The sequence below is a fragment of the Henckelia pumila genome, chromosome 1 (genome assembly GCF_033568475.1).
Source record: "Henckelia pumila isolate YLH828 chromosome 1, ASM3356847v2, whole genome shotgun sequence".
Classification (NCBI taxonomy): domain Eukaryota; kingdom Viridiplantae; phylum Streptophyta; class Magnoliopsida; order Lamiales; family Gesneriaceae; genus Henckelia; species Henckelia pumila.
Genome location: NC_133120.1, coordinates 58228204 through 58300292, shown reverse-complemented (window position 1 = coordinate 58300292; position 72089 = coordinate 58228204). Strand labels below are relative to the sequence as shown.

Genomic DNA, 72089 nt, shown 5'->3' with positions numbered 1-72089 from the left:
GGTGAATTCACCTCTTTCACTATTTTGCGCATGAGCAAAGCCCGAGCTCTACGAATTTTTTATGATCGTAATCTCACAGAAAGGCCTCCATGGACTGAGAAGGGACCTCAAAATCGGGAGTCATATAAATATTGTCATTTTCACAAGGAATATGGGCATACTACGAACGACTGTCGTCAATTAGATCAAGAGATTGAAAGGATAATGCATCAAAATTCTAAAATAATATTGACTCGTCAAGAGGGATATCGCCCGAATAGAAGACAGCGAGGAAGATCTAGACAAAGAGCCAGGACCACTCCTCCCCAAGAAGATTTCAATCGCCCAAATCAGGACCAGGCCAGGAATGACCGAGCTCACCAAAGACCATCTCCGCTTGCTCGAGGAATTATTAACATGATTTCTGGAGGGCCCACTGATGGAGATTCCAACAGAGCCAGGAAAAATAGCAGCAAAAAATTAACAAATATAAAGATTGACAATAAAATTTTCCATACTGGCCCAACCCTCTCTTTTGGGCCGGAGGATTTGAAAGGGGTTTCTATCAACCATAATGATGCACTGGTAATAAGGTTCATGGTTGCAAATTATGATGTGGCCCGAATATTTGTGGATTCATGCATTTCTGTCAATGTTCTCTTCTAGGAAGCATTAAATCAAATGGATTTGGGGTAGTACAAGATGGAGCCCGTCGTAACATCACTTTTTGGTTTCACGGATCATGCAATCCGACCTGTTGGGTTAGTGCACCTACCACTAACTTTGGGAAAAAGCAATTCTCGTAAGACCAGGATTGTGAGTTTCATTATAGTAGATGCTCCATCTGCCTATAATGCCATACTAGGAAGACATTTCATGACCACTTTTATGGCTGTCGCATCAGCTCTGCATCAAAAAATAAAGTTCCCGGTGGGTAATGAGGTCGGAGAGGTACAAGGTGATCAAATTATTGCTCGCAAGTGTTATGTGGAGGAGGTCAGAATAGAACAAAAAGTGGCCAGAACTGATAGTGTTGACCGGCCTGGACTCTCTAGTATGGATCAAGTCAACTTGATAGAAAACACATTCGTCACTACTGAAGAAGAATTTGAGGAAATCATGATCTCCCCTCCTTCTGAGATGGTAAAGGTTGCTCGCACCCTTGAATCACAGCTGAAGAAACCCTTATTGTAATGCTTAGAAAAAAATAAAGATGTTTTTGCGTGGTCATTTGCAGATCTGGTAGGGGTACGTCGGGAGGTAGCAGAACATAAGCTCAATTTAATAAAGGATTGTCGGCCTATTATTCAAAAGAAGCGTCACTTTGGTCCCGAAAAAAATGCGGTAATAAAGGAACAAGTAGACGAATTACTCAGGGCTGGACACATTGAGGAAATACACTTCCCGACCTGGTTGTCTTACATAGTTCTAATGCCAAAGTCTACGGGAAAATGGCACATGTGTGTGGATTTTCGAGATTTAAATAAAGCATGACCCAAGGATTGTTACCCCTACCTAGAATCGATCAGTTTGTCGATTCAACTGCAGGACATAAATTACTAAGCTTCTTGGAGGCTTATCAAGGATATCATCAAATAATTTTAGCAAAAGAGGACAAGGACAAGGTGAGTTTTTTTACATCAACAGGAACCTACTGCTATGTGGTCATGCCGTTTGGACTCAAAAATACAGGGGCTACATATCAAAGATTGATGGATAAAGTATTCAAGCAACAAATTGGAAAGAATATTGAAGTCTACGTGGATGATATCCTGGTCAAAACCCAAACTGCTGACCAGTTTATTACCGACATAACTCAAACCTTTCAGACGCTGAAAAATTATCAACTAAAGTTAAACCCTAACAAGTGCACTTTTGGAGTCCGGGCTGGCAAGTTCTTGGGTTACATGGTTACAAGAAGGAGAATTGAGGCCAATCTTGAAAAAGTCCAAGCTATCATCTCCATGAGTTCGCCCTGGTATATATAGAAGGTACAAAGGTTAACAGGAAGAATTACTGCGTCAACCCGGTTCATAAGCAGGTCGACAGACAAAAGCCTCCCTTTCTTTAAAGCACTACAAAAGAAGAAAATTTTTGAATGGAATGATGAGAGTGAAGAGGCTTTTTCTGGATTTGAAAACCTACTTAAAGAAATTTCCTGTACTGAATAAGCCTACTCAAGGGGAAGAATTGTTCCTCTATTTGGCTGTTACTCCTCGAGCAGCTACTTTGGTCCTGGTCAAGAAGGAAGGAATAAATCATCAGCCCGTTTACTTTGTGAGTCATGCCTTGAAGGGGGCCGAGTTCAATTACTTAACTCAGGAAAAGCTTGCTTTAGCCTTGATCATCACAGCAAGGAAATTAAGGTCTTACTTCCTCTCACATCCCATCACCGTACTCACCAATAGCGCTTTGGGAAAAATTGCAGCTAACCCAGATGCATCAGGAAGACTGGTCAAGTGGATCACAAAACATAGCGATTATGATATTAAATTTGAACCCCGAGCAGCCATAAAAGCTCAGGCCCTAGCTGACTTCTTGGCCGAGATAGTTCAGTTAGATCAAGAAGAGCTATGGAGGATTTTTGTTGACGGCTCATCATGTCAAGCATGAAGTGGAGCTGGAATTGTTATCATATCGCCTTGAGGAGAAGAAACTAATATCTCCATTGTTTGGTCTTCCAAGCCTCGAATAATGAAGCAGAATAGAGGCATTATTACTTGGACTCAAGGCAGCACGGAACTTGGGTATTTCCCGAGCTACTCTATACTTCGATTCCCAATTAGCTATCCAGCAGAGCAATGGAAAGTTTGAGATTAAAGATGAGAAGATGATGAAATATGCCAAGGCATTAGACAAAGCCAAATAAGGATTCACCGAGCTGAACTTGGAGCTCATCCCCCGAGCTGAAAATATCAAGGCCGATCATTTGGCTCGCCTGGCCTGTGCCTTGAGAGACCGTCCTGACCCTATTGTTTCAGGTAGGGAGCTCGTATCTCAGCTGGAAACTCTGGACAATGTTATAGCTCAAGTACCAGAAGGGGATTGAAGATATGACATACACAAATATCTGACCACAAAAGAATTACCGAGTGATAATAATAAAGCTAAGGAGATAAAACGAAGGAAACTTCGTTTCGTCATGATCAACCAAATTCCGTTCAAAAGATATTTTTGTCAACATTTGTTAAAGTGTTTGGGTCCAGACGAGGCGAATTATGTAATATGGGAAATTCATGAAGGTTGTTGCGGAAGTCACCTAGGCAGTCTTGCCCTAGCTTGGAAAGCTCTTTTAGCGGTTTATTTTGGCCTACTATGTGCAAGGACTCATCAGATCTGCTTAATTCATGTTATAATTGTCAGAAACATGCTAATTTACAGTGGAGACCCGCAGAATACATGAAGGCAGTTGTGGCTGCCTGTCCTTTTGACCAGTGGGGGATGGATATTGTTGGGTCATTCCCTCTCAGCATGGGACAAAGGAAATTCTTATTGGTTGCCGTCGATTATTTATCTAAATGGGTAGAAGACGAGCCTCTAGCTAAAATTACAGAAAATAAGTGCTCAATTTTTTGTGGAAAAATATAGTGTGTCGTTTCGGGATACCGCGCAGGTTGGTGTCAGACAACGAGAGACAGTTATGTGGATCTAAAGTCTGAGCATGGTGTCAATAAATGAAGATCGAGCAAGTTTTCACATCTGTAGCGTACCCTCAAAGGAATGGAAAGGTGGAAGTTATCAATTGGACAATAGTTCAAGCTCTCAAAACACGACTGGACACATCCAGAGGTAAGTGGGTTGAAGAACTCTCATCAGTACTATGGTCATACAGAACCACAGCCCGATCTGGGACGGGCGAAACACCGTTCAGCGTGGTATACGACACTGAGGATGTCCTTCCCGCAGAGATAGGGTAGGAAAGTGCGTGGATAATGGCGTACGGAGAAAACAATCAAGAACTGCGGGGGATGGATTTGGACTTACTGGAATAGCATAGAACCCGGGCAGCAATAAGGCTTGTAGCTTATCGCAAGAGAATGACCCAGGCCTACAATAAAAGAGTGTACCCTAAGGTCTTCAAGGAAGGAGACCTGATCATGCGAAAAATCCAACATTAAGGAGAAAGAGAAAAACTGGATGCAAAGTATGAAGGCCATTCAAGGTGAAAGAAAAGGCCAGGGTAGCCGCTTATTACTTGGAGGATGCTCAAGGCAAGAAAGGGAAAAGGCCATGGAATGCTCAACACTTGAAAAGATACTACCCTTAACAGCTCAGTTCAGGTCTGATTTTGGGTTACTGAGCTGGTCTCCGTTTATTTGGTCATGTTTTTTATATTTATTGTCTTAAATTATGTTTCAAGAGTCAGTCCTGTCTTCAGAAGTTAGTATGTTATATTATAATTTTTGAGAAACATTATTTCTTAATAGAATATTATCACTTGAAACATACCACAAAAATCCACACCAGTGGTACTCAAAGCCCAGGCAGGTCTGGCACTCAAAGTCCACTTCAGTGGCCCACACCAGTGGTACTCAAAGCCCAGACAGGTCTGGCACTCAAAGTCCACACCAGTGGTACTCAAAGCCTAGGCAGGTCTAGTACTCAAAGTCCACTTCAATGTCCCACACCAGTGGTACTCAAATCTCAGGCAGGTCTGGCACACAAAGCCCACTTCAGTGGCCCACACCAATGGTACTCAAAGCTCAGGCAAATCTGGCACTCAAAGTCCAATTCAGTGGCCCACACCAGTGGTACTCAAAGCCCAGGCAGGTCTGGCACGCAAAGTCCACTTCAGTGGCCCACACCAGTGGTACTCAAAGCCCAGGCAGGTCTGACATTCAAAGTCCACTTCAGTGGCCCACACTAGTGGTACTCAAAGCCCAAACAGGTCTGATACTCAAAGTTCACTTCAGTGGCCCACACCAGTGGTACTCAAAGCCCAGGCAGGTCTGGCAATCAAAGTCCACTTTAGTGGCCCACACTAGTGGTACTCAAAGCCCAGGAAGGTCTGGAAAGCAAAGTCCACTTCAGTGGCCCACACCAGTTGTACTCATAAGCCCAGGAAGGTCTGGCACTCAAAGTCCACTTTAGTGGCCCACATCAATGGTATAAAAAATTCACTTGGGGTATTAAAAATCCAGGCCAGACTAAAAACAGCAGGACTGGAACCAAAAGTCCACATCATTGGCATTCACAATCACTGCTGGTATTAACATTTCAGACAGGGCTGAAACTAAAGGACCACACCGGTGACATTCAAATTCTAGGATCACAATTGAAGTCAGGATTAGGGTCACAAGACAGCCCTGGCACAGAGCAGCTCGAGCATGTTAAATGTTCATAGGATTAGAATGACATTGCACGTATAGGTATTATGGACAGAATATGACTTAGCATTATGTGGTTTGAGCACAGGACTCATACTTTAAAAAATTATGAATTTTGATAAGCAGGCTTGCAGTTCGGGACAGACAAAGCATGCTTGAAATAATCAGTTCAGACATTTGTTTAAATTTTGCCCGAATAGTGCCCTAGTCAGTTGTGTTTCATTTCTTGTTCGGATGTAACTTGACCAAATCCTGTTCCAAGATTAGCATATGGAAATTTATTTTCAGATTGGGTATTAGTTTTATAAATTCAGATTGGAGTTTAATCAATAAGACTCGATATAATTTTCGTGCTGGAAAATCATTACATTGGGAAGCATTCCAATAGTAAGCTCATCATTTTTTATATAGGACAGTGTGTGGATAAAGTAGCCATAATGCGGTCCGGGCTTTATCATACTTTAAATTTTTTTTGACAATTATTGCCTAAGCCCCTGGAGGTCATACATAGGAAGCAAAAATCTAATACATGGGGTAATAAACCCGAACTTGGAAAAAAATACAAATCATTCATGGAAAATATTGCAAGTAGTGTATCAGCCCGACTTAGGCAACAATCAAAATCATGGACCACACCGGGTCTAATATGAAACATGTTATTAATAATTTAAAAAAGGAAAATATCTAAGGGAGGGGATCTTTGGCTTGCTCGGTGGTCTGTCCCTGGTCGGGACCTTCCTGGTCTACCTCGTCCACATCAAGCATGTCGTCCAAAGCTTTCATACAGTCCAGGAAAGTCGCTGAATGCTCGGCCTCAGAATAGCCATTAGCTCGGAATTGAGCTAGGCATCCTTTAAAGCCTTCATCAAAAAAGGTTGCTGCCTTGATAGCCACCAGGTTGGCAAATTCAGAAGAGTTGAGAAACTATTTCTTTTTTTCAGCCCATACAACCTCCTGGGAAGTTTCAAATTTCTTGGTCAGACCCCGCACTACTGTCTCCAGCTCTACTTTATCCACCTCCAGCTCAGCAATTTTAGTGTTAGCAGTTTTCAGGGCAGTACGGCATGACTCAACCTCAGCCTTCATCCCGGCCTATTCTTCCTCGTGTTCCTTCTTAATCTCACGGGTCTTTCGCGTGAGTTCAGAAATCCTAGCTACAAAGGCCTCCTGGTTCATGGTATGTTCCTCCCGGGCTTCAAAAGATTGGCTGGTGATTTCTCCTCCCCCAACTAGAGCCTAGATAATATATAAGGATAAATACCAGCTCGGCATGCAATATAGGAAGTTTTACGTCAGATCGGATAAAATTCCTACATACCTGCATGAAGGCCAAAGCAAAGTTCTGTTCAGCTTCCAGATTGGGCACAGATTGTAGAATTTTTACGTCAGATCGGGAGATCAAGTTTTGCATTATGCCCAGGCTCCCTCGGGGATCGGGCTGCAAAAAAAAGGACATATCAGGCGTCCCGGGCTGGAGCGCCGTACCCCGAGGCTCGGCTTCTGGTAGAGATTCAAACTCCTCTAACGGGCCCTAATTTCCATGGGCTTGGGATGGTAAAGTTGGATGTTGTGGCGGGAGCTTGGTAGCCGCAGTACGCCCTTGCTCTTTGGATTTGGAGGATTTCTTTTTGGAGTGGGCAGTGGTATCATGCTCGGGGTGAGAGCTGGCCTCTGCATCTTCAGGCTTCTTCCTTTTTAGATTCTTTAAAGTAGCTCTGAAATTGGCAGGCATGGTGGCAAATCTGATCCTTTCGTCTAAACACATAAAAATGCAATAAATAAATAATCCTACAAAAGTTTCAATAAGGGTAGTACGGGAACAGGGGTACTGCCTATATTCCCTTGTATCTCTACTCCTTTCCCACTGAATCCATAATGACAGAGCAGATCATCCTCAATCAAGCTCTCGATATCAAAGGTTTGCGCGGGCATTGTGTTGATAAAGTTTGTAAAGTCATGAATGGACAGAGCTGGGGGCTCAGGAGTTGTGAAATTCATCGCCCAGTTGGATCGACATTCCCAGGGCTAGTTTGGTTTGACAAAGAAATATCTGTTTGTCCAGCCCTTTTGGGAGCTAGGCTTACCCCTCAAAAATGGGTATTCGGGTCGCATGAAAATGTAAAAGCGGCCCGGGGCAGTTTTCTTAATTTGCAGAAATTGGATAAAGTTTCCTATGTTTAAGGGAATTCTGAAGAAATAGAATAGGACACCTAGTAATAGAATCGAGCTAAAAGAGTTCGATGATAATTGACTTGGACACACGCAAAAATATTGACATAGGTATGACACGCAACTCGGGATAGGAAATCTTAAACCCATCTTTACCTGATCTAGGCTGAAACTTAAAAAGTCAGAGGGAGGTTTGTGAGCTCGGTCTTTTCGGCTCGGGATTATAAGGTCATAAGTATCGGGCATGCCTGATCTCTTCCTAATGAGGGGACCTAGGTGAGGACTTAGATGGGAGGCCAATACCTCAAACCATTGTTTACCCTTAGCAGTTAGTCGGGCTTCATCCGATCTAAGTCTGTGTAGTCTCCTCAATTTTTCCTCTCGAGTCTTCGATAAATCCAGATCTGAGTTTGGATTATCAGATTTGGAAGGCTCGGGGTTATCATGGGGAGATTTGGGTGCTTCAACAAAGTCTACTATCTCTCTAATGGAGGTCTCATATGGGGAGGGAATATTAACTTACCTAGTGAAAGGAAGGTAAGACTTACAGGTGCAAGGGCTGCAGTATTGTAGTCCGGGAATGACACAAGCAGAACAGAAGCCTTTAGTCCAGGTCGGGTGAGATCTCAAGATTTTGGCAGCACAACAGTACAAAAGTGAAAAGTAAAAATGAAAATTTTTACTGCCTATTTATAGAGGAGGTGAATTGATCTAGACCGTTGATTTTCACCTTGATCTATGGCTTGGGACGGGACAAGTCAAGGCAATCCAGCCTTGGGAAATGAACCGTCAGAAGGCATCAGGGCCGTTCGTTGCAAGCACATCACACGGATCCTGATCTGGGCCGTTCAAAGGAAACACATCACGTGGATCCTGATCTGGGACGAAGAAACACAAGGAGGTCGGTGTTTTGTTTATACTAGTTCTAAACTCATTATTCTTTTAGACCAGTTAGCGAGGTACTATTGATACCCCATGAAATTATTTTAACCCAAACCCGTTAATTATGGGTTTATGAGGGTTGGCCAAATTATGGATTATTATTATTAAGTAAGGTCCAGCACAGTTTTCTACCTATTAGGTCTTGTCATGACCTGGGCTGCTGTTAATGGGCTGACCCGAGCTGGGGCCTAATGGGCTGGGCATATTTTTTAGTTCAAGTGGAAATCAGATACATTGAAGATAAGCTTGACCATGTTATAGATATTAATGAGATAGGGATAAATTCAAGGGCGGTCCAATGAATAAAGAGTCCTATTCCAGGAAATGTTATAGTTCTACTAGGTAACTTACTCTATTTACTCCTATAAATACAGGTACTGTTATGGTTGTGTTCATTCATCAACACTTACTCTCACTTTTACATTCACGCACTCATATTCTCTTGTTTTCACATTCATCATACTCTCTGCCTTCAAGATACTGACTTAGGCATCGGATGGGTCATGCCGTAAACATCTTTGGCACCCCCTAACCTAGTTGTTGATCGTGCAGAATACACTGGTGCCCGACCCGACCTGCTTCAATAGAGGAATTGGAGGATCCATTCTATCAGACCAAACCCGAGATAAAAAATCAACTTCATCAACATATATGTTTACTATTATAGAAAGAAAAATTGTCTCGTACTAACTTATTTGGTTCGTTCTAATTATAGGACAAATGATTTTAAAATCCATACCAACCATCCAATATTTATCTTAACTCCCTAACCCCAATTTTCTTTGTTTCAACTCCCTAGTAGTCCCCATATTTGAATTAATTATTAATTAGTAACTAATGTTTTGTACGTGGCATTATTATACCTATCGAAACAATCCTGACCATGCTCGACTATCGGTTACACAAGGTTTCCACCCAATATACTCTGGATTATGGGTCCAACATGCTTCCGTGAGATAAATTAAATTTAAATACCTCTGTGACCATAATGTCGTCAGATCATACCTGCCAAGTTTTACGAAGTGCTCCTCACACTCCAACCATGCAGTCGTAATAGATGGTTTTTGCACAAGCTCCTTCAATGACACTCAGCACAAACTTAATTTGTTTTCTACCTTAAGGCGTATGACATATAAATTTAATTATAAAATATGAGCATAGAAGAACAATATTTTTAGAGAAATTTATTCAGACATAATATTATTACATAAATTAACTTCTTTGAAGAGGAGAAGACAACTTGTTTAGCTACTCATAGTAGTCTTCTTCTTCAAATACATAATAAAGAAAACTTATTACAAGACTTAAGAAAGAGAAATATTACAAAAATTTATTTGTAAGAAAACTGAAGGGAATGTTCGATGTCTTCAGATTCCTCAAATTCCTGTATTTATAGTTGCAGTTCCACTCGTTTCACCGAAAAAATTCAGGGAATCTTACAGTTGTCTTGTATTTTTTTATGTCGTTATTGATGAAATCTTTTGAATTGGATGAGTCACATGTCTGCCACTTTTTTTTGGCTTTATTCTCCTCACATTCCTTCTTTATTTTTGTCGGGGCATCTTTTTATTTTGAAGTGGGCCCCTATGAAAACGCATCTTTAGTGGTCCCTGTCCACCTTTGCTTGTCTCGAAAAAATCCTTTCGATCCGTTCGGGGTCTAAAGGTTTTTGTAAATTCTGGCTCCTTCTGATTTGGAAATTCTGGGCAGATATTTTCTAACCATCGTCCTATATGAGCCATGTTACAAAATTTCCGGCAAGTTTCTTTACTTCTCGACAGCTTGTTGTTCCACAAAAGGTTCCTCTTCTTTTCGAAGAGTTCTTCCGCGAAAGTATTAGTTTTCCCTGTCATTGTATTTTGTTGGAGAACGGTGTTCAGATCAATCAGAATTGATACCCGGTGCAGCGGAAGTTTTAAATTTTTATATGGAACGATTCCATATCATGGGTATCAAAACTTTACGATTAAATTGTGCGTGTAAAAATTAAATAACAATTAAATTTTTACTTTGAAATCTCGAAACGAGATTATGGACACCAACAGATTAAACTGATCTTGTTGTATATCCCAGGAACTGATGGACGAACAATTCTTCAATCAGGTCCACAAACAGAAGTTTAATCCCTCTGATAGACTGCACTAGAAAGTCTATCAGAAGTTTCTACGATGAGATAGAACAGATATGATCTGCTAATTCAGACTGCAAATTTGAAATTTGCAGACTGAAAATTCTCTAAGACAGAGAGGGGGGGGCCGAATTCTCAAAACTGGAGGCTAGGGTTTTCGAAAATTTGACCTCTGTTGTTTTTAATTTCTGTACTGCAATAACTTATTTATAATGTGGGCTGCTAACAGCTTAGGGCCCATTAGTCATAAGTTCAAGCATGACAAGCAAAGCCCGCATGTTCAGAAATTAATATAAAATTCATCGTGACTCAGATTGATAAACCAATTTCACCAATGTGCACAGAAACCATTTCTGCATCTTTTAAAGTCAAGATAAATTTTCTAAATCCGAATTCAGTGGTTTCCAAAAATGTCCATCACTATGTCATTTTAGGAAATCTTACTACCTCTACTCTTAAATAAGAAGTCCCACTTCTTTATTCACTAAATTTAACTCTTTAAATTTAATTATCTCAACGGGAATTAAAAATCCATTACTTGTGTGACCCTCAATGGTTCAGGGATACAGCTAGCCGTGGGCTTACAACTCCTTGTGACTCGGAACAACAATTTTCGACTTGCCCATCGAATCATGGTAAGAGCGCCTAGCAACATCGCCCCATGATTCCCTAGGTATCATTGATAGTGCCTGCAAGAACCAATAGATTTTGGTTAGCGTACAGTACGGTCCCTTCATCCATATATCCCGATCGAATCAACAACTATTGGTAAATCGAGAGTCGTTCGAGATTCGATAACTATGCAATGCATCTTGAAGATCAAATAGTGACATTGCATGTGCTACTAAGAAACCATTTCTTAAAACACATCATGTACTCTGGCCAGAGATTCGTCACACTAATATCTCCTCAGATTGCATAGGATATCCACACTAGCAAGTATGTGGTGAATCCTTGACAACAAAGCATCGACTCCTATATGTGTCGTAACTGTACCCAATCCCGACACCTGATGACCCCAATAGAGTCGGTAAACGAGTCAAAGTACAGTACTAGCATATAGAGTCTCAATGATGTCTCAAGTAGTAAGGACTAATGGTGTACAACCAAAACCACGGACTTTATCCACTCGATAAGTGATAACCACTTGGAAAGTCCGGATAGGGTAGTTCGATCATTCATCGTATGAATATCCATTTGCATGCTTTGAACATCTCTATGTTCCATACCAATGAAACGTGGTACTCGGCATCGCAAATGCTAGTCTCAATCTCGAGCGATCTTTATCCTTATTAACGGATGGCTCAATCGACTAGGAACTGTTTAGAATATACAGTGACTATAAGATGTGTTTTATGATAGCCATCCCCATGTGCCACCACATCTTATATACACTATAGTATATTCAAGGTCTTCATCTAAACATCTTATAGTATGTCACAACATAATAATATGATAAAAGATAAAGTAAATGCCATTATAAAAGTGTAAATTATATTAAACAAAAGATTGTTTATACATAGAGTCATAAAAGCCCTTAGCCACAAGTTGGCTCATCGGGCACCCACTCTTTCAATCTCCCACTTGCCCTAAAGCCAACTAGTCATACTACGTAGTCCCATTGCTTCGCGATGTTTGTCAAATAATGGTCCTGGCAAGGGCTTAGTAAGTGGATCAGCGATATTGTCTGCAAAGGCCACTCTCTCGACAGTGATGTCTCCTCTTTCCACGATCTCCCGGATGATGTGGTATTTACTCAGTACGTGTTTGGATCTTTGATGAGACCTTGGTTCCTTTGCCTGAGCAACGGCACCCGTGTTGTCACAGTAGACCGGGACTGAACCAACAGCTTCAGGAATGATGCCCAACTCTTGGACGAAATTCCTCATCCAAACGGCCTCTTTAGCAGCAGCTGATGCCGCAATGTATTCTGCCTCAGTGGTGGAATCCGCTGTGGTGTCTTGCTTGGAACTCTTCCAAGAGACAGCACCGCCATTGAGCATGAACACAAATCCAGAGGTTGACTTCGAGTCATCCACGTCACTTTGGAAGCTAGAGTCGGTATAGCCTTCCAATTTCAGTTCTCTTCCTCCATATACCATGAACATATTCTTAGTCCTTTGTAAGTACTTAAGAATGTCCTTCACGGCTTTCCAATGCATTTGACCGGGATTGGCTTGATATCTGCTCGTGACACTCAGAGCAAATGCTACATCCGGTTTGGTAGATATCATCCCATACATGATACTACCTATGGCTGACGCATATGGTACATGTTTCATTTTCTCTATCTCTTCATCAGTCTTGGGACACATGGACTTGGATAGAGAAACTCCATGACACATAGGTAGATGTCCTCTCTTGAACCCATCCATTGAAAACTTTTTCAATATGGTTTCGATGTAAGTTGATTGAGTGAGTCCTATCATTCTTTTAGATCTATCTCTATAGATCTGAATTCCTAGAATATAGGATGCCTCACCTAAATCCTTCATCGAGAATCTACCTGATAACCATATCTTTGTTGACTGCAACATCCCTACATCATTCCCAATGAGTAAGATATCATCAACATAAAGTACTAAGAATGTCACAGCATCCTTAACTACTTTCTTGTACATGCACGGTTCCTCCGGGTTCTTGATGAAACCAAAATCCTTTATTGTTTCATCAAATTTCTGGTTCCAACTTCTTGATGCTTGTTTGAGACCATAAATTGATCTCTGAAGCTTGCATACCTTACGCTCGCTTCCCACAGATGTGTATCCCTCAGGCTGCATCATATAGATATCCTCCTTAATGTTTCCATTAAGGAATGCAGTCTTCACATCCATTTGTCATATCTCATAGTCATACCAAGCAGCTATGGCAATAAGGATTATTATGGACTTGAACATTGCAACTGGTGAAAAGGTTTCATCATAGTCAACTCCTTGTCTTTGAGTATAACCTTTTGCCACCAATCGTGCCTTGTAGGTCAATACCTTACCATCAGGCCCAAGCTTTCTCTTCTAGATCCATTTACACCCTATTGGAACAATTCCATCGGGAGGATCTACTAAAGACCAAACTTGGTTTGTATGCATCAAATCTATTTCCGACTGCATAGCTTCAAGCCATAAATTTGAATCCGCATCAGAAATTGCTTCCTTGAAGTTTTTTGGATCACATCCAACGTCGGGTTCATCTTGATCCCCTTCAAGAAGAAGACCATATCGAATAGGAGGTCTAGAAGTCCTCTCGGATCTTCTAGGTATAGGCGTGTCCTCTGAAGATTCTTGAGGTATGGGATCATTATTTTGTATTTCGGGTTCTTCTCGAATTTCTTCGAGTTCCATCATCTCGCCTTTCTTATCCAATAAGAACTCCTTCTCCAAGAAGGTGGCATTCCTTGAAACAAACACTTTTGTTTCAGTAGGATGATAGAAATAATACCCGATTGAATTCTTCGGATACCCTACAAAATAACATAAGGTTGATCGACTATCCAACTTATCTCCCACTGTCTGCTTCATGTAAGCTGGACATCCCCAAATCCTCAAGTACGAATACATAGGAGTTTTGCCATTCCATAACTCGTATGGTGTTTTATCCACTTCTTTGGTGTGGACGTTGTTCAACAACAAAACCGCCGTTTCAAGAGCATAGCCCCAAAACGAAGGTGGGAGCTTAGTGAAGCTCATCATAGATCGAACCATGTCCAACAAAGTTCGATTGCGACGCTCCGAAACACCATTAAGCTGAGGTGTCATAGGAGGAGTCCACTGAGAGAGAATCTCATTCTCTTTCAGATAGTCCAAAAACTCGGTACTTAAGTATTCTCCACCTCGATCCGATCGAAGTGCTTTAATACTTTTACCTAGCTTGTTTTCTACTTCAGCCTTGAATTCTTTGAACTTTTCAAATGCTTCAGACTTATATTTCATTAAATATAAATACCCATATTTTGAATAATCATTAGTAAAGGTAATGAAGTAGGTGTGGCCAAATTGAGTACCAATTCTAAATGGAACACAAACATCTGTATGGATCAAATCCAACAGATTTTGACTACCCTCAGGTTTCCCCTTGAATGGAGATTTAGTCATTTTTCCTTTCAGACAGGACTCACAAGTAGGTAGAGAGTTAATATCAGACATATCAAATATGCTCTCTCCCACTAGCTTGTTCATCCTCCTTGATGAAATATGACCTAGCCTAGCATGCCAAAGGTTTGCCGGGTTTTGACTATCGATTTTCCTTTTGTTCGTTGTTACCGGTTTATCAACATAATTTATTGGAACGTCTTTTAATTTTAAGTTATATAGATCGTTTTCAAGTTGTCCATTTCCAATAAAACATTCATTCTTGTAAATATTGCAAATCCTATTCACAAAATTGCAAGAAAAACCATCTCTATCAAGCATAGAAACAGAAATAATGTTTTTAATCAAGTCTGGAACAAATAAAACATCTCTCAAAAGTAACTTAAAATCGTTCTGCAAAATTAAATAAACGTCTCCCACAGCTTTGGCTTCAACTCTAGAACCATTTCCGAGCCTCAGCTGGGTCTCACCCATTCTAAGCTTGCGACTTCTTGTCATCACCTGCAAATCATTGCAAATGTGAGATCCACATCCGGTATCCAATACCCAAGAAGTAGTATTAAGTGAAACATTTATTTCAATATAAAACATACCCTTCGCAGTTCGCAACTGCTCTAGATATTCCTTGCAGTTACGTTTCCAATGACCGGGTTTCTTGCAGTGATGGAAAACATCCTTGGACTTTTACATGTTTGAAGCCTTTGTCTTGTTCTTCTTCTCGGGTCCGGTTTTCTTGGATGGGGCAGAACGTTTCTTACCCTTTGTACTTGGCCCCTTCTTAGCAGAAGAAGAGGAGCCCACCAAGAGAACCGGTTTATCCTTCTTTAAAGTGGCTTCATAAGTTACAAGCATATTGACCATCTCTTCAAGGGAGGCCCCTATCTTGTTCATATTGAAATTCACCACAAAACCATCAAACGATGAAGGAAGAGAGAGAAGTAATAATTCCACGTTGAGTTCATGCTCCAATACCAAATCAAGCGTTACCAACTTCTGAATGAGCCAAATCACGCGTACCCCATGATCACGGACCGAAGTCCCTTCACGCATGCGACGCGTCATTAACTCTTTTACAGTAGCGAACCTTTCAGCTCTCGATTGAGTCCCAAAAAGTTCCTTGAGTTGTACGTGAATGTCAGCAGCATTCACGGTATCCTCAAATCGCCTCTGGAGTTCATCAGACATCGAAGCTTACATATAGCATTTGGCCTTGATATCATGGTCCCACCATTTATCAAGTTTGGCCAACTCTTCCGGACTTATATCAGCTGGTGCTTCCTTCGGAGGAGATTTTTCTAACACGTAGAACATCTTCTCCGAGGTCAAGACAATCTTCAACTTATGGAACCATTCCGTATAGTTTGCGCCAGTCAGTTTATTTTGTTCGAGAATAGAGAATAGTAGATTGCGCGAATTCATCTTAATGAAATACTGAAAAAAAAACAGACAATAATCAGTGATTTTTTAATTAATTTACTAAGACATAAAATAGGCGAAATTTATTTTATGAATCTCACTCCCACTATTTTAACGATTTCACTACCCTCTAGTGAAAACGGGAAACTGTTTTCCTTAGTGGGAACATGGAGTCCAATTGACAAACTATGATCCCGAATAATATCAGCCAACATAATTTTCAAAAGGTAGAGCCCAATTGCTTCCAAAGCAACCTTCACGTTTTTACCTCATGTCCAATAAGGGCCCAATAATATGACGCCGTTTATTGTGACACGTCAAGATGACCCATCAATATTAAGTTGTGATGGACGGTCGCCATGTGGATTCCCAATAATATGAGCAAATCCCATGGGAGTTCCACCCAACTTACAACATGTGTCGATCCAATGTACAGCTTTCCGACGAACGGGCCCCCCCAATAATATGAGCCGGACCGTATCCGCGGGTAGCATCTCATACATTGATCGTTGATGGAAGGTAGGAACATTTAAACAATATTTAAATTTAATTTATTTATCTTGATATCAATTTTAAATCATATTTAAAATGAGGGATTTTTAATTTTGAAAATTTGTCTCATCATTTAAAATTTGTATGCTTGCGAGATTCATACAATTTAGTCTAAACATGCATACAACGATAATATCATATATTATATTTTAGGATGATCGATTCCATTACTAATCGACCCGTGGTTGCCAATCACGAGTCTAAGTCCAATCCTAGGTGATATGCAAGTATGCAATGCAATCCTATTACATTGTGCTTCCAATTTACATTTCTTCAGTCTTTATTGTCTGCCGGGCCCACCTCCGTCTTCAAATCTTCATCTCCCACTAAGTATAATGTATTTACAATAAATAACTATGACAAGTAGGGGATACATTTTAAGGGGTGGGAACGGGCCATAAACCAGGCCCACTTTTATTACATATGACAATTCATATTGGGCCATAAATCAGGCCCATTAATAAATCCAACAACAATAAAAACAAATGTAAATTCCCTAACATACACCTACAAAATTGGTCATGGTAATCGATCATCGTTATCCAATAATATTTAATTCAAAATTAATTTATTGGATAACATGCAATGACAATTAAATTAAAAAGGATAAAATCATATTCCATATATAAAATCTTATTTTACATACAAAATCATATTTTACCTTTTTATCAAATAAAATCATATTTTACATATAAAATCCAATTTTATACATAAAATCATATTTTACTCAATATTTCCATAAGATCATATCTTATCATCAATTGTACCAAAAATAATTAATTTCATAAAATCTGATTTAACGGATAAAATCTATAAATTTTCCAAAAATTCAAATTTATCCAAAAATCAATTTTAAAATTTTCGGACTCGAACAATTCGATCCGACGCCTCATGGGCCAATCAAAAATAATTTTCGATCGGACCAAAAATAGAATTTTAACATATTAAAATTTTAATTAAAAAATAAAAATTAATTTTCCCGGGCCGCCCAGAACGATCCCGGGCAGCCCGCGCCCCAAAAGGGGCTCGGGCCGGGCAGCCCGTCGCTGCCCCTTGGGCAGTGACGATCGCTGATCGCTGCCCATGGGCAGCGCAGCGACGTTTGCTGCCCCGGGTTTGCCCATTAATTTTAAATTTTTAAAATCCTTTTGTTTCAAAAAATCAAGGCTTAAAAAATTTTTGTACAATCGATTAATTTAATCGCTTGATCTGAGCAACCTGTCTCTGATACCACTGTTGGAGAACGGTGTTCAGATCAATCAGAATTGATACCCGGTGCAGTGAAAGTTTTAAATTTTTATATGGAATGATTCCATATCATGGGTATCAAAACTTTACGATTAAATTGTGCGTGTAAAAATTAAATAACAATTATATTTTTACCTTGAAATCTCGAAACGAGATTATGGACACCAACAGATTAAACTGCTCTTGTTGTATATCCCAGGAACTAATGGACGAACAATTCTTCAATCAGGTCCACGAACAGAAGTTTAATCCCTCTGATAGACTGCACTAGAAAGTCTATCAGAAGTTTCTACGATGAGATAGAACAGATATGATCTGCTAATTCAGATCGCAAATTCGAAATTCGCAGACTGAAAATTCTCTAAGACAGAGAGAGGGGGGGCGGCCGAATTCTCAAGACTGGAGGCTAGGGTTTTTGAAAATTTGACCTCTGTTGTTTTTAATCTCTGTACTGCAATAACTTATTTATAATGTGGGCTGCTAACAGCTTAGGGCCCATTAGTCATAAGTTCAAGCCTGACAAGCAAAGCCCGCATGTTCAGAAATTAATATAAAATTCATCGTGACTCAGATTGATAAACCAATTTCACTAATGTGCACAGAAACCATTTCTGCATTTTTTAAAGTCAAGATAAATTTTCTGAATCCGAATTCAGTGGTTTCCAAAAATGTCCATCACTATGTCATTTTAGGAAATCTTACTCCCTCTACTCTTAAATAAGAAGTCCACTTCTTTATTCGATAAATTTAACTCTTTAAATTTAATTATCTCAACGGGAATTAAAAATCCATTATTTTTGTGACCCTCAATGGTTCAGGGATACAGCTAGCCGTGGGCTCACAACTCCTTATGACTCGGAACAACAATTTCCGACTTGCCCATCGAATCATGGTAAGAGCGTCTAGCAACATCGCCCCATGATTCCCTAGGTATCACTGATAGTGCCTGCAAGAAACAATAGATTTTGGTTAGCGTACAGTACGGTCCCTTCATCCATATATCCCGATCGAATCAACAACTATTGGTAAATCGAGAGTCGTTCGAGATTCGATAACTATGCAATGCATCTTGAAGATCAAATAGTGACATCGCATGTGCTACTAAGAAACCATTTCTTAAAACACATCATATACTCTGGCCAGAGATTCGTCACACTAAAATCTCCTCAGATTGCATAGGATATCCACACTAGCAAGTATATGATGAATCCTTGACAACAAAGCATCGACTCCTATATGTGTCGTAACTGTACCCAATCCCGACACCTGATGACCTCAATAGAGTCGGTAAACGATTCAAAGTACAGTACTAGCATATAGAGTCTCAATGATGTTTCAAGTAGTAAGGACTAATGGTGTACAACCAAAACCGCGGACTTTATCCACTCGATAAGTGATAACCACTTGGAAAGTTCGGATAGGGTAGTTCGATCATTCATCGTATGAATATCCATTTGCATGATTTGAACATCTCTATATTCCATAACAATGAAACGTGGTACTCGGCATCGCAAATGCTAGTCTCAATCTCGAGCGATCCTTATCCTTATTAACGGATGGCTCAATCGACTAGGAACTGTTTAGAATATACAGTGACTATAAGGTGTGTTTCATGATAGTCATCCCCATGTGCCACCACATCTTATATACACTATAGTATATTCAAGGTCTTCATCTAAACATCTTATTGTATGTCACAACATAATAATATGATAAAAGATAAAGTAAATGCCATTATAAAAGTGTAAATTATATTAAACAAAAGATTGTTTATACATAGAGTCATAAAAGCCCTTAGCCACAAGTTGGCTCACCGGGCACCCACTATTTCATATTTAACAGAAACGATCCATTCACAGAATTCTGATAAAATTTGAACGGAAACTTGACTTTGTCCATCTCGGTAAGACAGACCCAAATACCTCATGCCCTTTTGGTTGAGATTTTATTTTCTCCAAAAGTGGACACCAAGGGTATTTTTTCAGTTTTAGGATCCTTGATAAATTTAAGACTTATATCAGGTCTCCTTAGCTTGATGAAATGAAAGCATTTGTGTGATCCTTTTCCTGTTGGTTCTGGTGCTGCACTGAAAAAATATAATTCTAGCACATTTTCTCTGGACAAATGATCATTATTTGCCCATGTTTCTTGAACTCCTTCTTGGATCCATTTTGGTAACTGTGATATCTTTGGGAAGCCTGGTGATGTTGTATAAACTGATGTCAAAGCCCCAAATTCATACTAGAGCTTTACATCCTTAGGATTGACATTTGTTTTTAATCAAACCCTTGGATATATTCCTGCAACATCAACCCTGCAAGTGTTTGGGTTGATTTCACTCCTTGTATTCAATTTCTCTCACCTTTGTTGATAAACCTAGAATGGAGAAATAATAGCTGGATAAGTATCAATCTTAGATTTTCTCTTGTCAGTGTTGGGCCTAAGATTGATCTCTTCATCTTTTACCCTAGAGGCGGAGGGTTGACTTGATGAGTTTTGCTCATAAATTGTTGTTTCATCCAATTCATCAAAAGCTAATGATAGATTAGCACTTGTTTCTTGGGTTTTAGAATCTCCAACATCTTGTTCTACAACCAGTGACCATATTTTTTCTTCTTGTAAAACCAATGGTTTTATCATTTCTTGTTTATGAAAAACCAATTGTTTTTCTATAGCATTCATAATTGGCCCTTGAATAGCAGCCCATAATTGAGTTTGAACTTTCAAACATCATGTAATTTGATTAGATATTTTGATCCTATCAGCTTGTTGTAACCTGCTATCCATTTCAGCATTAATGACTAATTGGTTGAACTCGGTTTGAAGCAACCCAAGGTGTTCCCTGAGATGCCTCTGCATTTTCATGATGGAATCCACGTCAATACCTTCCATCCCTTGTTAAAAAATCTCCAAGAATATTTCCATGAGATTTAATAATAACAATATCAAAAATATAATTTTGACATAAAGCTTGTCATCTTAATAATCTAGCTTTTTATGGTTTAGATTCAATCTTATTCCTTAAGAAAGCTTTTACCTGGGTATTATCAAATTTTAAGGTAAATTTTTTATCAAGTAAAAATAAAGGCCATTTTTCAAAAGCCTTTTTAACTGAGTAAAATTTTTTTTCGTTGATATGACATCTGATACTCTCAGATTCTGTAAAAAAAGGCCGCTACATTAGTATCTGCATGGTACTCTCCCATCTGGAGTGAGCTTAGTAAGGACTGCTATCCACCAATCGTCGCTGGAATCTCTAAATAACACCAAATCATCCTCATCTATGGGTATAGCCATTTTCGGGAGTTTCTTACATATCTCCTTCAGTTGTTTTACCCCTTTAGTATGTTAATCGGTCCATATAAACCTTGCATCCTTTTTTAACAAAAGACTAAACACCTTCCTGTGCATTGCTAGATTGTTTATGAACATCCCTGCAAAATTAACCACTCCGAGAAAACTTTGGAGTTGTTTTACATCTTTGAGTTTATCTAGAAAATTATGTACATTTTCCACAATACGGGGCTGTAGAATTATTCCAGATTCATCAATCTCAATGCCAAGGAATTCGATTTTCCTTGTTGCTATGACTTCTTTCTTTTTACATAAAACCAGTCCTTCTTTTATACATATTTTAGAGAAAATCTCTAAATGTTTAACATCTTGGTCTATATTTTTGGATGCTATAAAAATATCGTCAATATAAACAAACATGAATTTAAAATAATCTTTAAAAAGATTATCCATATTTCTTTGAAATATTTGGGGTGCATTAGCCAATCCATAGGCATAACTTCCCAAATATAATGTCCTTGTGGTGTAGAAAAGGCTGTGAATTTCTTACTTCCTTTTTCCATCCGAATTTGATAAAACCCAGATTTGCAATCACTCTAGCATTTCAGACACAACTGATTAAGTGTTCTTTACTGTATGAAGTACCCATCAAACTCCAGGATTTTATTAATACCTTGGTAATTAATAAATATTCTGGGTTTACCTCTCATTCTTTTATTAGACCAAAGTCCAAATGTTCCTTGATAATTATCCTCATATCCCTTTGATCTATTATGTTCATTGCGATAGAATTATATCTAACGAATTCATACTCTTTGCCTTCCTTTAAAGTAAGGCTGGCTTTGAGTTGATTTCTATCCCACCATGCCAAAGGATGCTCATTATAACTTTCTTTGAGCCACTTTTTGAAATCTTCAAGGGATACCTTGTTTTATAACTCTATATCTCTATGGATTAAAGTTGCCTTGAGAAGATCCATATCCTCTGTTTGGAGATCTTGTTCTATTGTTATTTTTAACATGGTTTCTCCAAACCTCCTGGAATATTTCATCTTTGGGTGTAAAAGTTGTCCTTTATCACCATGCTGGTTGCGGAACATTATCGACATCTGTCAATAAAAGGCAACCTTGAGTCTTTGAACTATGATTTTATGATCACAAATCGTAGTGAACATAAGTTGTCTTGACTCATTGTCTTTTGTGTACTTCTTAAACATTTGTAAGAAGTTATTTCCTAGCAGGATATCAGCTCCGGTATCATGAAAATATATGGGTGGTGTCTACACCTTGTACCAAGGTGTCTGACCTGCTCCTCCGATAAAAATTTTTGCTTGTTTTATTCATTTGCAAAGAATTAAAATCTTTCGAGATAAATTGCGTCCAGCAATTTTTGGTAAGTCTTCTTCACAATTCCCAGGGAAGAAGCCTCTTTTTTCTGTGCAAATTCCTGTTCTTGAATCAATATAGGCTGCGAAGTATTCCGCCTTATATTGTTCATAAAACATCCCAATTGGAATGTATATGGAGAAAAGTCTTGTTGTCATTTTACTTAAAGAGATTACTAAATGGCCCAGTCATTTTTAATAAACTGTGTTGTAACTCAGTAATCCGATTAAGACTATTTAGCCTTAATCTTTCTAAGGATTCATTAGGTAGAGTATGAGTACTCTTTTCTACTTCTTCAATGCGTTCTAGTAAATCATGTTACTGATTTACTAACTTCAAGAGTTTTTTCTTTCGCAGTTTGTGAACAGAGTTCTCAATTCTGGTTAAGGGATTATCCTTTACCCAATTTTCTTGGTTTGCCATCTTCGTAGAATTCTTATTGAATTCTCCAAGTTTTTTCTTTTGCCATAAACTCTATTCCTCTTTTAAGGCGTTGCCATGGTTTATGGTCCTCAAGGAATTCTAAGCCAAGAATCAGCTGATCTACTTATTTTCTTGTAATTCCCCCAATTTGAACTTTCAATTCACCAATATTTATCAATCCTTGGTAAGATCCTCTTTCCTTCTGTTCTAAATAGTAAATCGAGTTACAAGGAAATTTGTTCCTATGACTTGTAATTTCGAATACTATTTTGATTTCTTTCCATCCTTCTGGAGATCTAAGTTTTCCTATTATGGAAAACTCCTTTTCTTCTGGTGGAATTTCCTGTATAGGAAACTTTTCCCATCTTCGACCCGCAATCCTACCTTGGTCACCACCCAATCTCCAGATCTCTATGAGAACTACCTGCAACTGTCCCATCAAATGGGGTGTTCAGACAACAGAAAACAACTAGACGGGAGCATAAAACGCTCAGTACGCTAGTACGGGTAAACATACTTATGTGATGCATGCAATGTAATGGTCCGAAAATAATATCTGGGTAGACATGCAAATCATAATCTGCTCAGACTGACGCCTAAGACATGAGTTGTAGCCTCGAGGAATCAAACCACTGGACCCAACCACTAACTCCTAATCGAAAGTGGACCTAGGATGTCCCCCGAAAACACTAGAGACGGAACAACCCGTTGGTCGAGTGACTCTCAGTGTCCCAAAATGTCCTAACAAGGGCTGAGCACCCTATAACACATGCTTATCTCAAAGGATATCCAAACTCAATATGAAATGCACATGCAACATAATATATCAAAGCAATAAAACATGAATCATGCATCCATAATAATCATGACACATAAATGCAACACATAAGCATGCATACCCGCTGGCAATCTCAGTCAGTACTTACGTACCTTTTTAAGGCAGTTCTTAGAAACCTCCATCTAGGCTCCAAGCCTACCATGCAACACTACAATTCATAATAACCATGCATCATCTAACATGCTCTAAAGGCCTTAATTAAACTATAGCATACTCACTATATAGTATAAGGAGCTAGAGCTATACCTTCGTCCGTCATCAGCCCGCTGATGTCGAATGCTCCAGAGCATGGGCATAGTCTTGTTACGACTCCTGGACATCTCGCCAAAGCTCTGCTGCTTGGACACTACTATGGACACTGTTCGTTATATAAAAATATACTAGAATCTACTCTAACTTTTTATAAAAGAGTTCCAAAGCCCTTAAAATCGAGCCATCATGGGAGAAGAGAGGTTTTTGAGCGATTTAGAAATGAGCCCTCACGCCCCTATTTATATAGCACGATCGGATGCTCCGATCTGCGCATGCATGCCACGTTCTGATCGACCTAGATCGGACGCTCAGATCTACACTTCGGACGCTCCGATCTCATGCATGCAGCTACGTGTTCAAGTTTTATTGCCAGGTGCATGGCACCACGATCGGACGCTGCACTTCAGAGGCTCCGATCACTTCGTAGCTTCCGAACTCCTTCATTGGCTCCGATTGGTTCAAACCAACTGATCCCCCTAAGGCTTGATTTCGAACCCTCCGAACCACCCGAGTCCAAATAAGCTCATTAATCATTTTTTGGGTGTTTTGGACTACGGATGACAATGAGTCGGGTCTAAACCCGGCCCCGTATCGAACCCGGCCCAGTTGGGAGGGTCTAGACCCGGCCAAGCGGGCCCATATGTGAGTCCGAGGCGGGTCCCGGGTTTGGCTGGACCCGCCCCGCCAATATATATATATATTAATATATAAATATAAAATATATATGTATATATATATATATATATTAATAATATATAATTATATATTTATATTTAATAATCAATATTTTATTCATAATTTGAGTTTATAATATTTTTGGGTTGAAATGATTTTATATATCATGATATTTTTAATATGAAAATATATTATTATAAAATTTCTTTAGTTCTTAATTATTAATTAAATAAAAAAATTATACATTTTAACTTGTGAGAATATTTTTTGTTCTAAATATTGTTAATATAAATTTGAAAAATAAATTTAATGATTTTTTGTTAATTTTTTAACTTATTTAAATTTTTTATTTAATAAATTTAAATTATATAAAATTTGGCGGGTCCAATCCGGGTTAGTTGGACGGGGCAGGGCGGGTCCAAGGGGAGGCGGGGCGGGTCTCGGGTTTGCCCAAACCCGCCCCGCTTCCATTCCTATTTTGGACCTGATTCCTTGGTCCGTTTGATCATATAAAAATCTCTTAATCATGTTTTTATTAATTATAACATAATTAGACAAATTAATTTTGTAAATTAATAGAACCGGACTACTAAAGTTTTTCAAATTGTGGCTACATTTAACCACGGTTTTGTAGAAATGATGGCTATTTAATCATGGTTTATATAAACCGTGGCTAAATTAACCATAGTTTTTTAAAAACTGTGTCTATTTTCAAAAAAACCGTGGTTAAATTTAACAACAATTTTTTAAAAACCGTGGCTAAATTGCTTATTTTCTTGTAGTGCCATTAGATGACATCCTCATAAAAGCATTGACAAAAGCAAAATACGTTAATATTCGAAGCCCGAAATTAACGATTGGAATTTGCTTGTTGTTCATGCAATATTAAGAATTTTTTTGTCCTTTATTATATTGCATATTAGACACACAGTAGCTTCATTACGTGCTTGACTTTTCTCACAGAAAATATCACACGCGCGTATCATTACTTTGCGAAAGTCATTTAGTCAGAAGGCATAGCATTGAATACGAAATCCTAGGCAAAGAAAATTACTGTAAAATTACATTAATTAAAAGAAAATTGTGACGACCATAAAATGTGAAAATTAATATATATCTTGTACGTCTAGCCATTGACTTTTATAACTCGTCTCTAATATCTTTCCCTCTCTATATATAGTACTCGATGTTGATTATTATAAAGATCTGCAAGTAACTTTTCTTAACTTCTTGTTTATTAAAAAGAAAAGATTAAAAGAAAAGAAAAGATCGAGAAGAAAAGATTCTACAGCATCTGTTATTTGCATGCATGCATGCATGTTACTGTTATCTTTAATTAATTATCTAGGTACCATCCCGGAGCTTCTGCAGCGACAACGTAAATTAACGACAGATTAAAGAAAACAAAAACGACTAACAATAAAGAAAGGAAATCGATCGGCGGGTGAATCGGTGCGTTGATGCCGGATTACGAGGAGGGAGGGCCAACTGTGCCGGGGCCCGCCACTCCGGGAACCCCGACTCCGCTGGTGTCGTCGCTGTGGATGGATTCACTGTCCTACGATGAAAGCAAGTGCGTGCCTATGGACGCGGCGACATGGGGTACGCCTCACACATGCCTTACAGGCTTCTCTCCAGCTCACATCTCCCTCGTTCGAAAGGTCTCTCTCTTGCTCCCTAACTCTCGGTTGAGTAGATGCTACCTGCAGGTTAGTGCGCTGCGGGTGACGTAGCGGCTCATGATTGTTTAAAATCAATGGGCACCACGTGAGATCCACTAATTTTGACCAATCATGGATTACACGTCACCCGCAGGGTAGTGCCCTGCGGGCGGCATGTACTAAACCCTAACTCTCACAAATTCGTATTGAACGTGTTGTGTGGGGTTCCGTCGGTTACTTAAGCTTTCGTTTGGACGTGTATTTATATAAAATTTTTATAAAACATGTTTTTTAAATTTTTTATAAAAATTTTTAAAAGTTGTTTTAAGAATAATATGTTTGAACTGTTATTTTATAAAAATATTTTAATTTCAAAAGTAATTAATTTTGTTCAACTTTTACTTAATTCTATAGTTCTATTATAAAAACATCTAAAATTACTTCTCAATTGTTCTTTAAAAAACATTTAAAAAACATTATTCAAAAATATTTTACAAAAATTTTATCCAAACGCATGTTTTAATTTGTTTTCACTTATAAAATACTAATTAAATATGTTTTTTAAAGTACATGTCCAAACGAAACTTTAGTTTTCACATGCATTTCTTTTCCTTTTTAAATTTTTTTTCTTTTCCTAATTAATTACTCAATTGCCTGATGAACTGTTATGAATTAATAAGGTCTCATGAGTCATAATTTCTAAAAGACGTAAAAAAACATAAATATATATGTAAATTGACGAAGAATAGACACATATGATACACAACATAACAAAACCATTAATACGAAGGGAATTCCTAATCTCTTCCCTGCACTCTCGGCCTGTGGTATTAGTCACTAAATAAACGGCCACTGACAATTAATAAATAAATAATTAAATATAAATAAATTTATATGTATGTGTGTATATATACTGACACATGCACGGTTTTGTTCATGTCACCCGTAGGGTAGTACTCTGCGGGTGAAGTGTAACCCCATGATTGGTTAAAATCGATGGGTCTCATGTGGGTCCCACTAATTTTGACCAATCATGATCCGTCACGCTACCCTCAGAGCACTACCCTGGGGGTAGCATCGAACTAACCCACATGCACACAGCCTCTCTTCGATTGTGGCTGAAGCGAAAAGTAAAAAAACAGTTCATCATATTTCCATAAATAACAGCAAAATTCAATTCACAAATAACAAATGCAATAAACAATATATAAATACACCGAAACAATATATTACATCAATAACAAGTCAAAAAATATTTAAAATAATTATATAAATATTGCTCGTTTAGTTGTTTTAGATGTGAAACATTTATTAAACTGGTATAATCCAATTGTCAGACCATTTATTTGTCAACCAATAACATAGCTAGTTGCCTAGTTCATTTAACATGTCTTGTGAAATTGTTGATCGATAATAATTATTGATTAACTTTAATTGCGAGAAGATTTTTTCTACTACTATAACCATTATTGGTATATGGTTAACAAAATCCTTACAGACAATATATATGTATTTGGGAATAAACAATTCAGTTTTGCTAAACACTGAAACATATCAATTCTATTTTTTTATTTGTTAAATAACATCTCACGATCATCAACACAACTCATCACCGTTACGTTAATATCTGAACGTTCATTGTGACTTAAAATTTTTTGAATATCATGATCAAAGACTTTCATCAAGCTAGTTAAAGTCTCACCCTTTAACTTCTTCAATTCAAAAAAAACCCAAAAGTCTCATGATATTGTTCAAACCGAACATGAATGTGGATCAAACTTAATTGATTATTATAAACAGGGAAATTATTTCAATTGGTCTTCTTTTTAATTAACATTGGGCTATGTTTTTTTAATGGACTACCAACTCCACACACATATATATAATAATATAAATTGGGCCCCCTCCTGAGCCAGGCCCTACGGCCACCACCTAAAGGCCCGGCTCTCTATATATATACACGCGAGTAGTATTAGAGTCACAATCAATATATTTTCTCCATCATCACCATCGTCAACCATCTCCATCTACAACGATAGTGACTCCCCATTCCTTAGTAGATCGAGAAGACCAACTCAAGTTGCACACAATTTCTGTTTCTCAATTATTATAGTCTTTGTCAACATATCGGCTGTACTATGTAGAAACCCGATTACTATTTTAAGTTGATTAAATATTAAATACGATTAAAGATTATTAATTTAAACAAATCAATTACATAATTAAATGTAGTGACACATCCCAGATCATTTAATTTACAAATAATCTAATAACATGTAGTGACGTGTCTAAGGTCTCTTGACACCTAAATGATGTGGGAGTTCAGAACTTCCGAACTCCCATGTGTCCGTGTAGTATTGCCACTATTGGCAAAAAGTGTTGAATGAAAATTAAATGAAAAATAACTTTTCCCAAATTGGAAGTCTTCCAATGTATTATCTTCCTTATTAGCTCCAACTTTGGCTTATGGAATTAAGCCCTTAGGGCACCGGAAGTTTTGTGAAGGGGCAAAACGCTAGTCGATAGACCAAACATACACGCGCGCGCGGCTAGCTGGGCCGGCTCGGCTCGGCTCGGTGCGATGAGGTGGGGTGGGGTGGGGTCTTATGACTATTAATCTTTTTGGACAAAATTTAATTAAAAATAATATTTATTGTTATTTTATTAAATTTTATTACTTGTAATATTTGCACCTCTCAGTTACAAAGTGATGCATCACTTTCGGATTGGTGTGTTTCTGTTCGATAAGTTGCGTTCGTTCATACGAGGTGTGTTCGTTCATGCAAAGTTGTGTCCCTTGGCCGCAAACATTAGTAGTCTATAAATGGTTCCAATGCCTGCTGTCGAAATTCACTTCTTCTGCATGCATTCCTACACCAGTTTTCTCACTTGAAAGATCTGCCATACTTTGTTCGCTGCCTTCAAGGGATTTGTAGTGTTGCTATCTCTTGTTACTGTCGTTGTATCTTAGAGACTATTGTCGTCAACCGTTATGAACTTTATAAGGGGAAATTTTGTCTTACAGACAAAGAGATTTTCTCGCTTCGACTTATAGTGGTTGCCGTGTTCCAAAATCCAAAATATACAGTGTAACAATCGCAAGACAAAATTCTTTTCCTTCTATTTTTGATTCTCAACATGTCGACTGTTGTTTCATTCACTCCGCTCGCTACTGCCCCCGCTCACCGTGAAAAGACATCCAAATTTTCTAGTGCCGACTTCAAACGTTGGAACCAGAATATGCTGTTCTATCTGAAAACACTGAGTTTATCCAGATTCTTAAAGGAGGATCCCTTTGTTGTTACAGAAGGAGATTCTGACACCCAACGAAGGATGGTTGTTGATGCTTGGAACCACAGTGATTTCCTCTGTCTAAATTACATTCTAAATGGTCTTGATGAAACACTTTATAGTTTCTACTGCTCTGTCAAAACGACCAAGAAACTGTGGGATTCCTTAGAAAAGAAATACAATACAGAAGACGCATAAATCAAGAAATTTGTTGTTGGAAAGTTTCTGGACATCAAAATGATTGACTCAAAAATAGTAATGAGTCAAGTGCAAAAAATACAGATTATTCTGCACGACTTGCTGGCTGAAGGAATGGAAGTCAGTGAACCTTTCCAAGTCGCATCAATCATTGATAAATTGCCCCCATTGTGCAAAGACTTCAGGAACTACATCAAACACAAGCGTAAGGAATTGAAACTCGAATTCCTCATTGTCAGACTTCGAATTGAGGAAGAAAATCAAAAAACTGAAGCCAAATCATACAAAAAGGTAATGGAGACCGAGGCCAATGAAAATCTAGCAGAACCTAGCACCAGTCACAAAAAAAGGCGTCCTTACCATGAAAAGAAACAGGGGAAGGCTAAGAAATTCAAGGGATATTGCTACAACTGTGGCAAACCAAACCACATGGCCAAAGATTGTCATCTCCCAAAGAGAGACAATAAAAAAATAGAAACAAAGGCAAGCCAATGTCGTGGAAGGAAAGTATGTGCCAATAGAAATTTCGGAACTTGATATGTCCGCTGTTGTATTTGAAACCAACTTGGTGGATAATCCAAGAGAATGGCGGATAGATACCGGCTTGACTAGCCATATCTGAGCCTAAAAAAGATGTTTCATCCTACACTCCTGTTAGTGATAGGAAATTTTTAATGGGAAACTCTACAAATTCCTACGTCGCTGGACATGGAAAAGTGGTGATGAAAATGACGTCTGACAAAGAGGTGATGCTAAAAAATGTACTACATGTGCCAGACATTCATTCGTAAGAATTTAGTTTCTGGTTCCTTTTTAAGTAATGTAGGCTTTATACTCGTCTTTGAATCAGACAAGTTTGTGTTAACCTGGTGTATTCATAGGAAAAAGATACCAAGACAGTGGTCTTTTCAAATTAAATGTAATGAATGTTATCTGCCCTGAGGCGAAGAATAAAGTTATTAATTTGTATTACTTGACTGAAAGTTCTAATATTTGGAATGAGCGATTAGAACATGTTAGCTTCAACACCTTTCAAAGACTTGCAAATCTAAATTTAATACTTGCGTTTAAAAAAAATCCACAAAACAAGTGTGAGATCTGTATTGAAGCAAAAATAGCCAAAGATCTATTCCATTATATGGAAAAAAGTACTACGCCACTTGAGTTAATACACATTGATGTATGTGATTTAAAAAGTATGCAAACTCGATTTAGGAACAAGTACTTTATAATGTTTATTGATGACTACACAAGATTTTGTTTTGTGTATTTATTGAAAAGCAAAGATGAAGCCTTCGAAACTTTTAGGAAATATAAGAATGAGATTGAAAATCAACGAAGTTCAAAGATCAAGATGATTCGAAGTGAATATGTTTCTCCATTTGAAAAATTCTGCTCAAATTCTGGCATAATTCATCACACCATAGCCCCATACTCACCTCAGTCTAATGGCGTTGTAGAAAGCAAGAATAACACTCTAAAAGAAATGATAAACACGTCGTTACTGAATTCTGTCTTACCTCAAAATATGTGTGGAGAAGCGATACTTTCTACAAATCACATTCTTAACAAGATACCACACAAAGAAAAAGATGAAAAGCCATATGAACTATGAAAAGGTCGTAAATCATCTTACAAATACCTTGAAGTGTTGGGGTGTTTGGCTAAAGTAGAAGTACCTATAACAAAACAAATTAAAATTGGACCTAAAACAGTTGAGTACATTTTTATTTGATATGCTTACGATATTAGTGCATATCGATTCTTAGTGCATAAGTCAACAATTACTAATCTTAATAAAGGAATGTTCATAAAATCAAGGAATGTTGTATTCTTTGAAAATGTGTTTTCTTTTAAAGAAAGGAAAGAAGTAAGTTCGAACAAAAGAACTTATGAAAATACACTTGACACACTACCAAGAAATGATTAACCAAGGCGTAGCTAGAGAGAAAGAGCTGATGAGTCCTTTGGTCCTAATTTTCTAACAAACATGTTAGATAATGAACCAAAAACTATTCAAGAAGCTCTGTCAAATTAAAAGTTCCTTTATGGAAGGAAGCAATACAAAATGAAATAGATTTCATCATGCATAATAATACTTCGGAGTTGGCTGATCTCCCTCCGGGCTGTAAACCATTAGGATGCAAGTGGATCCTAAAAAAAAATGCAAAGAATATGGATCTATAGATAAGTACAAAGCTCTCTTGATAGCTAATGGTTTTAGACAAAAAAAGGGATATGATTTCTTGTACACATACTCTCCGGTTACAAGAATCACATCCATTAGTGTTCTCATAGTCATTGTTGCACTGCATAAGCTTGAGATTCACCAAATATATGTCAAAAAAGCTTTATTGAATGGAGAGCTGGAAGAAGAAATATTTTATATGGAACAACCAGAAGGATTTATTATACCCGGACAAGAAAAAAGGTGTGTAAGCTTATAAAGTCGCTATACGGACTCAAACAAGAACCGAAACAGTGGCATGAAAAATTTGGCACTATTATGATGTCAAATAGTTTCAAAATTAACGAATGTGACAAGTGTGTCTACATTAAAGGTAATTCTAATGCATATGTAATTGTCTACCTTTATGTAAACGACATGTTAATTATGGGAAGTAACCATGAATTGATCTTGAAAACTAAGAAAATGTTGAAACAACATTTTGACATGACTGATTTGGAACTATGTGATATTATACTAGGGATTAAAATCTCTAGAACATCTGTTGGAATTATTTTATCACAATCTCATTATGTCGAAAAGATTCATTAAAGATTTAATGTCACAAATCGTCCTTCGGCTAGAACACCTATACATTTAGGTATACATTTAGCCAAAAACCGAGGAGAACCTATTTCACAATTGGAATATGCAAGGGTGATAGGAAGTTTATTGTATTTAACTAATTGTACCCGTATAGACCTTGCATATACAGTAAACAAATTAAGTAGATTCACAAGTAATCTAAGCAAGGATCATTGGAAAGCCTTAATGAGAGTGCTTGGATATTTGAAATACACACTTCATTATGGCTTAGTATATACCAAATATCCAGCGATCTTGGAAGGATACTGTGATGCAAATTGGATATCTGACACAAAAGACTTCAAGTCTACTAGCGGATATGTGTTCACAATAGGTGGAGGAGCGGTTTTATGGAAATCCTCAAATCTGTATAGCTCGGTCCACTATGGAATCAGAGTTTATTGCTTTGGATAAAGCCGGCGAAGAGCTGAATGGCTTAGAAACTTTTTAGAAGATATTCTTTGTTGGAATAAACCAGTCTCTTCCATTACAATTCACTGTGACAGTCAGTCAAAAATAGGAATAGCACAAAGCAGTACGTACAATAATAAGTCTCGACATATTCGTCGAAAACATAATACCATAAGATAGTTGATCTCAAATGGGGTTATTTCTGTTGAATATATAAAATCAAAGGAAAACCTAGCGGATCAGTTTATTAAATGTATAAATAGAGATCAAATGTACAAACTGATAAGATGAATGAACTTAAAACCCACAAAATAAATATTTATAGCGTTAACCCAACCTTTTGAATTGGAGATCCCAAACCCTTGATTCAATGAAAAAACTAAGTTATAAATATTAGTTTGAGTACTTGGAATTTACGAACGCTCATTCCTCTAACATCCAAATATGGTGAGGTTAAGTTGTCTTTTAATGATTCCTATCCTATAAGGTAAAGTAAATTTCGGTATACCGTATAATTTTGATATAATCGATATGCTAGTTAAATGTAACGAAAATTTCGGTATATCGAAAGTTTCGATATGATATCAATATAAAATTTCTATATACCATGATTTTCGATAGGCTATACAATTTTCAATACGGTCTAAAAAATCTAAAAATCCAAATAAGCTATGAAAAAATCGATTTTGCCTAGCCAATTATTAATGATTTGACACTCACAAACACTTACTCCTCGATCGTCCATGTTTTGTAGCGAAAGCCGCTTTTTCATTTGATCCATTTTCTTTGCACTTAGCATGCATATCACCTTAATTTCATCCAATCGGCCGGGTTGTGAGCATTCTCAATATATCATTTTTCTTTGCATCGATGCTAGTAGATCCATATAGAGAATCCATCAACTCGGAGTTGACACGATCCATGTATATAGAAACGTTTGCTGTTTAATTAATTTATAGTTTTACATGACATACATGATTAAATTTTCCGTCTTTGGAATATCTATCTATCGATCTATATATATAAAGTTTGACAAATTATGTTTTACAGATGGGGGCAGAGTTTGTAGGGACATTCATCCTGATATTCGCAGCAACTGGTGCACCAGTGCTGAACCATAAGTTGAATGGAGCTGACACACTGTTCGGGAATGCGGCCTGCTCGGCGTCGGCAGTGATGGTAGTGATCCTATCAACTGGACACATCTCAGGAGCACATCTGAACCCCTCGGTCACCATAGCATTCGCAATATTCCGCCACTTTCCTTGGGCGCACGTGCCTGCATACATTGCTGTACAGGTATTAGCTTCTATATGCGCATCATTCACGCTCAAAGGCGTGTTCCACCCTTCCATGTCTAGTGGTGTCACCGTGCCTTCTGTCAGCAATGGTCAGGCTTTTGCTCTAGAATTCCTCATTGCATTTAATCTACTCTTTGTGGTAACCGCGGTTGCTACTGATACCCGAGCCGTGAGTAATCCATCTACTCGATCAACTCTGTATTAATATATATGTCTTCTATATGTGAATCGATTCAGTGATTTTTGGTGAACTTATAATACATGCAGGTGGGAGAATTGGCAAGTATAGCAGTTGGAGCTACAGTCATGCTTAATGTTCTTGTTGCTGGGTGAGTAATGAAATAATTGGGTAACTATATCTCTATAAAAATTATCATTGATTACTTTAATTAATATATATGATATATGTTTTATTCTTCTCATAAGTTATCAGATGAAAAGAGGAGCAAAATAAATTTTTTTTTAAAGTTCCTGGATGCAAACAAAACTTGAAAAGTTAAATTAATTACTAAACCTAAAACTAGCTAGCCAAATTACAAAAATAATAAAATTTACAATTTAATTCCATAATTAATTGATATAGATCAATATATATTTATTTATTTATCCTGCAGGCAATCTAGCGGTGCATCAATGAATCCAGTGAGAACACTGGGGCCAGCACTAGCTGCGGGGAGTTACAAGTCAATATGGATATATTTTGTGGCGCCTCCTCTTGGAGCTGTGGCTGGAGCAGCGATTTATACTCTCGTAAAAATCCGAGGAGAGGATGAAGGTGGGGTGACAAGCTAGCTAGCTAGGAGCTTCCGCGGTTATCTTGATATGTATACATATATACTATATATATGATAAAACAACAATCAAATATATTTACCATATATGCAGGGTGCCAATGCCATGCAGACTCTATATATATAATATTGTACGTGTGAGGTTTGTTTCGAGTGATTGAATAAATAGCCAAGCGGAAGGCCCTCCAATAGCAAATGCCCGATCGAATTGCAACATGCCTGCAGGTTTTCTGCTTCAACTCTCCAGTGTGTGTGTCATAGGAAATCTGCATCATGTTCCTGGTGAAATTTGGCAACAGAAGCAATATTATTTTTGAGAAATTAAACCACTTTAATTTTCTTGGTCCTGAAAAAAATACATTTTGGCAATTTGTTTTTCCAATTCTGATCTTTTTCAACGAAAGTACTTAAATTGAAAATTTCAAACAAGGAAAAAAAACTAAGAAAAACACACACACATAACAAACTAAAATTAAATATCTATATATTAAGGGAGTATTTGCAATCACTAAAAAAAAGTTATTGTTAGCTTTTGGCTTAAAAAAATCATTTTTGTGTGTTTTTTAAACCTAGATTATATGTTAGCTTATGCTTAACTTAATTGAAATTCAAAAGCTAGTCATGTGGTGATTATGATTCTCCAAAAGTGTATCTAATAAGAAGGTCATTGTTAAAATCGCTCTAATCACTTATTTATCAAACACTATCAAACTTTGATTTTTAGATTTTCACATTTGTTTCCAAACACTACCAACTTTTAATTTTTCTTAACTTTTTTATAATCTATAAATTAATCACTTCTACAAAAGTACAATCATTGCAAACACTCCCTAAATAGATTAAGTTACCCTTAAAATGATCGTTTTGGGTGTGGATATCATTTTGTTCTTTGGGTGTTGCATTTCATATATAAAATAAAAAAAAATAGATTTTTGAGTTTCAAAATAATAATAAGTTAACTCAATTTTTTTAAAATGAAAACTGTAATTTTGGCCTTGTATGTTTGTCATTTTGCGATTTTGGTCCTCTATATTTTCATATTTCAGTTTTAATCCTGCATGTTCCGATTTTTGTCAATTTAAGTCTTTTTTCTTCAAAAATGCTTACGTGACACTATACACGCCAAATCCACATCAGCACTGCATTGATGCCACATTAGCATCACATCGAAAAAAAGACTGAATTAAAAAAAAAAATAATAAAGATAGCGGACTAAGACTGAAATATGAAAATATATATAGATGATCAAAATCGTAAAGTGACAAACATATAAGACCAAAAATACATTTTTTCCTAAAAATAATGCAAGTTGGGGGCATGTTTAAATAACCATAAAGTCGAGGTGGCCTAGCTAGCTAGCTGCCAACTTGATAATTAGCAAGTTGCCAAGTTCTATGTCATAATATAACAAATAAATTTCGATTTTGTTTTACAAATATTTGGTCTAGGGAATTTAATTGAAAAATAAATTAGTTTTTTCATTTAAATAATTAAAATTATTCAAATAATTAATTTAATATTTTATAAAATTCATTCGGTTTTCTAATTGCATTAGTGGAACCTTGTGTTAGGATCGTGTGAAGTGTTTAAAAGAGGGTTTGAATAAACACTTTAAATAATTTTGTTTATGACTATTGAAAAATTGTACTTTTGATTTAGAATACAGAAGCTAATATCTCTAATAGAAAGTGCCACAAACTACTAAGAGAGTGCGGAAACAGTCGTCAATTGAGAAATAATGAAAAAGTAGTAGGCAATGAAAGATACACGAGACTTGTTTTTGGAAGTTCGAAGATCAAAACTTTTTTATGTCTCTCCTTTCTTTGCTTCTAGAAGGTATCACTAGAATATTTTGATAGATACAAGCAATGTACAAATCCACTTCAGTAGGTCTTATCTTTGCCTACTGAAACTCTTAGTAAACAACACACTTTTAAACAATAAATGAGGGTTATGGGAATGACTCTTTCCACATATTACAACTTCTTCACACTTTCACAATATGAGTAAAAAAAAATTTGGTGAGAAACAGTAGTATGAGTGATTCTTCTAAATCAGATTGAACTTTCTTTGCGTGATGGATTTTATTTTGACTTGAGATCAATTTTTAGATGCATGAGTCTTTGATAATAGATATTCAATGATCATGCATAGTAATTGTGTGTATTTCCGAGAGAGAAAGCATCGTCTCAACTTGATGTCATATATGAAGAGAACTTTTAATGTTCGAAAAAAAGATCCTTTTAAAAAATGTACATGTACAACAAACAATTTAGTTATTTGTCTTTACCAGGAATGGTAACGGTGTTAAATAATATTTGTACGATCCAATGAATGAATAGTACCAAAAAATTAGCATTGCCTCATCAATGGAGACATTCCCTGACTAATTGTACAAAAAAATGTTGGAATCATAAATCTACTGATTTTATAATTGACACATTTTTCTACTGAAAGAGCTAGAGGGCCTATTGCTCCTGTATTCAGAGAGTTTACCTGTCCTACAAAGTATCCAGTGAAACAGAAGATTTATTCCAAATGTTGACTAAGTTCATCAACATTTGATTCTCTGAGAGTATGACTTGTATTTCAGTTCTCATATTTGTGTTCTCAATCATTAACAAACATATTTGAGTTCAGACTGTCAGGCCTTTTAGACTCTTTACAGTCCAACTGATTTGTATTATCTGGTATGTTTTTTCGGTCTGTTTTGACTTTCTCAAACTGATGAGATAGTCTCTCATACTCAATTACCATCTCATTAAGTGTAGAAATGAGATCTTCGTCCCTAGTGAATTCATCAGAAGTAAAATCAAATGCCTCTTCATCATCTATGATTTCTGAATCATCACCAACCATCAAGCACTTGACAGCTTCCTCATCACTTTCACTTGAAGATGGTTCTGTACTGGATGATTATGTATCTGATTCAGCTCATTTGCTGTTGTTTTCTTCTGCATCAAGGATCTTTGCTCTTTATTTTCTTCAGAAGTTATTTCTTTTTTCTTTGAAACATTTCTTTTTTGATGAATTATTTACATTTTTCTTTGGTCTGGTACACTCGGTCATGCCCTGCGACCGAGACGTGTCATCAAAGTTGTTTCAAATTCACACAAATTAAAAAAAACAACTAGCCTCGTAGTACAGTCTAAATCAAACCAGTTTTTTTCATAAATAAACTCCAAAATACTGTCTTTACAGCTAGAAATATTCCAAAAGCGAATAAAACTTGAGGAAGCGTTTTATAACTTTTAAAATAATCTAAATACTAACGATAGAAATCCAAAATTAACAAAACTAAATCAAAAGGTCTCTTCTCATCACCATCCCCAAAACATGTCGTGATCTTTTTCTTCTAACTGTTCCTCGGTATCATCGGGGAGTAAAAGTAAAGGGAGAGCAATCTAGTTGTCGCTCAGCAAGTGGGGACCGATCGAATATACGGCATTAAAAATATACATACATATGTACTTTGAAAAAATTCATGCTTGAACATAATTCATATCATATATTCTTATCACAACATATCTCATCATAGCATAGCATAACACATCATAGCAAAACTTGACTTATCAAAACATAACTTGACATAGCTTGACTTGACATGACTTGGCACTGAAATTCATCTCCTTATTCGTGGCTAACAGATCAGTCTCATATATGTAATCCCTTTAGGGGGTGATGTCATAGGTCGGTTATTATTACCTACTGCATCAAGGCCTTAACTTATCATGGTTCGAAAATTTCCTTTCCAATCTTAATTCAAATCATAATAGTGCCGTAAAAACATTTTCACAAAATTGTATCAAGAATGGAAATTAAGTACTTAACAAGGTTTCAAAATATCATGAACGACCGAATTTTAACATATACGTAATATTTTAAAACACAAAGCTCACTTACCGAAAATTCAGTCAAACTTTAGAAAGGTCAAAGACTAATCGAACCATCAGATCACTATGAAATTTGGTCAGGACATTACTAAGGAATTTATCTAAATTGTGAACAGTGGAGATCTGGTTTCGTTGCAATTGGAATCTGTTTTTGGTCCACAAACAGAAGCTGCTTCTTTCCCAAGTAGAATCTGGGCAGAATGCTTACAAAAATCTTATACAGAGTTCTAGCCATTGGATTGGGCTGAAATTTGAACTGCATGTTTATAACATCTTATGCTACAATGTGAACGGTAGAGATCGGATTTTGTTTTACCATTAGTAATAAATTCTGGACAAAGTGCTGTGTTTTCGAACTTGATGAAAATCTCTGCACCATTTCACCTCTTCTATAACCCTAGCTTACTCGAAAATATAGAGAGAATTCTTGTGGTTTATTTTACTTAGGGTCTGAGGTTCTATATTTATAGGCACCAATAATAGTTGGGTTCAACTAGGACACATAACGTTCAAAGTTTGAATAGAATTTTATCTCCAAGATTTGACTCTTTCTAGATCTCTGATAAGCTGATTTATCTTATACATAATTTATTTTGTTACACAATTAAATAATAATTTAATTTATCTCCTCAAAAATTAAAAGTCTTTATTTTTCCTTACCAATTGGGCTTCTCAAAATCTTGGTTTTTTACATCCTCCCCTCCTTATTGGAAGTTTCGTCATCGAAACTTGGGGTATCTTGATCTTAAAAAATGTATGGATATCGCTCACACATTTTCTCCTCCAATTCCCACGTGGCCTCTCTTGCAGTGTGATTTGACCATTGCACTTTGACATATGAAATTGTCCTTCGCCTAAGTACTTGGTCCATGATATCCACTATTCGGATAGGTATTTCCTCGTACTTAAGCTCTTCATTCAATTTCCATTCGATCAAGAGTGGTCCCGTTTCCAGAATATAACTTGAGTCGGGAATATATCTTCTTAGTTGTGACATGTGGAATACATTGTGGATCCTTCAAATAGCAGGTGGCAAAGCTAGATGATATGACATACATTTTTTTGCCAACATTGAATTCAATGGCCTTCTTTTCAAGTCAGCCCAGCTTTTCTGCCGATCTTGGGTAGCTTTAAGATTTTCCTTAATGATCGTGACTTTTCCCACTGTCTCTTGGATAAGTTCGGGTCCAATGATATATTTTTCTCCTAACTCATCCCAATATAGGGGCTATCAACATTTTCGTCCATATAATGCTTCATACTGAGTCATTCCGATACTACTATGATAGCTATTTCTGTAAGCAAACTCAATCAAAGGCAAATGCTCGCTCCAATTGTCGCTAAAGTTCAGGGCACACGCCCGCAACATATCTTTAAGTTTTTGAATTGTCCTCTCAGTTTGACCACCAGTTTGAGGATGATAAGCAGTACTGAGGGTGACCTTGGTTCCCATAGCTTGTTGAAAGGTCTTCCAATAACATGATACAAATCTCGGATCTCTGTCAGATAGGATACTCACAGGAACTTCATGTATCCGTACAATATTGTCTATATATAGCATAACTAACTTGTCCAAGTTATAATTCATGCATACGGGTAGGAAGTGCACAGATTTTGTGAGTTTATCTACGATTACCCATATCCCGTCATGTCTTTGCCTTGATTTTGGCAGTCCTATCACAAAATCCATGGAAATATGCTCCCATTTCTATTCTGAAATTTTCAACGGTTGGAGTAACCCTCCAGGTATTTGGTGTTCGGCTTTAACTTTCTGACATATATGACACTTGGTGACAAACTATGACGTCCTTCTTCATTCCGTTCCACAAAAATTCTCCTTTACATCCCTATTCATCTTTGTACTTCCAGGATGCACTGATAACTTCGACTTACGTGCTTCGGACATCACTTCTTTCCGAAGATCATCGATGTCTGGCACACAATCGTCCTTTCATCCAAAGGACTCCTTTTTCATCCACTTGAAATTCTAGTAACTTGACATCATTGACTTGATCTTTAAACTTAGTCAATGATGGATCTTGGTCTTAACTCAATTTGACCATTTCTCGAAGACACGGTTGAGCTGATAGTGAAGCTAGGATCATCTTACCCATGTTCTTCCGACTCAAAGCATCATCCACTTTGTTGGCTTCGCATAGATGGTAACTTATTCTTAGGTCTTAGTCCTTCAGAATTTTGATCCATCACCTCTGTCTCACATTCATCTCTTTCTGTGTGAACATATACTTGAGGTTTTGATGTTCGGAAAAAATATAACACTTGGCACCATATAAGTAATATCTCCAAAATCTTTAATGCGAAACCACGACAATTAACTCGAGGTCGTGAGTTGGGTAGTTTTGCTTATAGGGTTTCAGTTGCCTCGATGCATAGGCAATTACTCTTACTTCTTGCACGAGCACACACCCTAAACCTTCTTTCACCAATCATCACACCAACTTCCATCCTACATACTAACACCATCACCACCTCTTAGACCTCATCGAACCACTGGACCAAGCTCTCCCAACCAAACCCTAGCTCAATCCCAAGCCCTTGGCCGAAACCCCCATAACTCACAGCCCTTACACCCAAACCGTGCAGCCCCTTCCCAAACCACCAAGCCACTTCGACATACTCTAAAATGCTACCATGTGAGCTACAATCTCAACAATGGCAGCCCCTTAATCACCATCCAAACAAGCACAAAAAATGAGCTCAAGACACTACATACAAAATCAGAAATTTTTGAAAACAACGCAAGCATTTAAAGACTCAACCAAAACACATAACATAACTCATTTCAACATCAAAAAAATACATGTAGGTTCGAAATATTCAAGGCTAGCTACTATTTTTGCTTCAAAAATCCGAAACCCTAGCTCATTAATTTCAAAAATTCAAAATACACAAAGGGGGCAAGGCATATAACATAATATATTTGCTTGGTGAGAAAAGGAAACCTTATACTTGTCTTTGGTCGAACTTTAAACAACAAAAAAAAAGAGCTGAAATTTCGAGAAGTGCAAGGTGCAGGATGGTCTCCTCTTTGCTACGCTTTTCCGGCCAATGGAGGGAGGAGAGGCGGCGACGCTGTGGAGGAGATGGGGTGGAGCAGAAACCTAAGGAAAATGGGGAATGGGGCGCGGACCCTAGACGTGAGAGAGGGGGAGGGTTTTTCTTTTCTTTTGGGAGGGCGAAAAATATGGGAGCCTAATTAATAAAAATGTGGGGTGTAAATTTGTAGGGTATAGATGTTTGTATATGTAAGTGTTTGCACATAAAAATTGGCAAATTTTGTGTGTTGCAGGCGTGCCAGACACATGAGATCCAAATAAAAATAAAAATTTAACTTCTAAAATCAAGCAAAAATGAGCCCCGGTTTCACCGTTGGTCTCAGTTCCACCGATTAAATGTCAAAGAGCACTAGAAATATTGAAGAAAAATCATTAATAGCAATTGAAACTTCAACACTGCTACTAAAAATTTGAAAATGACAAGTGTTTGCCATAAAACAAAATAAAAGATGTTGCTGGAAATCTCGAGGAACTACGGAATATGACTGAAAATATGTACTGGAAATCTAGAAAAATACAAGAACAATGATGAAATTTTGAAAATGTGCAGAAATATGCTAAAGAATTCGAGATTTTTGAGCTTGGAATTGTTGGATTGTTGATTGTCTGTTGTATTTGGCATGAATGCCCCTTTTATATGCTGGTTTCCGAGTTAGTTTCTCAACTGCACCATCCCACTACTTGCATTATGGGTATTGGAAGTTGTTGACCAATTCTTTGCAGTTCCCGTAACTTTATTGGGCTTTAATTCATCGAGACCTATCATTAAAATTTTTAATTGATTAAATGATAAATTAATAAAACAAATTAATTTATGGGTCAAACAAATGCCCCCCGTAGGCTTTTGGCCCAACGAGGCAATATGCCTGGATATAATACCACACATTGAGCTGAGTTTCCCGCAAGATTTTTGCCCAACTGACCAATATGCTGGAGAAAACTTGTTCCTTGATTTTGATATGTTGTTCCTTTGCTGGTAAGTATCGCTTTGTGGCCCTCGGGCCATGGTTCCTACTCGTACATATGAGCAGTTCTTTGATGCCACATTTCCACAATGATATAAAATGTTCCTTGTCCCGTGGGCCATGGTTACTCCAGTATGCGAGTAGTTCCTCGACCTTAGGATTTTGGTTCCTCCAGGACGTAACGTGTTCCTCGGCCCTCGAGTGGTTCTTTGATACACTTTGTACTTACTTTTGTACCTATACAAAAAATGTGTGATAAACAAAGTTTGAGGGAGATATGGTGCCCCCCTGAGCATTCATAGAATTGTGTTCTCGATTAATGGTTCGTTGTAACCCTGCAGAACACTTTTGGTCAATGACAAAAAAATGTTGAAAATCTGGAATCTTACTGTTGTACTTCAGATTTTAAGGAGTTCTTTTTCACACTTCCTCTTTTCTCTTGGGTGGTGAAGTGTATCTATTAACATTGTTTCTGGAATTGGGATTCACCGAGCGGCGGTTATCACCAGCTTGAAAGTTCAAAATGGATCCTCGGGCTTCAATGGATTTCGAGATACCATCCAAATCTCCTTTCTCATGGAAGACATGTTCACAGTAGTTTTCATGTGTGTTTGCCACAGTGATTACACTTACCCAGAGTTTGTTCATATCTTCCATCATGTTTCTCACTGTGGTCAACAATTCTTTGCTGGCCTCCTTCATTTGTTTCATGGCATTCTCCATCATCAAACTTATCTCCTCCATGTTCTTTGTGGCAACAGAGTCAAAATGTGCATAAGAAACTGCCATTATTTTTGGTCCACCATGTTCCTCGATTTCCTCAATACAAGAAGACCGAGGAACCCATATTTCATTTTCTGGAGCATAACCATATGAACCTGAAAAATTATGAGCACCATACTCTCCATGTTCCCAAGAACCTGGAAAATAATAATCAGAATTGAAAACATTAGAATATGTATCTAATTCATATATCCAATTGTCCCTTGACTGCATTTCCTTCCAATTTTGTCACAAACTTTCTGGAAAAATATGCTCTTTAACATTCGACGGGTCCCACCGGGCGTGCCAAAATTATGTTTGCACATAAAAATTGGCAAATTTTGTGTGTTGCAGGCGTGCCAGACACGTGAGTGCCAAATGAAAATATAAATATAAATAAAAATCTAACTTCTAAAAATCAAGCGAAAATGAGCCCCGGTTTCACCATCGGTCTCAGTTCCACCGGTTAAATGTCAAAGAGCACTAGAAATATTGAAGAAAAATTATTAATAGAAATTGAAACTTCAACACTGCTACTAAAAATTTAAAATAACAAGTGTTTGCTATAAAACAAAATAAAAGATGTTGCTGGAAATCTCAAGGAATTACAAAATATGACTGAAAATATGTACTGAAAATCTAGAAAAATACAAGAAAAATGATGAAATTTTGAAAATGTGCAGAAATATGCTGAAGAATTCGAGCTTTTGGAGCTTGGAATTGTTGGATTGTTGGCTGTCTATTGTGTTCTGCATGAATGTCCCTCTTATATGCTGATTCCCGAGTCAGTTCCTTAACTGCTCATCTCCATTAGCCCACTATTTGCAGCATTAACATCCCCACTAACAGCTCTACTAACTCTTAACTGCCTTGACTTGGTATTCCCCTCTCTCTTTCTCAGCTTTGTTCCTCGAGTGTTGAAGGTTTCCCGAGTGCCCAACTTCACCATCCCACTACTTATAAATGTTTTGACTTGATCTTCTCCTCTTTCTCTGCTGGTTCCTCGAGAGTCGATCTGGTTTCCCGAGTGCTCAACTGCACCATCCCACTACTTGAATTGTGGGTGTTGAAAGTTGTTGACCAATTCTTTGTATTTCCTGTAACTTTATTGGGCTTTAATTCATCGAGACCTATCATTAAAATTATTAATTGATTAAATGATAAATTAATGACACAAATTAATTTATGGGTCAAACAATAAGTATATAAATTGCTACTTGACATAATAAAAGAAGAATTAACACTACAATAGCAACTTATACACTACACATGCACTAGCCATTAAAAAAAAAATTCCAAATCATTAAAAGTATTAGAACTAGGGCTGGGATATCGAATCAAAATATCGACTTTTCGGGATACCGTACCGAAATTTTTTTAATATATAGACATTTTTTTGGTATATCGAATTCTTTTTGGTATCTATACGGTATTAGTATAAATTTTTTCCATACTAAAATTTTGGAATTTCGATATCGGTATCGGTGTGAATTTTTTTCATACCAATATTTTTGATACGGTTTACCGAAAACCCACCCCTAATTAGAACTAGAATGGAAATTTTTTTAAAAAAAACCATGGGGCTAAATACCTTTTAAAACGTTCATTTTCTAGAAACTCTCAAAACTTAAAAAATTTAGGATTTAAAATAAATAGCTTTGCTCGAAAATCCTTAAATAACTATTTATTAAATTTCCTCCATTTTAATACATAAATCTTAAAAATAAACAATTTCTCACAACTTTGCTTCCTCCCGCCGGCCCTGAAAAGACTAAAAGTCAAAAATACTATCAATAACTAATTTTAGCATTAACTATCATACAAACATTTAAAAGAATTTAAACACTTTAACTTGGAAATTAAAATCATAAAATTTTATTGGAATTTTGACATGTAATTTAAATTATGGAATTTTAGACGCTACATATTCAATCATGACTTCTAAATACTCAATAGAAATCTAGTGGTATTCAAAATAGACTTTTTTTAGAGATTTAAAAGTCAAGTGATATTCAACCTTGACTTTTAAAAACTCTACACAGGTTTAGTGTTATTCAAAATGTCAATGGACTTTTAATAACTCTATGAAATTCATTGACTTACAAACATTAATGTTTAAGACACAACTATAATTTGTAAAAAAATGTCTTTGGTCTAGCCCAAAGATTTGGATGGATTTCTAAAATTTAACCCTCTCTCTTTCTCACATCTCCTCTCTCCTCTCTGTCTCACACTCTTCCATATTCAATATCCATCTCTGATCTCTCTCTCTCTCTATATATATATATATATATATATATAGAAATTTTCAGCTGCCCAACCATGTTTTTTCACTTGATTCGCGACCACTAAAACCCGATAGTGGGTTTTAGTGATGCAAAAAAAAAAAATTAGCACACTTGCCCCATCAGATGAGTGATTGTTGCGCACGCGTCCCTCATGCGACAGGGCAAAGATTTTGAAATTTTTTTGCACCAAATACCCCTGTGAAATATTAAAAATGCATATTTGACCCCTGTGAAAATAATTTTTAAATCTATTCAACTCATAATACACAATTTTTATTAAAATCTAATTATATAATATTTAGCAAACACTTTTTGTTTATTAATATTATTTTTAATTTTAAATTTATTATAATTATATAATTATTTTGCAAAAAGTCTTATTTTTTTAATGATTTAAAAAGTACCAAAATATTAAATCAAAATGATAATTTCATGCATATCACTTTTTAATTTAGGATTATAGATTTTTGAACCGAAATCTAAATTTTTTAAAATGCATTGCAGAATTTGCATTAAATAATAATACACAATATTTATTAAGATCTAATTATAAAATATTTTTCAAACATTTTTAATTTTATTTATTTTTATTTTTAATTTTTTATTTATAATTTATAATTAATTTATTTTTTAAAAAAATATTACTTTATCTCGTTATCATTATTTTTATCAAATCACTTCGTGTTTTCAACTTCTACATTAAACATGATTCATAAATAGGATTTAAATATCTAAAAATACCAAAATATTGAACCAAATGATAAGTTCATGAATGTTACTTTTTGAAATTAGAATTATATAAGCATGTTATTTTTTTTATTATTTATTACAAATTGTGAAATGCATATTCGCGAAAAATTTTAATTTTGGTTCAATAATATATAGTCCTATATTAAAAATTAATATGTTTGAACTTATTGGTTTGGTTCAATATTTTGGTACTTAAAATTATTTAAATACTTGTTTATGAATGCATGTTTAATGGAAAAGTTGGAAATATGAAGTGAGTTTAATAAAATAATGATAACATTATAAAGTAATAATATTTTTTAGAAAATAATTAATTAATGATAATAAATTTAAAATAAAAAATAAAAATTAATAAAACAAAAAATGTTTGCTAAATATTTATAATTGAATTTTATTAAAAATTATGTATTATGTGTTGAATAGATTTAAAAATTATTTTAACACGGGTCAAAAAAGCATTTTTAATATTTCACAGGGGTATTTGGTGCAAAAAAAATATCAAAATATTTGCCCAGTCGCATGAGAGGCGCGTGCGCAACAATCACTCATCTGATGGGGGCGAGTGTGCTAATTTTTTAAAAGGTTAGGGTTGAAGATGCCTATTAAAATTTCACAGGGGAGAAGTGTGCATTTTCAATATTTCACAGGGGTGTTTCATGCAAATAACTCTATATATATATATATATCTTTCGGTAAATTGAGTATAAATACACAATCAAGAACTTAGTTTTGGGTTCAGTACCCATGTCATAGTTTTAAATTTTAAACTACCCAATACCACTAAAATCTTTCTTTCCACTCCCTTCTCCATGTTTTATCCTCTTTCCTCTTAAATTTTTATTTTATCTCATTTTAACTACCCTCAAATCACCCATTACGTCAAATCCCACCGGCAACTTACCCCAGCACTGGCCGACTTAGACAACGACCGAAAAAACCCTTTGGCTTTGAGGATCTCAACCGACAGACCAAATATCGACGCTAAGAAGGATGCGAGGATCTCTAATTTTTAGTTTTTTTAATCGATTTCTAATCATTTTTCTGCTATTTTTTGTTTTGGGGATTTTTGAATAGTTTCTTGTTGATTTATGAAATTTTTTTCAATTTTCGTATTTAGTTTTCTTCTACTTATATTTCCACGTTTGTCGTGAATTTGTGGAGGCTTTTATTAAATTTTGGAAATATAAGGAGTGAAAAATAAGTCGGCAGAGACTATGTAAACCCAAGGACCACACGACGGAGTTTTTTAATCAGTTTACATAAGTGAGAACGAAGGAAGCGAATTTAACAGTCGATTTTTCAGTGGAGAACGAAAGCAAAGTAGGAACACATTCTTGACTTTTGGTTTTTCCAATTTGTACAGTATTTCTTGTTGATTTATGGAACCTCATTTAATTTGTGATTTTTTTCAAAGTTTTCTCCAATTTGATCAAAGTTTTCTCGATTTTTCTATATTTCATGGTAATTTTGCAAAAACTTTGATCCACTTTTGTTTGATTTAATAAATACCTTAATTAAAAAAATTTCGTGTCATTTATTTTCATTCTTCTGATTTTGTTCAATTAGTTATGCAAAATGTGTTTTCCTTTCTTTTTCGGTTATACTAATCAACTTTATGTGAAAGGGATTATGTGAGCCGTAGGGATGATCTCTACGAAATCTGAAAAAAAATATAGAGTTTACTTGTATTATTATTATATTTTTTCAATATTTAACTTTATAATTATGCTGCACATTTTGAGTTTGTGATTATTTATTATGACGTCGAGTGTATTAGTTTCCATGTTGTGTGCACATTTGAGCTTGTCATCGGACTCTTAAGAAAAACACTATTTAAAGTTGATTCCAATCTTCATTTTACAAATTGTTTTAGTTGTAGTTATATGTTTTAACGTGGGTTATTTAATAGTGTGGTGATTATATTTAGGTGATGATAACATTTACTAGATAATTTTTTTGAGCTTCTAATTTTGAAGGTGTTGCTTGAGATCCTGTGAATATATAGGAATGCATACGGCTTATCTCCAAATATTACAGCACCACTGGAATTACACGATGGGCTCAAGCAAATGGCGAATTTCTTGGGTAAACTAAATGAATTCGATATCAAAGAAAGCAGCGAAATGGGTCTTTTTTCAAAACCTGTCATGCCCACATCTCCATTGGAAAGACCTTCAAGAATCGAGGACCCAATCCCACTAGTCAGCATAAATTCAGAGCCGGTCATTGTTTTCTAGAGGCCCTGGGCGAAAGTATAAATTTTGCCTCAATTTTATCTTTCGATCAATAATTTGTCTTCCATGACCACCACTTCTTCTAAAAAAAAAACTTTTACATCATCCATGATAACATATATACCTAAAAAAAACAACACAGACAACTCATTTTTAAAATTCATAAAATACACAAAAATTTAATCGAACTATGAAAAAAGAATCACTCAAATTTATGTCTAAGAAATTAATTAAAGAAAAAAATATATTTGAAAAAATGATTAATACAAAACGCACTAAATAAAAATAATAAAAAATTAGCAAACCTGAGCCAATAAGAAGAAAGGGTTTCTCGGAAGATTGTGAAATATAAACCTAATTGTCGCAAGACGACAAGGGCCAATGGTTTTTCTCTTCACCCGTTCACGGAGTGAATTTTTTTTTTTTGATAGGTATAGAGTGAGATTTTGATCGACAAAAAAATTGTGAAAATATACATTTTGGGTATAATTGACTTATTTTTAGAATTATTTTATTTGATATATAAGTGTATATATATATATATAATATTCTTATAATTTTGGGACCCTAATTTTTTTCAAAATTTTTGGGCCCTGGGCAGGAGCCCCATTTTGGAAGCATGGGCGTGCATCTATTATTTAAAGAATAAAATTAGTTTTGTATTTGATTATCAATTTATATTAATATTAATGACTAAAATATGTAGTACTAGTAGTAGTTTATTTGTTTTGCATTTTGCATTGATCTACTGATACAATTTCTTGTTATCTTGACCGTGTTGGTCTTGTTTAGTTCAGCCACGTGTAGTACTAATATTATTCATAAAGTAGCATTATTTTGATAATGATATTAGTACTGAAATGTTGTTATGAACATAGCATTGCTTTGATAATAATATGAGTACTGGGTGAATGCAAAATTAGTACTAATTAAGCTAAAAACAAGAATAATCACAACAAAACAGAGTATTTAATATAACAAATATCATACAATAAGGAGAACCGCTATGCATACATGTGTTTATAGTACCTCGTATTAGGTATTATTGATACCCCAATTAAGATATTGTATACTACAAATCAAGACCTACGTACTATATATTAAAACAATTCGTACTACTGATGTCACACGAACAAATATAACTAACTCATACATATGAATGGTACTACACATTGGATATTACTGATACCATAAATAAGTTACAAGTGTACCACAAGTAAAGACATAAGTACTATATAATAAGACCATTCTTACTGTTGATATCATACAAGCTAATATATAACACAAATAAAGACATAAGTACTACATAATAAGATCTTTTGTACCACTAATACCTTACAAGAACAAAAACCACTAAATCATACAACTGTTCATGGTGCCTTACATTGGGTATTATTGATACCATAATTAAGCTACTGTGTACCACATAGCAAGACATAAGTACTAATTTGTAAGATGTTTTGTACTACTAATACCACACAAGAACAAAGATCACTAACTCATACATGTGTTCAAAGTACCACACATTGCTTATTATTGATACCAAAATTTAGCTAGAGTGTACCACAAATAAAGACATAAGTACTACATAATAAGAAATAAAATAGTACCACATATTCATGCGGATTTTATATCAATGGTCATTAACACATGTTTACACATCAAATGTCTCATTTTGCAGTATAAATCAAAATAATTTAGCTTGAAAATGAAGTGGTCAGCAACGCACTACCATTTATATCTATACGTTGTACTTTATCTAGCAAATAAAGTATAATAACGTATAATTGTGGTATAAAAATTTGTTAAATTTGGTACATCTTCCATACATATTTTAGATTGTGGTGTTGGAGCGTGATAAAAAATGCAGTATCATTTGTAATGATACGTTGTATTGTTGCTTAAAATGAAGTATAGTGACGTCTAAATGTGGTATGAGATTATGTTATATTTGGTACATCTTCCATACATGTTTTACATTATGGTGTTGGTGCATGGTTCAGAAATAGTACCATTTGTAAAGATACGTATTACTTGTGTTTGAAAATTAAGTATAATAACGTCTAACTGTGGTATGAGAATTTGTTAAATTTGGTACATTTTCATTCGTACTGCGTATATATATTACAAGAAGGGAGATCAATGACTAGTAGTTAACACATGTTTATGCATCGCATGATTCAATGATGATTGACGCATGTTTATGAATCCTAATGTCTAATTTTGGTAGCACATATGGTGATTAACAAAACACATGTATATGTATTCATTGTTTATGTTTGTAACAACTATGGTTAAAACAACTTTATTTATGCATCCAATGTTCTAATTTTGTAACATCAATGGTGATTAAAACATTTTCACTCATAAAATGTCTAAATTTTTAGTATCAATCATGATTATAACATATTTATGCATTCTAATGTCTAATTTAGTAGCATCTATGGTAATTAACAAACACATGTATATGTATCCATTGTATATGTTTGTAACATATATGTTTAAAACAACTCTATCTATGCATTCAATGTCCTAATTTTGTATCATCAATGGTGATTAACACATGTTTACACATCAAATGTCTAATTTTGTAGTATAAATCAAAATACTTTAGCTTGAAAATGAAGTGGTCAGCAACGCAGTACCATTTATATCTATACTTAGTACTTTAGGTATCAAATAAATCATAATAACGTCTAATTTTGGTATGATAATTTGTTAAATTTGGTACATCTTCCATACATGTTTTACATTATGGTGTTGGTGCGTGGTTCAAAAATGCAGTATCATTTGTATTGATATGTAGTACGTTTACTTGAAAATGAAGTATAATAACCTCTAATAGTGGTAAGATAATCTGTTAAATTTGGTGTATCTTCCGTACATGTTTTACATTGTGGTGTCGGTGTGTGATCAGAAACGCAGTACCATTTATATCTATACGTAGTACTTTAGCTAGCAAATAAAGTATAATAACGTCAAATTGTGGTATGAGATTTTGTTATATTTGGTACATCTTCCATACATGTTTTACATTTTGGTGTTGTTACATGGTCAGAAACGCAGTACGATTTGTATTGATACGTAGTACCTTTGCTTGAAAATGAAGTATAACAACCTCTAATTGTGGTATGAGAATTTGTTAAATTTGGTACATCTTTTATACATGTTTTATATTGTGGTGTTGGTGTGTGGTTCAGAAACGCAGTACCATTTGTATTGATACGTAGTATGTTTACTTAAAAATGAAGTATAATAATCACTAATTGTGGTATGAGAATTTGTTAAATTTGGTACATCTTCCATACATATTTTACATTGTGGTGTTGGTGCGTAGTTCAAAAATGCAGTATCATTTGTATTGATATGTAGTACGTTTACTTGAAAATTAAGTATAATAACCTCTAATAGTGGTATGAGAATCTGTTAAATTTGGTATATCTTCCGTACATGTTTTACATTGTGGTGTTGGTGCGTGATCAAAAACGCAGTACCATTTATATCTATACGTAGTACTTTAGCTAGCAAATAAAGTATAATAACGTCAAATTGTGGTATGAGATTTTGTTATATTTGGTACATCTTCCATACATGTTTTACATTTTGGTGTTGTTGCGTGGTCAGAAACGCAGTACGATTTGTATTGATACGTAGTACCTTTGCTTGAAAATGAAGTATAACAACCTCTAATTGTGGTATGAGAATTTGTTAAATTTGATACATCTTCTTACATGTTTTACATTGTGGTGTTGGTGCGTTGTTCAAAAATGCAGTACCATTCGTATTGATACGTAGTACGTTTACTTAAAAATGAAGTATAATAATCTCTAATTGTGGTATGAGAATTTGTTAAATTTGGTACATCTTCCATACATGTTTTACATTGTGGTGTTGGTGCGTGGTTAAAAAATGCAGTATCATTTGTATTGATATGTAGTACGTTTACTTGAAAATTAAGTATAATAACCTCTAATAGTGGTATGCGGATCTCTTAAATTTGGTATATCTTTCGTACATGTTTTACATTGTGGAGTTGGTGCGTGATCATAAACGCAGTACCATTTGTAACGATAAATAGTACTTTTTCTTGAAAATGAAGTATAATAACGTCTAATTGTGGTATGAGAATTTATTAAATTTGGTACATTTTCCATACATGTTTTACATTGTGGTGTTGGTGCGTGATCAGAAATGCAGTACCATTTGTAACGATGCGTAGTATTTTTTTTCTTGAAAATGAAGTATAATAACGTGTAACACCCAAAAATCCATAAATCCAGTCACGAGTATTAATAGGATTTTAAAGGCTATTTCTAAATAAATGCATTTATGTGATTTTTTAATGATTTAAAAGATTGTGTTTAAAAAAGATTTCTCATGCTATTTATTCTGCGTGAGATTTTATATTTTGAAGTTGAGATTTTAAGTTTTAAAATTTATGTTTTAAATATTGTGTTAAATAAATTGATGTTATGTATTTTTGCAGCCTTTTTATTTTAAACATGGACTTGATTTTTAATTTTAAAAGTTTAGAGAAAATTGTGAGTATTTATAGTTGTTGGGCTTAATTTCGGCCCAAGAGTTTTACACCCAAACTTAAACGTCAAACCTTTTATTTATTTTCCTCTCTTCTCACGTCACGCACGTCACGTAGCCGCCTTCCTCTCCCTCTCCTATTTCCAATCTCCAAACCCGTTCAGCTCGCCTCCCTCTGCGCAGCTGCTATATTTTGATCATAACTTCTTCATCTGGTGTCCAAACTCCGATCCGTTTGATGGGTTTTCTTCCTTAAATCTGTAGCTTCAATTTTCACTATGAATCGCTATTTTTGGTGGACGTTTCAGCCTAGATCTAAGCCTTATTGTAAAATGTTTCTGCACAGATTTTTGATTCTCTTTCTTCCTTGATTTTGTCTTCGGTTTTTGGTGTTTCCTCACCATGTAAAGGTGTTATTTTGAGCTTAGGAACAACGGAACAATGTTATGGATTTCGTCTTCCTTCGGCTCCTTTTTAGCATCTCTCGATTCCGTTTGAATAAGGCTAGATCTCTACAAGTCCAAATTGATTTCATTCTTCGAAGAACGAAGGCAAGTGCAAGTTTTTACTGTTTTAAAACCCATTCAAGAGTTTAAATATTTTGATATGAAAATGCATGTTGATGTTTTTATTCTCATGATTTTAAGGGTTTAAAGAGCATTTTATGTGATATTATGAAATCATGAAGCATAACTCGTTCTTGTCAAGTTATTGAGTTTGATTCAAGAGATTCATGTTTCTTTTAAATTTTGATGTGTTCTTGAGGTTTCAAGGAACGTTTTATTCAAATTATATAGCAAGAGTAGTATAAAATATCATAGTTTTAAGTGTTGAGTTAGTTTCAAGATAAAGCTTTGAAATGTTTCATGTGCTGGATTGTTTTGGATTAGAGACACTCGTTATAATTTTGAGGATTACGTCTAGTGTACTAATCCAAATGATATGAGGTTAATTTTATTTGAAAGCTACCTCATATATATACAACTTTCATGTTGAAGTTTCGTCCAAATCCGTTTGGAAGTTTGGCCAAAATCACCCCGAAGTATGTCGGTTGTTTTGAAATATCTGCACTGACCCATCTTGGGATAATAAGCATAAAGTTTTACTGAAAACTCCAAATGGGGTGAAATCAGCAGAATTTTTAAGTAACATACAAAGATCTACAACTTTTATGTTTATCACTTTTCCAATTTCTGAGTACAAGAAGTCGAAAAAGTAGCGCCAACGCGCTGCAACTGCAGGAAGTCCGTGCTGTCTTTGCACAGGGCATGCGCGCCCGCGCCTAAGCTTCGAATTTTAACATTTTCAATGTTATTTTAGGGTCCTAAATTCATGGTTATGATCTTTTAAGACTTCTAAAATATGTCTAAGAGTTCCTACACAAAAAGTTTTAAGTTTTAAGGTCAAGAACGAAAAGACGACTTACGTGAACCGCTTACATTATGTGATGCATGTATATGTCTAAGTTTCATTCATGAAACATATTGATCAATATGAAAGTATGATTCTTATTATCTACGATATACATGAAGTTATCGAGTAAAGATTTATGTTCATGAAATGAAAGTTAAGACGGAAATTACGATGTTTCAATGATGCTTCATAATGAATGAAATGATACGATGAAATGATAAGTTATGATGAAATGAAAGATGATGAAGCATGAATGAATAATGTTATGATTAATCATGATGATATGATACGATACATTAAAAATATTTTGATGGTTTATGTGTTTTGTGGTGATTATACGGGGTATGCACTTTGGGATGAGCTCCGGAGCGGCTATCCAAATATGGCTCACGGGATGGTTACACGGGGTATGAACTTCGGGATGAGCTCCAGAGCGGCTATCCAAAGAATGAAAGTTTACGGGCATAATGCCATATGCTTGTTGTACAACAGAAAACTATGAATGACTCATTATGATGGTTACCACAATATACATACTTCATCACCCCAAAATGACAAATTTTCATGTTATGTTCATTTTAAGATGTCATTTCAAGTCCATGATTTTCATATGATTTTAATTGCATATATTTCATCAAGGAATGGAGTAGTAATGTTATGTAATAATGCATGAAGATTATTTTCAGTTCTTTAAGTTAAGTATGAAGATGCCTATGTTTAAGTTCCTTGCATTTCATAGTGTTTTGAAGATAATGTTCAAGGTTTTTAAGTTTAAAGTATCATGATTTTTAAGTTTGAGTTTTCAAGTTTAAGGTATCATTTTTATGTAAGTTCAAGTCATTTTTAAGTAAAACGTATTTTGAAGATATTATGTTATCGTTATGCATGTTTTAATCTTGTTGAGTCTTTAGACTCACTATACTTGAATGGTACAGTTAGATTAGCAGTTTTGAATTAAAGGAATTGGTAGATTGGCTGAAGAGTCCAAGAGACGATGACGTTGCATGGCACGACAGTTTTGAAGCTCTGATGTTTTTAAAGAAAGGAGATTTTTCTATGTTTATTTTGGATATGTTGTTAAATTATTCTATGCACAGTCTTTTAAGATCCGAATCTTTGGTCTTTTCATTGTCAGTATTTTAAATGTTGAGTTTTGAGGATTTCAAATGTTTAGTCTTTTAAATGTTCATTTCAGTTTGATATTGTTGTGAGGATTCCTCGATTATTTTCAAATGTATTTTATGTAAGTAGTTTGTTTATTTTAGCTCACATTTCCCTATCCTTTTAAGATGTTAGTAGTAGGTTCTGACGTGCCGTATTTAGTTCTTCTTGACTGTAGAGTTGCATCTGTGTTTCAAATATTTTGTGAAAGTTAGAGACAGGAGTTTTATTTTTATTGTTATCGTTTTAGATTTTAAATTTAATTTTGAATGTTGATCAAGTTGGTGCGATGCATTCCCTGCACTTTTGAATAAAAAAAATAAAAAATTCCCCCACACTTTTCCGCATTTACATTCTTGAAAATGTATAAAAATACGGGACGTCACATAACGTCTAATTGTGGTATGAGAATTTGTTATTTGGTACATCTTTCATACATGTTTTACATTGTGGTGTTGGTGCGTGATCAAAAATACAGTACCATTTGTAACGATACATAGTACTTTTGCTTGAAAATAAAGTATAATAAGTACGTCTAATTGTGGTATGGGAATTTGTTATATTTGGTACATATTCCATACATGTTTTATATTGTGATGTTGGTGTTTGGTCTGAAACGCAGTACCATTTATAATGATACGTAGTACATTTGCTTGAAAACAAAGTATAACGATATGTCTAACTGTGCTTTGAGAATTAAAAATCCATTCTACCAAAATTAAACATCCAACTTCATCAACATAGTTATAAATGGAAATTAAACATCCATTTCACCAAAATACAGTACCACGTTCATTAACATAGTTATAAATAGAAATTAAACATCAATTCTACCAAAATACAATACCAACTTCATCAACATAGTTATCCATCCGATCAAAATATAGTACAAAATACACCAACAAAATTGTTCACTCCATTCTCATTTTCCTTAGTCCTTCCCGAAATACTGAAGAAGAGAAACGACTTGGTGCCTCATACACGGTAGAGCGGTTTATGAATGTCTTCGCGGCGGACTTGATTTTACCAAAGATGACGAGAACGTGAATTCCCAGCCATTTATGCGTTGGAGAGATCGTTTCTTATTTTGTGCCGAAGCCCTTTATAAAGCACAGTCTGAAACAGGTGAAATTAAAGGGCATTACTTGAATGCTACTGCGGGTACATGCGAAGAAATGATGAAAAGGGCTATATTTGCTAGAGAATTGGGAGTTCCTATCGTAATGCATGACTACTTAACAGGAGGTACTAGCTTTCATCTCAGATCCTACTCGTTCTTGAACCATTTATAAATAAAAAATAAAACAGTGTGCAATAAGTCATAACGAAAAGCAGCATAATTTAATAGATTTCATCGGATTATCATGCACTACTTCAAAATTAGCATAATTAAAATCAGCATAATTCAAACAAAAATCAGTACGTGTTGAAAACAGATCATCACATTTCATTAAAAACAAGAAATATCTGAGGAAAAAACCGCCATAAATAGAAGAAACCAACATATGCTGAATAGAATTTGGTACAAAGTGAACGAACAAGCGCAAAAACAAACAAAAATTTGACAAATATTTTATTTATATGATTTTGATTCTAATTTCATGAAAAATTTTAGATTTCATCCGATTATATATAATACATTGTTTCATGAAAATTCAAACTTCTTTCATCCCCTTCATCAAATAAGTGCTCATCTTCAATGGCGCAAACTCCCAATTTTGATTCAAAACCCACAGTCACATTCGCCAAATACCAATCAACTAAAATGCAAATCACCGCTCCAATGAGCAACGCGGCTATCAATATAGCAGTAACCATAAAACACACGCCATCGTAGTCGATTTCAAACAAAAATAACAAGAACATTAAATATTGCAGCAATAATAACTATTGGAAAAAGGGAAAAAGGAAAACAAAACCGGCTTCATGAAGGAAAATAAAGGTAAGATTTGTGTGTTTTTTTTACCTAATAACAGATTGCTCCCGACTCCCTTTTGCTGTCCGTGGTTTTCTCTGTGGGTGCAGACGTCGCTATAATGCAAATATAAAAATCCCATTTTCTACACCAAATTGAATCCAAAATCCTAATTTACAAATTAATAAGCACACAAGCACATAACAACATAAGAATTAAGAAAGAGAGCAAACCGGTTGAAGCTTCTTGGATAAACGGAAGGCCCCTGCGAGAATGAAAATTTCGAATAGAAGAAAATTCTGAAAAAATGAATAGGAATGAATAATATAACGTGGAGAAGGGTGCATATGCCCGTATTCATGGCGAGTGACTACGACGGCGGCGAAGAGCTACGGAGGCATCAGGGATCATAGAGAAGTGGAGGGAGGAGGAGGGATGGGGCGAAGCGATCCTGAGGTTGAAGCGACGAAAAGACAGTCAAATAGAGCTGACTTTCGCCGGTTGTTGGCCAAGTCGGCCGGTGGATGATTTGGGGCTTAGGGATTTATTTGGTGAAGATTTCTGTCGAGCGTGAAAGCGGAGGGAGGAAAGAGAGAATCACAAATGGAAAATAAAATAAATCAAAAGGAACTTGTATTATTAATGATTTAAAATAAAATAAAAATTATAAATGAGTGAAAAAATGAAATAAGGATCTAATAAAAAGAAGTTTGATGCATTAGGGAGTGCAGTCTAGTTTATTCTGACCTGGGTACTGAATAATAGCTTAAGTTTGGTTGTAGGCATTTATCCCCAACTCCCCCAATATCTTTTCATCTATTTTTTTCGTTCTTTTCTTAAATTTTTTGGGATAGTTTGAAATCAAAATAAAAAATATTTCATTCAAAAATTTGAAAATTTTGAATTATTTTGTGCTTTTTAATTTATGATTTATACCAACAATTGATTAATAATAATATATGATTCAAAAAATTATAACACGACTTATTCAAATATTTGAATAATCGCATAACAAGCATGATAAAAAATAAAAATTGACAAATAATTTTTTATGATATAATTGATAAAATAATTTATAAGTTAATTTTTAATTTTGTTACATTAATATATAGGCAAACACTTGTATGCAACCGTTGCACGGGTCATATTCGTGTGACGGGTCTCTTATATGGGTTATCCATTAAAAAGTATTACATTTTATGTCAAAAGTATTACTTATTATTATAAATATGGATAGGGTTGACCCGTCTCACGAATGAGACCGTTGCACAGGAGTGTTACTCTTTATCGGCAAACACTTGTGTGAGACCGTTAAAAATGATAAGATACAATAAAGATACATATTCATGTAATTGTATGAAAAGTTTTATCTCTGTAAAAGACAATGGAAGTCCGTTTGTTAAACATCAGTAAAAATCAATATGCCCACATAAATTTATCGGCAAACACTTGTGTGAGACCGTTTCACGGGTCATGTTTCGTGAGACGGACTTTGATCCACAATCCATATGATATAACCCTGACCCGCCCTCTATTCTACCCCAAATTATAATCCTATTTCTCCACTTTAGTGAGCCCTAACGACGTCGTTGAACTCTCAATCGTTGCTGAAGTCTCAATCCACCTCGAATCGATGCCACGCCAACTCCATTGCCCGTGTTGATTTTAATAGAGAAACTCGTCCCTAGCTCCATCTCGAATCGTAACATCTTGATTTCAAAAGCTCGATTGATTCGAATTGAGAAGCTCGCCTTCAACACTGAAGAACGAAGCTTGCCCAGACATAATTACAACGGAGGATTCGAAGATCTTGAATCATGAGGTTTGTTAAATTTTTTATCTGTAGTTTTCGTTGATTTTGATAGTGAAGTAGAATGGGTTATAGAGTTTTGCTGACAGAATTCACCTTTTAGCCTATAGAGTTCCACCATGAGGTGGAGAAGGATATTGTTGTTTCAATTCTTTATTTTGTCATTAATTTTTTTATATGGGCCTTTAAAGTACATGAATTGAATGGAAATTTATGAACCGAAGGCTTTTGCTCCAGGGTCATTGCCACCCCAAAATCTTGAAAACATTGTTAGAATAGGCTGAAAGTCTTACGCTCAGTTCAAGAGCCTTTCATTATGACCAATTTCCAATATTTGTCGAACGTCTCACCAACATGTTTGGATATGATATGGTGCTGCCGATGAACATAGGTGCTGAAGGTTTCGAAACATCATTGAAGTTGGCCAGGAAATGGGGTTATATCAAGAAAAAAATTCCAAGAGAGGAGGTAAGGAACTTTTGATGTTTCTGAGTTCGATGCTTGTATTTGAACGGGACACATGATTTCCAGGGTTGATTAAATAACCCAAGATTTTCTTTTGTGTACTGATTTGCTATTCAATTATAGTTTCAAGAAACTAATATTTTATTTTTATCCATTCTTCACGGTAGGCCATCATTGTTTTATGTTGTGGCTGCTTTCACGGACGCACATTAGCTGTTATTTCCATGAACTGTGATAACGAGGCTACTCGTGGGTTTTGGCCCTTGTTGCGAGGCCATGTCAAAGTTTTAGAGATTAATCTCAAACAACTATTATATCTTTCATACCATGGGCATGATTTACTTTTAAACTAATGATTCAAAAATAGTTTTCATTTTTCATTTTTTCCAGTTTTGATGATTCAAATGACAAACTATGAAAAAATTATGTACCATTTTTTCATTTTTCCAGCTTTAATGAATCCATGTAATATTTGACATCCGAAAATAATCAAGGTAAAATGTCTTAATTGTTTTTTGAAAGCAAACTAATTGGTTTTGGGTTGCTAACTGTACGTCTATGTCGTTTTTTTTTATATTACAGGATTGTTCGATGAGATTCGGGACATAATTATAATTTCGTGGAATTTCCTAGGGGAACTTTTGGTTACCTTCAGTCCTTTCTTTGTAATATTCATGGCTTTTGTTGCTTTTGTTTGCTGGAACGGGAGCATAGTTCTTGGTATTACATTCTGCTGTTTAATTTTTTAATTTCTACTCTTGTGGATTTTAATTTCCCTATTGTTTTTAATTTTTGAGTACTTACAAATTATTGTTTTTCTTTTCTGGATAAGGAATCGTTAAAATCCTGTTTTGATCTCCATTTTGCAGGTGCTAAAGACTCACATGTAGTTTCTCCACATTTTTCCCAGTTATTGTATTATAGTATGGTTTCTGCCCTGTTTATGGTTTCTACTTCCTTCTCTTTATAGCAAGCAACAGTTCTGTCTTGGTAATTGTCCAGGAACAAACTTTACTCTTGATTTCAGTTCATCATGGCGTTAATAATCTGCTCCCTTTCTGTGAAATTTTTCAGGTTCGAACATTTAACAAGTTTGTGTTTATCTTTGAAGTACTATTTCCCTTTTAGCAATCTATACAGGTTGAATTTGTTGAACAATGTCTATTGCCATATTACCACTTCATTCTTGTCACTCTGCTGAGTGCTGTCCCATGGTGGGCATATCATGGTGATATTTTGTAATACTATGTAAAAGTTAATTATAGTTTGATTTGCTAAAACTGACCAAATTCTATTTATTTCAAGAGATTTGCTCTGACAAGTAGCCAAGCTTCTCTTTATGCTTCTTATTCTTTTTTTTTTAAAGGTGTTTCTAATCTACATATTGACTGAATGAGCTTCTTTAGAATGTCATCATGTATGAGGGGAAATATAAATGCTTCATTCTAGCTATTCTTGGTCGATTGTGTTAATAATTTGCTAGTGTTGGTCTTGTCTTTTGCCTTTTTGGTGCATAATTGGTATTTGGAAACGAGATATCAAAGCTCCTTTATTGTTGGTAAACCATAAATAGCATAGTTCCGTGTTTCTGTTGGTCTCTATGTGGATTACCTATTCTCAATTTTGATTGTTGTCTGATTTGGGAACTTAACTTTTTATCCTAATTTTAAGCTTATATTTTTAATTTTTTATTTCTGGTGAACTTGGCTAATCTTCTTCCATTTGGACAGTTCTGAGCAATTCTGCATCAATTTCGCGAACAAGAAACTCCAACAACACTTTAATGAGGTGATGCATGATTTTGTTTGTGCAGGATGTTGCTATAAACTTTGGGAAAAGTGATGACATCAAAATATTAAGAGACAGAGCAATATTACAGTACTCGGATTGATGAAATGTCAATGAACACTTCTCGTTGAGTTGCCATTGTATCATTATGACCTGCGGAGGATGAAAAGATGGAACAATTTGTCATAGCTGCTTACCTTTTGTAAAAACAAATTGAGTGGCATGGTTGTTTGTTTGCAAAGTATGGTTTTTTAGTACAAATGGTCCAGTATAATATTTGCGAACTTCTTTATTCTTTAGTTCGTTGATAAGGTAGAGTTAAGTTGTGTTTTGCATTGGTATTGGACCAGACTTTGAATGCTTGGTTACTTGTGGTTTAGTCCATGTGTTGGAAAGCTTGTGTATTATTGCAGAGTTGGGACAGTTCTTGTCTGATTTTGGCAAGGCATTCAATCTACTTGGAGAAAAACGGATAATGATTTTATATCTAATTTGTATACATTAGAAGTAATACTTTTATAATAAAAACTAATATTTCTAACATAAAAATTAATACTTTTCATATAAAAACTAATTAATATGTTTATCATAAACAGTAATACTTTTAACATAAAAAGATATTTTTCACAGAAAAATACTTTTTATTTCAAGTTGATATATATTAAAAGCAATACTTTTATCATAAGAAATAATACTTTTGACCAAAAAGGTAATATTTTTCACATAAAAAAATTTATTTTTATGTCAAACTTGTATATGTTAGAAGTAATATTTTTCATATTAAAACTAATAGTTACAACATAAAAAGTAATATTTTTCACATAAAAAAAGTAATACTTTTTATATCAAATTAACATATGTTAGAAATAATACATTTAACATAACAACTAATACTTTTGACCAAAACAATAATACTTGTCATAGAAAAGTAATATTTTTTATGTCAATTACATACGTTAGAAGTAATAATTTTCACATAAAACTAATAATTTTATCATAAAAACTAATACCTTTATATAAAAAGTAATATTTTTCATGAAAAAATTAATATTTTTTATTTCAAATTAGACACGTTAGAAGTAAAACTTTTTTTTAACATAAAGAATAGTACTTTTGACCAAAACAATAATACTTCTCATATAAAAAGTAATACTTTTATCATAAAAACTAATATTTTTCTTAGAAAAATTAATATTTTTTTCTGTCAAATTAACATATGTTAGAAGTAATATTTTTTATATAAAAATTAATAATTTTAACAAAAAAAAAGATACTTTCCATAGAAAAATTAATATTTTTTATGTCAAATTATTGCACATTAGAAGTAATAGTTTTCACATAAAAACTAATAATTTTATCATAAAAAAATATTAAGTTTTACATTAAATTAATGCTAAATAAATGTAGAATGCACCTAAATTAGTAAATATAAACTAATTTGACTTAAAAATAATACTTATATTAGTTTTTATTTTTTATGTCAAAAGTATTACTTTATGATATATGCTTATTTGACTAAAAAAATATTACTTTTTAAGTCAAATGAATTAATTTTCAATGCAAAAAGTATTAGTTTTTATGTTAAAATTATTATTTCGTAATATAAGCTAATTTTCTCAAAAGTACTAGTTTTTATACCAAAAATATTAGTTTTCATTGAAAAACTACTATTTTTTATGTCAAAATATTAATTATTTTTTTCCAAATATTATCACTTTATGTTTCATAGGTTTTGTCTCGGGGAATGAGTCACTCGAAAATTGAATAAAGTATTCACTCTCAAAAAAAATTGAATAAAATATTACTCTTGTATACTGTTAAGCACAAGTTAGTGATATGAAAGTGATAAGTTCTCCTGAAAGTTATAATATTTATAAAATATAAAGCAGTGTGAATTTGTTCATTGAGTTCTGGAAACATGATAGCCTGATAGATAAGCGAGAGATGATGTCTGTTCAGTCTTCATGACTTGAGAAATTTATAGATGAGTGGAGTGAAAAGTCTCTTATTTTCAAATTCATCTCCAATATATTTTAATGGGCACTGGAGGGTATTCAAAAACTATATTCTTCTAATACTTCACCCTTATTTTCCCATGTGAACGCAGATTTGGCTTGCTTTTCTTGCCTTCAGCATGTCTATATGGACCAACTATTAAATCTGAAGAGCGGATGCGATAGCAGCAGCTAGAAGACTTATAACTTCAAACAGGGCTTTGTTTTTGACCTGTTTCACTGTTTGTGGGCACGAGTCTGTGATCCAAAAGTAAGTCATTCCGGTCGAAGGGTTTCCTAAACAGATGAAGCATGAGTGATCTTTAAATAAAATGTTACAAATATGCACCACACAGCGAGGATTCATGGTAAAGGCCAATACCACGCCTTGATTGTAAAAGAAATAATACAAATTGATGAGAATGTTAAATTGAAAGCTCAAGATATATAAAATTAAAAATTTTGAAATGTTAAAGGCCAATACCATACCTTGATTGTAAAAAAAATACTACAAATCGATGAGAATGTTAAATTCAAAGGTCAAGATACATAAATTAAAAATTTTGAAATGTCATCACCTCCATCATCATGGAATAAAAGTTAGGAAAGAAAAAAGAACATTTCTTCAGTAAAATTACCTTGGCATTGAACTTGGAATTGAGAAGAATATTCGATGATTTCATATCTCTATGGATCACAGGTGGGTTGCAAACCTCATGTAAGTATTCCAATCCCCTGGTTAGTGATAAAAAAAGTTTGATAAAGCTATGAAACCAGAGAAAAATATAAAAAGTTCACTTAAAAAAATGGGTATCTTGCAACATCAATGGCAACTTTCATTCTTTGATGCCAATTTAAAGTTGAACAATGTACGATTACATTCTATAGTCTTCGGTGCCATTCCTTTTGATCTTATAGCTTTTATGTGCCATTCACTAAGCTCTCGACTATCATATGTGAAATAACCAACCATTTGGCTTAGCCTTTTATTATTTTGTCTACAACAGAAGCAAAATATACAATAAGAGAACTCAAACAAATGCTTTTTCTAGGATATGATTTCTTGCACACTTACATTTGAAACCAGATCTATAGATTGCTGGCTTGCCAACATTTCATATTTGAATCTAAACTTTGTTTAAATATCCCTTACTAAACAGCATGACACATTTTAAAACTCAAAATTACAAGTTCAAATCTTAAGGCCCTTTTCTTATCAGTGGTTCATCGCAATGAGACATGCAAACAAGTCAAAACTTTATGAATATCTATTTTTTACGATAAAAATAGAGAGCCCAAATAGGAAAACAATGTGAAGTACTCACTAATACATTTCGAGCTTAAATGTAAAACCAGATAAGCAAGCGCGTGGCTGTGATTTTTAATAAATTTCGAGGATTTTAGCATACACAAGCATGATACTACCCTACAAACCATTTAACTTGGGTTTGCAAATAAAATATTCAGACAGTAAGTTAGTGGGAAGCCAATTTTTCAGAAACAAGTAAGGTAACAAACACATGAATCCAATAGTAACTTCAAGCACTAAACAACCGGAAATCAAGTTGGGTAGGGAATCATCATTCTCATATTCAACATCTGTAAGCATAACTTCAAATCGATCTAAACCATTCAACCGAAACGCTCTTCATCCGATTACTCCAAGCTCCAAACACGCACAAGAAAATGATCAACTAGGAAATTAAGGTTTCAACGATGGCAGGACGAATGAATCCATAGGCGTACCTGTGATCAGACTCGAAGGCGATAACCGATGATAGGAGTTTGAGGATGACGGCGGCGGCGAGAGGAGACATCGACGATCGAACTGCAGCCCAAATGGATTGGGATTCCACCAGAATTGAAGAAGAATACATTGTCTCGCCCAAATTGGATTGGGGTTCCACGAGAAGAAAAATCGAAGAAGATGTATGATTTTGTTCGTGTAGAGAAACTCGAGGAACGTGAGAATCGAAGAAGATCGGTTATTTTGGCTAAGATCCGAATTATAACCGAACAGTTACTTTAGTATGGCCGGGTCGCCCGTCTCACGAATATAGATCTGTAAAATTATCTCACATGAGTGTTACTCAAATTTATCATCTTATTTTAATAAATAAATAAATCATTAAAAGATATTAATTGAAGACAAAAATTCCTATGAGACGATCTCAAAGCTTATTTTTATGAGATCTTGTATGAGTTATCCATTAAAAAAAATTACAATTTATACCAAAAATATTATTTATTATTATAAATATGGGTAGCGTCAAACCAGTGTTACTCTTAGTTGAATACGCCCCCGAACTTTGAAATGTCCCTCGTACTGGGGAACCGGAAAGCCAAGGCAAGAAATGTGCGACTCAACGCTTTGTGAAGATCGCGTGAATTCGATTCTTCCGTTCTTACCATTATGCCGCCGTTCCTCCGCCCTTTTTTGGCCGCCGGTGGTGGTGGAATTCCTCAAGTCCCTTTCCAAAGGTCCCCTGCATAGCAAAGTCAGCACGGGTCAACTCCTAGCCCTCGCAATCTCTGACCTCCGTGATTCTCTTAATTTTCCACCCAATTATTCTCTCCGGCACGGTTTCGCCCTTTTCTTTGACGACGTGAGCAGCTTTTTTTTTTCTTTGTTTGCTTTTAGCTGTTTTGGCTGATCAAATTGAATTTTTATTATTACGTTTCGAATTTTTGGGCTCTCTTTTCTCGTCTGCTACTTTTTTTTTTTTTTTTTTAATTTGTAGTTTTAAATTTCTACTATTGGGAGATGTTAAATACTCTTGATTTTATAGGAAAATGGACAAATTGCGTGATTCTACGAATCTGTAGCTAGAATAGCCCTACAACTACCTAGTATTGGATTTTATTCAGACAGTGATCTTATCCCCATAGTGCAGACGCTGAATTGCATGGCACGTTATCTATTATTCTAGGAATCATTTGGTTTTATCATAGTTTATAGGTATCAAGACGAAGTTGAAAAGCCTATTGCTTTTTGTAAATTTTCTGTTGCATTTTTCTCCTTTGTTTCAGTTTTTTGCCCACCATTGTCAGTGGCCCACAATGATCTTGATCAACCCTATTCCCCTTTAGATATTCACAAAAAATCTTTAATCCTAGGGTACAACTATCAGAGTGATGACTTTTTATGCCACAAATCTTTCACTGTATGTAGTGGCAATGAAGGAAACTGAGTAGTGTTCTCTTTATGCATTCATTATTCATTTGGTTTGTTGAAATAATTTTATGATCTACTTTTTTCAATATGTATGGATGCTCGAACTTAGTTGCTGAGTAAGGACGATGCTGAGAAGTGGTTTGGAGATGTGCTGCCACAATTGGGGGATTTACTACTGAGGTTACCTGAATTACTGGAGATTCACTATCAGAATGCAAACACTTTCAATGGATTAGAGACTGGTCTTAGATTATTGGAATCACAAGAGCCGGGCATTGTGTTTCTTAGTCAGGTAAGTTGTGCCATAAAATTTGACTTTGATTTATAGTTCGTCATAGTAGTGAATGCTGCTTCTAGATCTGAAAGTTTAGAGAGCTTTCAGTATTTAACTATTTTGACTGGGTATGTTGCTTGGTGGTAGTCACCCTCCAGGCTCGACACTTCTATTATTATCCACTAGTATCTCACCTGTACGAGTACGATACATAACATGTTATTTTATATAATTAAAGATTAATAATTAGCAAGTTTAAGCATTTAATAAATAATTAAAATGCAAATCTAAATTGGTTATAAAATGTACAATTAGACAACAAAAAATAAATTAATTTACAAATTTTGAAAAAATTCCTTCAATACAACGTTTTTCGTTGAGATTTTCTGTTTCCTATCACTATCACATATCAAAACTTTTACACCCATGGAAATCGTAATTTTAGATAGAGCGACGTACAACTGACTATGTCTAAAAATGAGGTTCTCCAAAAGAATTCCTACATGAGACAATGATTAACCTAACTTTTGTTGATCGTCGTTGCGTATGATACAATGAAAGGATGCTATCTTCGTTGGACTTTAAAAGAAAATCTTGGATCAGAAACGGTCAATGGCATTATTGGAGTAAGAACTTTAGGACCCGCATTACTTCGAATAAGAATTTTTCCTTCCAAACATGGTTTACGAGCCTCGTCACGATCAATTTAGTGTCATTGCATAATCTAAGAGAAGATTGTAACTTGTGATTCTGGACTCCAGAACATCTTATTCCATCTTGTGATTTGGTACTCCAGAACATCTTTCTTTTAAGAATTTAGGGGTATGAACATCATGCAGTAGATTAACATTTCTATCGAGTGGCACGCCTTCTGAGAACTTAATTACAACCTCCCCTCATAAGGAGAACATATATTCATTTATGGACTGAACGACATCAAGAGTCGGCGCCAAAATAGCCCTCTGCTGAAGCCTGAAAATATCCAGTATCGCTGAGAGTGTTGCCTGAAGACGGATACGCACTCTCGCGATGGCTGCAGTATAAAGTCATCCTAAATTTGAAAAGATATAATAATCAGTAGTAACCACAAGATGACAAGATAATTAAAATTTAAACAAAAAGAATTAAAGTGCAATATTTCGAAATTCTGCAATTTCATCCAAGTTGTCATTTACTATCATCTTGGTGACATCAAAAGTATTTGAAACACATACTTCAACCGTAAATCGTTTTGCACTACACATTTGAAGAATGACAACAACTGGTTCTTCACTGACCTTATCCGAATGTTCATGATGTCATCGACGATGTCTCCCCACAAAGTATGTGATAATTTGTTTCTAACAAACAGTAAACCACAGATTATCAGATGAAATAAAATCAGAGAAGCAAATAGAAAGCCGAAAATTACGGGGAAAACTTATATATATATATATATATATTATAAAAGAGTGAATATATAAATTTTATTCACCACAAATAAAATTAGTAAGTAAAGTAGTGTTAAGTCTTAATCTTCTATGTCAAAGACAATAAGCTTTGTACCACGTCTGGTATATTCTCTCTTGCCACCATTTTGCCAATGATCAAATAAAAAACTCACAAGTAGTAACAAAAAAAATGATAGATCAATACAACATGAAAAATAAATATTTATTAACTCATAAAAAGTTTTGCCTCGTCAATGACACCCGCGATATTTAAATCTTTAAGGGACTTGAACTCATGCATCATCAACAGAAAAATTTCTTCAAAAATCTCGCAGACATGAGTTTTAATGATAAAATTGATTTTTGTATTTGTTTGTTGTTCTCTTATATTTCATCAATTTTCTGCAAGGATAACGTTTTTAATTGAAAAAATATACCTTCTTTGAGAATCGACTTTGCTTTGTCCATGGAGGGACGTTTTATTGTTCTGTGAACCTTATAAAATAAAGAAATTGTAAGTCATACTTTCTCATAATCAGAAAAGATTAATATTAAAAAAAATATAAACCTCTCGATAATGAAAGATGTATTCCAAAAGTGAAATCTCCATTGTTTCCATACGTAGATAGATCATAACGACGAACCAGCCATAGTTTCAGCGCCCAGTGCATTTTTGAACGGTTAACCTCACGGATAACACTGAATAAAGGAGCCATTTCTCTATTCTGATTGAAAAATGATATCACAGAAAGGACAAAATGTTTTAATTAATTATGCAGTATTATTACACATAAATATGACCCAAAACCCTAACTATAATTAAATAATATGATATAAACGATGAAATTTTGAATGTGGTTTATATTTTCAAGAAGGGATTTCCTATTCAAATTTGAATTTCAAAAGTAATTCGAATAGACATAAACCAAATAATTAACAATGTTTTTTTCCCCAACATCTCAGTCTTTAAAGCTCGCTGATAGATGTGAGTTCGTGTCTTGCGATTAATCTTAATCAAAATTGGTACAATAACATATTCATTTTATATTTATTATTAAAAAATTAATATATTATGTGGATACTTACATGATAAATTATTTACTTTTTCCACATGCATTTTAACGTGATTTTACTAAATTTTAGCAGATAAATGTGCTTAAATATATGCGTGCGTGTGCGTGTGTCTAGATAGATGGATGGATAGATAGATTATGTGAACATGAATTTGCCAAGTGAACTCTTGTGACATGCTGGATGTGATGTAGCTTTTCGGGACGACATGTATATGTGAGAGGAACATTTGATGATTGGATTATATGTTTAAGGCTGAAATGGCAAGATATCAGTCCTCAGACAAATTCTGCTGGCCAGTTCATTGAATCTCCTGCCAAATTGATATGTTAAAAGAGCAGGAGTTGCTTTCAACATGAATTTACTATTCCCAGTACCTTTGGTTCATATGGTTGGTGTGAAAACTTTCCTAATTATTTGATAATTATTACAGTTCCATCGATGGTAGATTCAATTGACTGCATTAATATTTTAGCAAAGGTAAAGAGAGATGAAACAAAAAAAGAGAGATTTTTTCATGGTATATTTGGTTTTACATATCTTGCTTTAAAAATGAAAACATATTTTTCTGTTTCATTAATGAAGTGAATATGCAGTTTTTGTTTAATTTATCTGACTTCATCTCTCTGTAATTTTCTGAGTTTGAGAATTTATGCTTTCTCCAGGAGCTGGTTGCTGCCTTGCTGGTTTGTGCTCTTTTTGGTTTGTTTCCAATCACTAATAGAGGTGCCAAACATCTTCCAGCAATCAACTTTGATGATTTATTTGTGTATGTTTCCATCAGCTGATTATTCTCAAAGCTTACGTCTTTTTTGGTAGTTTGGATGATGATGCTTGGCTTACCATTTTAAGAAATCAGTAAATTTTAATTGGAATGCATTCCATCCACATTTCGTTCCCCCAAGGAAGAAAGGCCAATCTAGATTCAGTTATGTTGTTATTTTCTTTATCAAATTTTGCTGTTACTTCAATTAGTTTTGCTGTTGCTGCATTGCTATAAATATTCTTTTTATTATGTTCTTATTAGAGTGCAAGTTACTAGCAGTATGTTAATCTGTCATCTCATTATAACCTTCCAGTGTCATGATTATATAATACGTTGACACGACCCGGAAACAAAACTGTCTTATGCTTTTTGTAATCTGTTGCTCTTTTAAAGTCTACAAATATTGGTGTTCTTTATCCAGGAGAGGTTGTGAAACTCTCTTAAATTAATTTCCCCATAATTGAACTGTTAATTGGTGGGGAAATGAAGATGGCCTACAGAATTATTTTCAGTTTATTAATTCATATTTTTTTAAACTTGATTTCTTTAATTTGTTCCTTATCAGTTGTGTGTCAGACAATTATTACCATCAAGATTAACTGTTTTTGATTATACATTATTCTCGGCTGGAAATTGGAACAGTGGGAAACCTTAAAATGCAAAACTCTTTACTTATATAAAATTTGACATTTTCTGGTTCTTTATCATCAGTTGGTAGGGGGTTGGAATTTTCATGTGGCCAACTCGTCTGCCATTGTGTTTGTAATATAGAATTTCTATTCAACCTTCACAGATTCAAAGAGATATGTCGAGATTGAAGAGCAAATAATATGAAAGATATTTAATATGAAGAACTTGCTAATAATTTCCCAGAGAGTAATCTCTGTACAAAGATATTCTTTTCACTACCCTAGCACTCAGGCTAGTCCCACTACCAAGAACGAAAATGACAGAATGCTAACTGCCTTCTTTTTTTCACATTTTATTCTCCTCACTACTTGGGCCCTTCTTCACTCTTCTACTATAAACTTGTTTAATAATGGGCCTAGTACCCTCCTCAGAGCCCACTCCATTTGCATCCATAACAATTCCCACCCCCTCAAGATCAATCTTGTCCCCAAGATTGAAAGCAGGGAATTGAGCA

At 35.1% G+C, this 72089-nt stretch overlaps 4 protein-coding genes across 8 annotated transcripts in view; all 4 read left to right on the top strand.

Moving 5' to 3' along the window:
• Positions 1-25940: 25940 nt before the first annotated feature.
• Positions 25941-35372, top strand: LOC140875590 (probable aquaporin NIP5-1). 2 transcript variants are annotated; one of them, XM_073279314.1, is made up of 4 exons: positions 25941-26315; positions 34137-34556; positions 34655-34716; positions 35002-35372. In XM_073279314.1, the coding sequence occupies exons 1-4, from the start codon at positions 26277-26279 to the stop codon at positions 35177-35179; spliced, it is 699 nt and encodes a 232-aa protein (XP_073135415.1). In that variant the 5' UTR covers positions 25941-26276; the 3' UTR covers positions 35180-35372. The 2 variants fall into 2 exon arrangements, with proteins under 2 accessions (XP_073135415.1, XP_073135414.1); XM_073279313.1 differs by having other exon boundaries at positions 25941-26374.
• Positions 35373-54625: 19253 nt separating this feature from the next.
• Positions 54626-58700, top strand: LOC140863098 (ribulose bisphosphate carboxylase large chain). Its single transcript, XM_073266262.1, has 3 exons — positions 54626-54630; positions 57213-57502; positions 58513-58700. The coding sequence occupies exons 1-3, from the start codon at positions 54626-54628 to the stop codon at positions 58698-58700; spliced, it is 483 nt and encodes a 160-aa protein (XP_073122363.1).
• Positions 58701-59738: 1038 nt separating this feature from the next.
• Positions 59739-62614, top strand: LOC140874928 (dol-P-Glc:Glc(2)Man(9)GlcNAc(2)-PP-Dol alpha-1,2-glucosyltransferase-like). 4 transcript variants are annotated; one of them, XR_012148259.1, is made up of 6 exons: positions 59739-59994; positions 60374-60450; positions 60898-60941; positions 61030-61167; positions 61317-61521; positions 62261-62614. XR_012148259.1 is itself a non-coding variant. In XM_073278418.1 (6 exons), exons 2-6 carry the CDS (start codon positions 60414-60416, stop codon positions 62336-62338), a joined length of 342 nt encoding a protein of 113 aa, XP_073134519.1. In that variant the 5' UTR covers positions 59739-59994; positions 60374-60413; the 3' UTR covers positions 62339-62614. The 4 variants fall into 4 exon arrangements, 2 of the variants coding, with proteins under 2 accessions (XP_073134519.1, XP_073134520.1); XR_012148258.1 differs by having other exon boundaries at positions 60615-60941; XM_073278418.1 differs by lacking the exon at positions 60898-60941 and having other exon boundaries at positions 61317-61333; positions 61450-61521.
• Positions 62615-66532: 3918 nt separating this feature from the next.
• LOC140876387 (poly(ADP-ribose) glycohydrolase 1-like) overlaps positions 66533-72089 on the top strand; it is an 11793-nt gene continuing 6236 nt past the window's right edge. Inside the window, exons 1-3 of the mRNA XM_073280340.1 lie at positions 66533-66835; positions 67514-67696; positions 70845-70948. Coding sequence (XP_073136441.1) covers positions 66584-66835; positions 67514-67696; positions 70845-70948 — 539 coding nt within the window. The 5' untranslated portion in view covers positions 66533-66583. The remainder of the gene's footprint in view (positions 66836-67513; positions 67697-70844; positions 70949-72089) is intronic.

Bases quoted from the DNA above. Each gene is read 5' to 3' on its own strand.
- LOC140874928 (XM_073278418.1), top strand. From the start codon at position 60,414: ATGGGGTTATATCAAGAAAAAAATTCCAAGAGAGGAG. The intron at 60,451-61,029 runs GTAAGGAACTTT...TTTATATTACAG, and splicing joins AAAAAATTCCAAGAGAGGAG to GATTGTTCGATGAGATTCGG. The intron at 61,522-62,260 runs GTTCGAACATTT...TTGTTTGTGCAG, and splicing joins CTTTCTGTGAAATTTTTCAG to GATGTTGCTATAAACTTTGG.
- LOC140863098 (XM_073266262.1), top strand. The intron at 57,503-58,512 runs GTACTAGCTTTC...AACGTGGAGAAG, and splicing joins GCATGACTACTTAACAGGAG to GGTGCATATGCCCGTATTCA.
- LOC140875590 (XM_073279313.1), top strand. From the start codon at position 26,174: ATGCCGGATTACGAGGAGGGAGGGCCAACTGTGCCGGGGCCCGCCACT. The intron at 26,375-34,136 runs GTCTCTCTCTTG...TATGTTTTACAG, and splicing joins ACATCTCCCTCGTTCGAAAG to ATGGGGGCAGAGTTTGTAGG. The intron at 34,557-34,654 runs GTGAGTAATCCA...TAATACATGCAG, and splicing joins TTGCTACTGATACCCGAGCC to GTGGGAGAATTGGCAAGTAT.